A 72,089-nucleotide genomic window follows, 5' to 3' on the forward strand; every position below is an offset into this window, starting at 1 on the left:
CTCTAAAGCTGTCTCTCACAACTGTTTTCTTCTTTTTGCTCAAGTTTATCAAAGGTGCTCTTCTCCTTTCCAAAGGTTTGCATTTGCTCTTGCCCCTGACTAGAATGTTTCTTGCCTTCCCTCAACCCCCTGTACTCTCACACCATAACTTTTCAGTCCATTGAACTTTTCTTCCTAGCATTCATTGTATTAAGTAATTATAACTTGCTTTATGATTATATGATTTAATGCCTTTCTTCTACTGGACTGTGAGATCTTTCTTCACATGACTGTGAGACCACGGCTAATTCCTCTACATCAGCTCATAGCAGTATTAGCACATCACAGCAGCTGCTAATAAATTTTTCAGGAATGAATAAATGACCTGATTGAAACTTATAACTTGTGCACATCACTTTACTCTCATCAGACTTCCCTTGCTTTTTCATATCTTCTTATCTAGTAGACTTTCTGACCATTGTTATAATTAGTTCCAAATTACTCAAATCCTTCCCTCCACCATGTCTTCCTGCCCAGCCTTCATGAACCCACCTGTCTGCCCCATTCTTGTACTACAGCTGGTAAGACCTGTAGTAAGGAGCTGCTTGAATTAACTTCCCCTTGCCCCCATCACTGGAGGGAGAGCTGAAACAAGGAGGGCAAGGAAGAATGGCTTTCTTACCCACTAGTGCTCCTCCTTCCTTACCCTTTCTCTGCCCCATGTTGAGAACCTCAGTCAAGAAGATCATTCTACCACATAGTTTTCTGTATGACCTCAGTAGAGGTCACAGTATCAAACACAGTACTGTTCATTTACTTTTCAGATAAATGTTAGGCTTTAATAAATTAAATTTCTTAAAGGGTGAAATATTTTTTGTATGCTCACTTTTCGATGTGTTCTTCATCTATTAAAGATATTTAAAGTCTTGAACACATGGCTTTGCTGAGTGAAATTGACATAAAATATTAATTTAAAAAGTAAATATATAATATGTGAGGGAATGACAATATATACTGAGAAAATAGCTTGAAAGAGTTAAAACATTCTTAGGGATAGGTTATGACTTTAGGTAGTGTGGTCAGGGAACACTTCAGTAAAATGTTAAGATATTTGCTGAAACTTTTTTGTTTTTTGTTTTATTTTTGGTCAATTCTGTGGCATACTGAATCTGAGCTGCAGCTGCTGTGGCAATGCAAGTGGGTCCTTAACTCACTGTGCTGGCCAGGGATCAAACTGACACCTCAGCAGCAACCTGAGCTGCTGTACCACAATGGGAGTTCTGAACTTTTTCTTAGTAGTGCTGCTAGCACAAAAATTGGAATCTAGGGTTAGATCAATACTGATACTCTGCTTTTGTGTTAGCTGAATTATTGTGCTGATAGAAACAGTTCATTAATAATTCTTCTTATTTTTTTTTTTTTGGTCTTTTTAGGGCCGCACCCATGGCATACGGAGGTTCCCAGGCTAGGTGTCTAATCAGAGCTATAGCTGCCAGCCTACACCAGAACCACAGCAACATCAGATCTGAGCTGTGTCTGTGACCTACACCACAGCTCACAGCAACACTGGATCCTTAACCCACTGAGCAAGGCCAGGGATTGAACCCACAACCTCATGGTTCCTAGTTGGATTCACTAACCACTGAGCCATGACAGGAACTCCCCTTTGTGTCTTTTTAGGGCTGCACCTACAGCATATGGAGGTTCCCAGGCTAGGGGTCCAATCAGAGCTGTAGCTGCCAGCCTATGCCACAGCAATGCCAGATTGGAGCTGTCTCTGTAAACTATATCACAGCTCATGGCAATGCCAGATCCTTAACCCACTGAACGAGGCCAGGAATCAAATCTGCAACCTCATGGCTCCTAGTTGAATTCATTTCTACTGTGCCACGATGGGAACTCCAATAATTATTCTTTATAATAAGAAACAGTAATTTTATTTCTCAAAAGTTGACATCCTGTAATTTTGCATAAATAAAATCGTGTAATAACAGTAACATCAATTCACTATAAACACATAGCTATAATAAACATGTGCATTATTAATAAATTACAGAGAAAAATAAGAAAGTGTAATGAGTTGCCAAATGCTTATTTATCAAAATAATTATAGGTAATGACAAATAAATAGTGGGAACTAGCAAGAGTAAAAATATTTCATATAAGAAACATAATGGAAAATGCTGTTCCATTATACAAAAACTAAGATACTTCATTTCCTCTTCATAGTTTCTCTTGGACTTACTATAATTTTCAAGAGAATCATCACATCTATTTTTACAAAGTTCCTCTATAAGCAAAGTTCTAAAACATTTTTCTTTTTTTCTTTCTTTTTTTTTTTTTTTTTTGTCTTTTTGCTATTTCTTGGGCCGCTCCCGTGGCTATGGAGGTTCCCAGGCTAGGGGTCAAATCCGAGCTGTAGCCACCAGCCTACGCCAGAGCCACAGCAACACAGGATCTGAGCTGCGTCTGCAACCTACACCACAGCTCACGGCAACGCCGGATCCTTAACCCACTGAGCAAGGGCAGGGACCAACCCCGCAACCTCATGGTTCCCAGTCGGATTCGTTAACCACTGTGCCACGACAGGAACTCCTAAAACATTTTTCTTTTTTTTTTTTTTCCCATTTAACAAAGTGATTGTATTTTCTATTTTTCCTATGTCTCTTTTTTTTTTTTCCCACTGTATAGCAAGGGGGTCAGGTTATCCTTACATGTATACATTACAATTACATTTTCCCCCCACCCTTTCTTCTGTTGCAAGATGAGTATCTAGACATAGTTCTCAATGCTATTCAGCAGGATCTCCTTGTAAATCTATTCTAAATTGTGTCTGATAAGCCCAAGCTCCTGATCCCTCCCACTCCCTCCCCCTCCCATCAGGCAACAACAAGTTTCTTCTCCAAGTCCATGATTTTCTTTTCTGTGGAGATGTTCATTTGTGCTGGATATTAGATTCCAGGTATGAGTGATATCATATGGTATTTGTCTTTGTCTTTCTGGCTCATTTCACTCAGTATGAGATTCTCTACTTCCATCCATGTTGCTGCAAATGGCATTATGTCATTCTTTTTTATGGCTGAGGAGTATTCCATCATGTATATATACCACCTCTTCCGAATCCAATCATCTGTCGATGGACATTTGGATTGTTTCCATGTCCTGGCTATTGTGAATAGTGCTGCAATGAACATGCGGGTGCATGTGTCTCTTTTAAGTAGTTTTGTTGTCCGGATAGATGCCCAAGAGTGGGATTGTGGGGTCATATGGAAGATCTATGTATAGATTTCTAAGGTATCTCCAAACTGTTCTCCACAGTGACTGTACCAGTTTACATTCCCACCAGCAGTGCAGGAGGGTTCCCTTTTCTCCACAGCCCCTCCAGCACTTGTTATTTGTGGATTTATTAATGATGGCCATTCTGACTGGTGTGAGGTGGTATCTCATGGTAGTTTTGATTTGCATTTCTCTTATAATCACGGATATTGAGCATTTTTTCATGTGTTTGCTGGCCATCTGTATATCTTCTTTGGAGAAATGTCTATTCAGGTCTTTTGCCCATTTTTCCATTGATTGATTGGTTTTTTTGCTGTTGGGTTGTATAAGTTGTTTATATATTCTAGAGATTAAGCCCTTTTCAGTTGTATCATTTGAAACTATTTTCTCCCATTCTGAAAGTTGTCTTTTTGTTTTCTTTTTGGTTTCCTTTACTGTGCAAAAAAAAGCTTTTCAGTTTGAGTAGGTCCCATGGGTTTATTTTTGCTCTAATTTCTATTGCTTTGGGAGACTGACCTGAGAAAATAATCATGATGTTGATGTCAGAGAGTGTTTTGCCTATGTTTTCTTCTAGGAGTTTGATGGTGTCCTGTCGTATATTTAAGTCTTTCAGCCATTTGGAGTTTATTTTTGTGCATGGTGTGAGGGTGTGTTCTAGTTTCATTGCTTTGCATGCAGCTGTCCAGGTTTCCCAGCAATGCTTGCTGAATAGACTTTCTTTTTCCCATTTTATGTTCTTGCCTCCCTTGTCAAAGATTCATTGACCATAGGTGTCAGGGTTTATTCCCGGGTTCTCTCTTCTGTTCCATTGGTCGGACTGTCTGTTTTTATACCAGTACCACACTGTTTGGATGACTGTGGCTTTGTAGTATTTCTTGAAGTCTGGGAGAGTTATGCCTCCTGCTTGGATTTTGTTTCTCAGGATTGCTTTGGCAATTCTGGGTCTTTTGTGGTTCCATATACATTTTGGGATTGTTTGTTCTAGTTCTGTGAACAATGTCATGGGTCATTTGATAGGGATTGCATGGAATCTGTAGATTGCTTTGGGTAGTATGGCCATTTTTACAATATTGATTTTTCCAATCCAGGAACATGGAATATCTTTCCATTTCTTGACATCTTCTTTGATTTCTTTGATTAAAGGTTTATAGTTCTCAGCATATAGGTCCTTTACCTCCTTGGTCAGGTGTATTCCGAGGTGTTTGATTTTGTGAGGTGCAATTTTAAAAGGTATCATATTTTTGTATTCCTTTTCTAATATTTTTCATTGCTGGTATACATAAATGCAACTGACCTCTGAATGTTAATCTTATATCCTGCTACTTTGCTGAATTTATTAATCAGTTCAAGTAGTTTTGGGGTTGAGTCCTTAGGGTTTTCTATGTATAGTATCATGTCATCTGCATACAGTGACAGTTTCATCTCTTCCCTTCCTATATGGATGCCTTTTATTTCTTTTGTTTGTCTAATCACTGTGGCTAGGACTTCCAAAACTATGTTGAAGAGCAGTGGTGAGAGTGGGCATCCCTGTCTTGTTGCAGATTTGAGTGAGAAGGCTTTCAATTCTTCCCCATTGAGTATTATATTTGCTGTGGGTTTATCATAAATGGCTTTGATTATATTTAGGAATGTTCCCTCTATACCCACTTTGGCGAGGGTCTTGATCATGAATGGATGTTGAACTTTGTCAAATGCTTTTTCTGCGTCTATTGAGATGATCACATGATTTTTGACTTTTTTTTTGTTAATGTGGTGTATGATGTTGATTGATTCGCGTATGTTGAACCATCCTTGTGAACCTGAGATGAACCCAACCTGGTCATGGTGTATGATTTTTTTGGTATGTTGTTGGATTCGGTTGGCTAAGATTTTGTTGAGAATTTTTGCATCTATATTCATCAATGATATTGGGCGATAGTTTTCTTTTTTGGTGGTATCTCTGCCTGGTTTTGGAATGAGGGTGATGGTGGCCTCACAGAAGGTCTTTGGGAGTATTCCTTCTTCTTCAACCTTTTGAAAGAGTTTAAGGAGGATGGGCACCAATTCCTCTTTATATGTTTGATAAAATTCACCTGTGAAGCCATCTGGTCCTGGACTTTTATTTATAGGGAGTGATTTTATGACCTCTTCAATTTCATTTCTAGTGATTGGTCTGTTCAGTTGGTCTGTTTCCTCTTGATTCACTTTTGGCAGACTGTAAGACTCTAGAAAATTGTCCATTTCTTCCAGATTGTCAAACTTGTTGCCGTATAGTTCTTCATAGTATTCTCTTATGGTTTTTTGTATTTCTGCTGTATCCGTTGTGATTTCTCCTTTTTCATTTATAATTTGGTTATTTGGGTTCTTTCTCTCCTCTTTTTAGTGAGTCTGGCCAGGGGTTTGTCAATTTTGTTTACCTTTTCAAAGAACCAGCTCTTGGTTTTATTAATTTTCTCTATTGTTTTTTGAGTCTCTATTTTATTGATTTCTTCTTTGATCTTTATAATTTCCTTCCTTCTGCTGACTTTAGGACTTTTTTGTTCTTCTTTTTCTAATTCGTTTAGGTGGAGGGTTAAGTTGTCAATTTGAGATCTTTCTTCTTTTTGAGAAAGGCCTGTATTGCTATAAATTTCCCTCTGAGCACTGCTTTCGCAGCATCCCATAGGTTTTGAGAGGTTGTGTCTTCATTATCATTTGTTTCAAGGTAGTTTTTAATTTCCTTCTTGATTTCTTCATTGACCCATTGGTTTTTTAGTAGCATGTTGTTTAGTCTCCATGTAGTAGGTTTTTTCTCTTTGCTTTTCCCATGGTTGATTTCTAATTTCATGGCATTGTGGTCAGAGAAGATACTTGAGATAATTTCTATGCTCCTAAATTTATTGAGATTCGCTTTGTGTCCCAATATGTGGTCGATTCTTGAGAATGTTCCATGAGCATTTGAGAAGAATGTGTATTCTGATTTTTTTGGATGTAGTGTCCTGAAGATATCAATTAAGTCTAACTTTTCTATTGTTTCCTTTAGGATCTCTGTTGCTTTATTGGTTTTCTGTCTAGAGGATCTGTCCATTGATGTGAGGGGGGTATTAAGGTCTCCTACTATGATTGTATTCTCATCAATATCTCCCTTTATGTCTGTTAATATTTGTTGTATGTATCTGGGTGCTCCTATATTTGCGGCATATATGTTGATGATAGTAACATCCTCTCCTTGGATGGATCCCTTAATCATTAAATAGTGTCCTTCTTTGTCTTTCTTTATGTCTTTTGTTTTAAAGTCTATTTTGTCTGATGTGAGTATTGCGACTCCTGCTTTTCTGTCTTGTCTATTGGCGTGAAATATTTTTCCCCACCCTTTCACTTTCAATCTATATGTATCTTTTGTCCTAAGGTGAGTTTCTTGTAGGCAGCATATTGAAGGTTTTTGCCTTTTTATCCACTCAGCCACTCTGCGTCTTTTGATTGGGGCATTCAGTCCATTGACATTTAAGGTGATAATTGATAGATGATTATTTATTGCCATTTGAACCTCGTGTCCCAGTTGATTCTATGGTTCTCCTTTCTTCCTTTCTTTCTTTTTTTTTTTTTTTGGTTGGATGGTCTCCTGTTGTTATCTGCTTGAGTGTATTTTTTCATTTTTCTTAATGTTATATTTATGCTGATGTTTGTACCTTTGTTACATCTTTTGTTTGGTTATATTGAATAAGCATTTAATGATATAATCTAGAGATGTTGTTTATCTTCCTGAAAGCTGCAGTGAACACAAACCATTCTGATGACTAAGATACTTATTTTAAAGCAAGAGGCATCCAGCATGTTAAAGTGAATGAATCTGCCAAAAATTTTATCACAGAAACCAAATGTTTGGAGTTTTCAGAAGCAACAATGGAATGCAGGCATGGGGAAATCCACTGTAGGCTAGCAATTCAGCTTTGAAAGATTTACTAATCTAGTGCATCAAATACATATTTAGAAACTGATGTTAAAACAAATGTTAACTATACTGTTGTAGTGATGATTTCAATATACACAAATATTGAATCATTATGCTGTATAATCAAAATATGCCAATTACATCACAATTAAGACAGAAAAAAGAAACTTTAGATATTTTAATAATTTTCTCAAATTTCTATTGAATGTAAAAAATAATGTTTGCATTTCCCTGAGCATTATGCTACAGGAAAGGTAAACTTACTAATTAGATTTCAAAGAAGTATAAATCATAGATAAAATGAGAAAGTCATTTAGGAACATCTGTTTATTTTAATAAGATATATCTTTGAAACTTAGTGAGTTTAATATAATAATTAGTATATTTAAGCATTTGTCTATTTTTAGAGGAAAAACATCTCTATTGTCCAACATATCCAGACTTCTCCCAAGGAGATTATTAAGAAACATGCTAATTAATTTCATTTTAGGTGATTTTTTAAAAACCGAACTTTGTTTTTTAACATACCTGTAAATTTATATTTAGTGGGAAAAAATAATTCAGAAACTAGTCCTGTGCATCTTCTATCCAGTTTCCTCTAATTGTTACTTGCAAAATTGTAGCATAATATTACAATCAGGACTTTTACATTTACAGTAATGAGAGAGAACTGTGCCATCACCACTAGGGCCCCTCACTGCTGCCTTTTCATAATCACATCCACTTCCTTCCTATCAGCACTCCCTCCCTTGTTCCTGATAGCCACTAACCTGTTCTAATTCTGTAATTAAGATACCGGATATTCATCAACAGTTAGTGGTATCACTTTTTTAAGCCATTCTGATAAGTGTGCAATGGCATCTGATTGTGATTTTAATTTTCATTCCTCTAATGGGTAATGATATTGAATATTTTTTCATATACTTGTCATCTCTGAGTCTCCAATGAAATGCTGCTTCATGTTTTTGTCCATATGGTAGTTGAATTGTATGCTGTTTAAATTTTTACTTTCACTTTTGAGAAAGCTTTACATCTTCTAAATACTAGCTCTTCAATGTATATGTTATGTTCCAATATTTTGTCCTGATCTGTATCTTGTCTATTCATTCCCTTAACAGGATCTTTCACAGAGGAAAAAAAATTATTTTGAGGAAGTTTAATTTATCAACATTTCCTTTTATGAATCAGGCTTTTGTGGCAAGTGTAAGAGCTCTTTGCCTAACCATAATGTTCTTATTTTTTCCTAAGTATGTTTTATAGTTTGACATTTTACATATAATTCCATGATCTATGAGGAGTTAATCATTGTATAAGATATGAGGCTTATGTTGAGGTTCATTTATTTAAATTTTTTTAAACCTTTAAATGTTCAACTGTTCCACCACCTCTTGAAAAGACTGAAATGTCTGTCTTTCCTCAGGCATATTTTTGAAGATCTATTTCCTACTTGATTCCTTTATGCATCTATTCCTCTCACATTATCAGAGTTTTGGCTACTGCAGCTACATAGCAAGTCTTAAAAACAGATAAATCTACTTGTTACCTATAATTTTTATCAAAACTATCTTAGCTAATCTAGTTCCTTAGACTTTCTATTAAAAAATTACCAAAAAGGACCTATTTTTAGCACAGGGAATTATATTCAATATTTTATAATGACCCATAAGGTAAAAGAACCTAAAAAGGAATAGCCATATATGTATGTGTAACTGAATCACTGTGCTATGCACCTGAAACCAACATAACATTGTACATCAACTATACTTCATTTTCATTTTTAAAAGTTATAATGTTGTCTATGTCTGCAAAAAAATCTTTTGAGTATTTTGACAAAAACTCTTGTGATGATTAGTTTTATGGCCAAGTTGATATATATTTGTGTTATGTCTATGTATTGTGTATGTTATATACATACCTTGCAATAGTATAAAAATGAATGAAAAGTCATTTCAGTTGCAATTAAAATATATGATTTTAACATGTATCTAAGATCACATAGCTAGATAGTGGCAGAATTGCGCTTGAACTCTAGCTTTCTTTTACATCAAAATATATGTGCTTAATTTCTGTATTAGCACATATTATATCCTATATTATCTCCCTGGGGTGGACAAGATCTCATACAGAGAATAATACCCTCCACCAAATATGTTCATGTCCTAATCTCTGTAACCCATGAATATATAATTTTATATGGTAAAGGAGAATTTACACATTTAATTAAATTAAGATCTTTTCTCCTCTCTTTCAGTAATGAGTGTCACTACCCATTTTGCTTAGGCATCTGCTATAAATAGTTTCCTAATAAAATCTTCAGTGAACTTCCTGCTTCCCACTCTCAACTTCTGTATATAAAATGTACTACAGATGTTTAAGAGGCGTCTTGTTCATATTTTAGCTTTTAGGAACTTTAGCAGTCCCTCTAAATACAGCATGCCTATTGCAAAGAAGAGAAACCACTGAAATCATTTTGAGTAATGGGGGTATTTATGTAAATGAATATTTGTTTAAATAAAATCCAAGCAAGAAAAGGAAAAAAAAGAGTAAGGATCAAAAGGAACTAAACTGAACATCAGAATACCAGGAATCAAGACCATTCTCAAGCAACAAGGGGCTTCGGGGCCTGTCATCTTATTTCCCTCTATCATCATTCTCTCTGAAGTGTTTGCCTTGCTCTCACTTTACTATTTGCACTGCTCTAAACCTAACTTTAACAGACCTTTTAATTTAAGTGTATGTAACTGCAGATTCCATCTTTAGTTTAAATTATCAAAAGTTTAAGAATCTGATTGTCAATGACTTGAGTGTTTACAGTAATGTACCACCTGTGGTGCAATTAACTTTGTATATGGGTGGGGATGGGGCTAATGCATAAGAGCACAAACTTGTACATGAACTTGAGTACCAAAGTTTAACAAAAAAGGAAGGTGTGTGGATTCCATTGCGGCTCCGTGGGTTAAGAACATGACATAGTGTCCATGAGGATGCAGGTTTGATCACTGGCCTTGCTCAGTGGATTAAGGATCTGGCATTGCCACGAGCCATGAAACAGTTTGCAGAGGCGACTTCGGGTCCAGTGTTGCCTCTGCTGTGGTGGAGACCGGCAGCTGCAGCTCTGATTAGACTCCCTAGTCCAATCTTCCATATGCTGCTGTGAAGCTATAGAAAAAAAAAAGAAAAGAAAAGAAAGGGAAGGTGTGAACGTGATAAATGTCTACTACAAAACACTAAATGAAATAAAAATAATACCTGGTACCTCCTCCTCCCCCGGCCAAGGTGGCTGACAAGCCCGGAGTTGCTGGGCCGGCGGGGCTCCCTCTACGCTTCTCGCAAGGGCTCAGCTGGTGGACCATCTTGGCAAGCAGCCACGAGGGCTAGAGTCCCAGCATGAGAGTGCTCAGGGGAGATGAGAGCCCAGCGGGCCTCCCGCCCACCTGTCACTGAAGCCTGCCCTCCACACCAGGCCCAGCATGCGCCTGTTGGTGTGGGGGGCACTGCTGGCAGCCGGCCTTGCCCTGGCCCTGGTGCTGGCCATCCAGCTAGGGCAGCAGGTGCTGGAGTGCCAGGCAGTGCTGGGGGCCCCCCAGAGCCCCTGGCAGGCTATGCGGCCGGAGCAGGAGGACCTGGTGATGATGGGCACGGACTATGTGGAATACCATTGTGGCAAGGCTATGCCGCACATCTTCGTGGGGGGCATGCCCCTGAGCTGCAGTACAATGATGCACGTGATGCTGGATGCCTACCTGGAAGTGCGCTGCGGTGAGGAGACCCGCATCATCCCCCAGGCCATGCGTCAGGCCTGGTCCAAGTCCCGTGGGGAGAAGCTGCGGCTGGATGAAGCCAGCATCACGGACCAAGCGCTGGAGGCCACCATGCAGGCCTTCATCCTGGAGGTGATCGCCAAGCATGGCCAGCCGGCCGGCATCCTCTGCAACAAAGACCCATTCACCCTCAAGTCCTCTGTCTACCTGTCACGCCTGTTCCCCAACTCTAAGTCCCTGCTGATGGTGTGAGATGGCTGGGCCTTGGTGCACTCCATGATCACCCGCAAGGTCACCATTGCTGGCTTTGACCTCAGCAGCTACCACAACTGCCCCACCAAGTGGAACAAGGCCATTGAGGTGAGTAGGTGCAGTGTGTGGAGGTGGGCAAGGACAAGTGTCTGCCGGTGTACTACTAGCAGCTGGTGCTGCACCCCCATTGCTCCCTCAAGCTTATCCTCAACTTCCTTGGTATCACCTGGAGTGATGCTGTCCTGCACTATGAGGACCTCATTGGCAAGCCCGGAGGTGTCTCCCTGTTCAAGATTGAGCAATCCACAGTCCAGGTCATCAAGCCTGTGAACCTGGAAGCTCTCATCAAGAAGACTGGCCACATCCCTGGGGACATGATGTGAGACATGGCCCAGATCACCCCCATGCTGGCTCGGCTAGGCTATGACCCCTATGCAAACCCACCCAACTACAGCAACCTTGACCCCATCATTGTCAACAACACACACAAGGTCTTGAAAGGGGACTGTAAAACACCAGCCAATCTGAAAGGATATTTTCAGGTGAACCAGAATGGTACCTCCTCCCACCTAGGAAGTGCATGATTTCCAGATCTCTACAAATGGCTTTGTTGCCAGGAAAGAAGAAACTTTGCATTGGAGTGGAAATCAGACCTCTAATCCAAGCATATTGCTTTCTATTAATGGCCAAAACAGGACTGCCCATGAAGATCATATTTGCATATGTTTGCAAAAACCAAATCCTCAAAAACTTACCTTGAAAACTTGAAACACTCTATCTTAGGACAGTCTGGAGTAGAGAACCAAGAGTGTGGAAGTAGTCTGGCTTTTGAAACTTGGGTATTTTATATTCCGCCCCCCCCCAACTTTCTTTTAAGGGATGGATTTGCCATCCTCCTTAATTTGCAGGATTGCCTCAGTGGCTTTGTTTTCTGGGACAGGGACCGCCACCTGTTCCTCTCCTGTTGACCCTTACTTTTGAATTCAAAATATCTATATAAGAATTTAATATATGAGGTTTTCTTTGATTCCTTCTCAGCTCTACTCAGTTTCACAGAGAAAAAAAAAAATTCAAATAAACCAAACAGGGATTCAAAAAAATAATAATAACAATACCCGACCTCAAAAGCCACTGTCGTTCCTACTTTAATGATGTGTATAGTCTGTGCACTGGATTTCAATTTAAGATGTTAAATAAATGAAAGTGTCTGTTCATGTTTTCTTGCCTTTTAGGTCATCATGAGAAATTGTGCATATAAGGTTAATGTATTTAAGCCAGAATTTAACAGTATCATCTAGGGAGTGATGTGAGTTTATGACAGAAGTAATTGTATTTCTATTTGCTTTTTAGGTTTACTGGTTTAATGGTTTTATTAGTCCCTATTGGCTTAGTTATTTCATATCACTGTGATACCAAAAAGAAAATACATTAATAGAAATGAACATCTTATTCATAGGCATCCTTATAACTAAAACTTATAATCCTTAAAACTACAAAAGGTTTTAGATACATTTATTTTGTTCAACTACCTTCATTTATCAATCTATATATTGGATCATTTGGAATTCTTTTTCGGCTTAAAAGATATATGTAATAAAAGTACCAACTTTTAAAAATACACAGGCACTATTCTCATAAATCAATGGATGAAGGAGTCAGAGTTATAGAAATTTATAAAAAATAAAATGCTTAAGATTTTTTGAAATACCCTACTTAAGAACTTTTGATTCAAGTTAATTAACATAATTAACATATATATCTTTTTATAATTCATTTATTCTAATTTCAACACATAAAATTTCATTACATTTCTACTGAGTAAAATGAATTATAACTTTTATTTCAACATCTAACGTCTGGAATTTGAGTAAACCCAGGAATGGGAATCCTGGTTTTTCTTCTCTGTCTTGCGACCTCACACTTGGGTTTCCATGCCCTTCTTTCTCTGTGATTAAATATTAGTATTCACCACAATACTATTGTTAGTCTGTAGATTATTCCTCACTGAGAATAACCACAATGACAACTATTTCATTTATAAATCTAAAATCTACATCTTCACTCCAAGTCCCTCTGTTGAGATCTTGAACCATACCTAACTTGCTGGAGTACATATACAATTAGGCACTGCTTCGTTATCTCTGAAACTAAGGTGCTGACATTGAACACAGAATATTTTCTCTTACTTCTGCATACAAGAGCACTGGAGGTAAGCTCTAAGACACTTCCCTTAACTCTCTCTGAAGTGGATTATTTGACACACCACTGCATCTAGCATCAAGACAGAGTTTATTTCCTCATGACCTGTGAGTATCCCTAGCATCAGCTCTCACTGGGAAATGCCTCCTCTGAAAAGAGGCATTTTATCAACTGTCACTTCTTCCTCCTGGGAAGCCCATACTTACTGACAGTTGGAGGTAAGACTATGGATATCAGCTTCTGTTCTGAAAATAGGTCATTCTAATGGGCTTTCTCAGCTCCTGCGCGCCAGGCAGGGTCCTTGGGCCTTGTTTGGAACTGTAACTTACTCCAACTTCTCTCTCTGTCCAAGCCTAATGCATCCTGCAGAGGGATGAGAAATCTGATGCTAAATGGGATTTTGGACTTGGTTCACCTGCCAACTCACTGGCAGTGAGGACCCCATCATCACTGATAGAACACAGACGGTACCTGACACAAGGAAGAAGTGCAACTGTAAGGGTTTTAGCTGTGTTAAAGTAAGATGGAATTCCAGTGGAGGGGAATGTGCTATTAGGTACAATGTGTTCAGTTTTTTAAAAAACATGGGAGAGATTGTGTACCTATAACCACTACTCTAGTGGCATTACATGGTTATTGCTGAATGTAAATAATGCATATGAAAAAAAGATAAGAAAAAACTGTGCATGATTACCCAGCAACTAAGAGCTAAATGTGAAAGCCAGAAGGCCTCCTTAGTAGCATTTAAAGATCTTGTCTACTGCAGCTGTGGGCAGAGAGAAATATGCATACCAGGCTCCTAACCTATAAGAGTGGCAGATTTCCAAGAGCTTGAACTCTCAATTGAGGTAGGTCTGCTACAGCTGGGTCAGGGTATTGGTTGGGAAGGAATAGGACCTTCATACACGGAATGAGGATTTCTGGATTTATGCCTCTGAAAATCTTCAGTCCTTCAATTACTTGGAGCCCTCTGGGCCTGAAGAAGTGGACCACACACACAATTACATATTAAGGGCCACATTACCTGAAGACAATACAAAGGCTTTCCTTTGGTAGGACAAAGTAAGCCTTCACCCAGTGTATGCTCACATGTTCCCTACTTACCAGTCCAGTGACTAGGGTTAAGTAACAACATACCTTATTGTGGACATGCTCAGCCCCATTAAGAAATAAATAAACTACTCAAAATACCTGTAGCATCTCATCAACACACACCAGCAGGAGCAAAAGAGGATTCATGAAACTACATGAAGCTGGTAGAACATAAGGGTGGATAAAGGATATTTATATACAATGCATATGAACTTCTAGTTAAATTTCTGGATTCAGGTTATAACTGTGGAGTCATTCAATTTTCGATAGAATTTAAAGCAATAATGTTGAATGAGATACCATAGCCAATGCTTATAGCTAGCTACTAATTTGATGTACTACTGAGAAACATGATGATCTACAACGCAATATTAAAATTCTACTATGAACCATTAAATTGCAGAGTTTAATACTTACATACGGAGAAATTATTATAATTAAAGGAAGAAGTAAATGCCTCTCTCAGACATAAAAATTGATAATTCTCTTCTCTTGTTTAGTATTTCTCGGAAAATACTAAAGTCATTTTACAAGTATGCAGTGAACATTTATACTTGTTTTCTTGTGTGTGTGTGTGAATTTTACACTATTTACATATGTAGTTCATAGACTATATTGTGCTTTACTTTTTCCTACACTGAGAGATGGAACATTATAGGAAAAATGCAGAACACTGCTTCTATATAATTTCATATTTAGCAAAACTTTCAAACTGGATTAATTCATCTTCAAAAATGTACAGTTAATGCAATCCTCATAATTTCATTGATTGATTTATTTCTGAGTAGTTATTTCCTTCTTTACCCTCCTTTTATTTCAGTGTACTACAGACTGGGACTGTGACTAAGGAGGAGGATTTTAGCAACAGTTTTACTGATTTCCAATCAAGAGTTATTCACTTGCAAGTGTAAAACTTAAGAAAATAAGTCAGGCTCTCTGTGCTTCAGGTTCCTTGTCTGTAAAATGAACATAACCATGGAACCTAACTTATGGATTTGTAATGATTAAATACAACCTGTAAGCTGAATAGCAAAGGGGCTGGCACATATTAAGGATTGAATAAATATGACAATTATTAGCAATTACAGAAGAGATTCTTTCATTACTTTGATAAAGACACTTTGTGTATGGCCTAGAGTCATGAACACCAACTAACACTGGTACCTAACAATTATAGAAGCTACTTATTTTTTTCTAGTGAACCTCATTTATCAGAGTTAATTATAACTAAACACCTAACCATACTTTCTCTTATCTGCAGTCTACATATCTGATTAAAAAGCACACAAACAGGAATGTTAAAAAATAAAAGCCTAAGAATTAACTTTGGATTTCAGGGTATTTTAAATTTGTCATATCTATATAGCATATTAAATCAAAATGGATATAGCAAAAGAAATCAAGTGAGATAATTACTAAGCAGAGTTTTTATATCATCTTTGATTGCTATCTTGTGGTCCTACAGGTCAATAGGACAGTCATTCACATTATATAAAATTGATATTTTCCATTATTTAATATTAAGATATTTGAGTAATAATATTTAGAATAATATCTTTAAGAGTAAATGTTCAAATGCTACATTTCATTAATATTTATTATTTCTAAAGCATCATTGTACAAAATTAAAATTGAAAAAATAAGTGTTGAACATTTATAATTTAATAGCATAAAACATCACCAGCTTCGTGGCCAGTGTGATCACTTATAGAACATGAAGAAAAAGGAGTTACACAAAAATAAGTTCTTCACTTTGCTTGAATTATTATGGTTTAGTAAATGGTCTAATTCAAAATATATTTGTTACTCTATGATTATCAATATGGGAGAATTTTTTTTTCAGAGTCAGTAGCCTAATTTTCTCTGAAAACCCAACTGAGAAAGCAAAAATTTTAATTTGCATTCTTCATTTGATGGGAATTATGGTATAAGGTGAAAATGGAGGAAAATTTTATTATAAAAATTAAAAATGTTGTCTTTCTTTAAGTAGGATTTGGGTAGAAGAATGCTTAATAATAAATGGCTGTTTTTATTACCATTATTAAGATTATGCAGTGATTTTGTAAAAAGATGGAAATTCTACTCAAACAGTATTTTTGATGTTTTGTAAGACAATCCAATACAAATTTATTCTAAAGTAATAAAAGTAAATCTACTAAATTTAATCTAATTTGGCCAAATTAATTATGAGCGATTTTTCAATTTTTCAATAACAGCAAACTTAAAAGACAAAATCTGGTCATAATTATATAACATGGTAGATATTAATAAAAAACAATGAAATTTTCAAATTCAAACACAAACATAGATTTAAAATACAATGTCTAAGAGGCAGGATCAAGATGCTGAGGAGTAAGATAGAGCACCTTTTCCCACAAGCACATAAAAAAAAATCCTCAGGGAGTTCCCGTTGTGGCTCAGTGGTTGGCGAATCTGACTAGGAACCAGGAGGTTGCAGGTTCGATCTCTGGCCTTGCTCGGTGGGTTACAGATCGGGCATTGCCATGAGCTGTGGTGTAGGTCACAGACATGGCTTGGATCCCATGTTGCTGTGGCTCTGGTGTAGGCTGGTGGCTACAGCTCTGATTGGATCCCTAGCCTGGGAACCTCCATATGCCATGGGTGTGGCCCTAGAAAAGACAAAGCAACAAAAAAATATAATAACAATAAATAAATAAATAAATATCTTTATGTAGAACAATTCATACAGAACATGCACTAAATGTTGGCAGAAGATCACACCCCTCCAAAAAAGGCAGGCAATGAACCCTTTGCAAACTGGGTAGAACAAAAGGAAAAAAAAAGATAGAGAGAGAAGAGAAAAAACAGAGTCAGGGTGGAACTAGTGCTTCTGAGAGGGACCTATGAAAAAGGAAAGAATCCATAACCTGAAAGGCAACCTAATTGATGGGGAGATCAGCCAGGACAGAAGGGAACCTCAAAGCCTCAGAGAAAAGCACAGCCATAAGCCTGAGGAGAATGAAGTAGAGAGAAATACACAAAGGATCTGTACCACTACCCTACTGAAACACAGCCTGAGACGCTTGGGTCGGGGCTGGATGCCGAGACTTAGGCAAATGAAGGTCAGTTCCAGGGAGAGGACTAGGTTGGCAGTGTGGAGACAGCCTAAGAGGCTAGGGAGAGGTGCACTAGCAGAACACCCCAGCTGAACAAGTGAGGGAGCAGGACCGGGCCCATAGGAGAAGCAAGGCACTATTGTTGGGGAGGACAAGAGGAAGAGGAGTGGGACAACCATAGGAACATGTTTCTCTGCACATCCACAGACTCTTGAACAGAAGGGCACCTCTTGTGCAGGCTACAGGGATGGATGCAAACCACCACAGCCATCTCAAACTCTTGAGTTGGGCATGGCCTGCCACCACTCAAGGTCCCTATGGCCCCAATTACCTAAGGGGTCACCAATGCAAAAGACTCTGCAACCAAGTGACACCCATTGCCACCACCCCCCTGGGAAGGCACATGCCCTGACTTTGCCAAAGGCTCTGGGTGCTATCCCCACCTTCCTCAGGGTCACTGCTACTACCAAGAGACCTGCAATTATGAGCAGCCTATTGCACCCACCTCTCCATGGGTCCTCACCACTGGCAAAGGCGCCAGCAACAAAGTATTGCTTACAGGGGATACCCATTGTCCCACCCCTCTGGAAGCACATGCAAACCATACACCTGCAAACGCCCTATCAAGGGGTGACAGCCTACACACACTGAGGAAAGAGACATCAAGCATCCAAACAAAAATCAGCCCTCATGCCAAAAAAAAAAAAGTAAGACTTCACAAGCTACCCACAGATGTTTGAACATATAAATAGCCATCCAAGACTACAGTAGATAACTGTTTTCCCTAAACACATGGAATTAAAAAAAATCAAAATAAAGATGTACAGGAACCATTTCCAGTTAAAAGAAAGGAGAATTCCACTGAAGGAACAAACAATGAAACAGACCTCTGCAGTCTAACAGACAGTGAGTTCAAAAAGGAGATAATGAACATACTGAATGAATTAAGAACAGATATCAATAGTAACACAGATTACTGTCGAAAGGAAAAGTATAAAAACTAAAAAGAGGAGCCAAGAAAAATTAGAAAATATATTTGTAGAGAGAAAAGCTGAGTTAAAGGCATTGAACAGCAGAATAAATAATGCAGAGGAATGAGTAAGTGACTTGAAAGATAGAAAAATGGAAACCACCCAATCAGAACAGCAGACAGAAAACTCAAAGGGAAAAAAACATGAAAGCAATATATAAAGCAGGCCAATCTACACATAATAGGGATTCCAGAAGGAGAAGAAAAAAAAGGGGGGAATTGCAAATATATTTAAAAAATTATGGCTGAAAAGTTTACAAATCTAAAGGAAACTGATATACAGATATGGGAAGCACAGAGGGCCCCAAAGAGACCTACACCAAGACATATTACAATAAAATGACAAAAGTTAAAGATAAGGAAAGGATTCTAAAAGCAGCAAGTGGAAAACAAAGAGTTAATTATAAGGGAACCTCCATAAGGCTATCAGGTGTATTCTCTACAGAATGCTACAGGCCGGAAGAGAGTGGCAAGATATATTCAAATTTCTAAAATGGAAAATTTGCAGCCTAGTATACTCTACCTAGCAAAATTATTATTTAAAATACAAGGAGAAATAAAGAATTTCTCAAACAAATGAAAACTAAAAGAATACAGCAATACTAAAAATCCATTCTAAAAAAAATACTGAAAGGTCTCCTCTAAATAGAAAAGAAGTAAGAAGATACAGGATGGAGGTATATAATTGGAAAGTAATCACTTAATTAAGCCAGAATACAGATTAAAAAAAAAAACTATTTGTGAAAACAATGATAAACACAAGGAACAGGAAAAGAATAAACATGAAGATGTAAAAAAGGACATCAAAATCATAAAATGTAGGGAAGAGGAGCAACTAAATCTAGACCATTTTTTGTTTAGAATCTGTTTGAGCCTATATGACTATCAAGCTAAAGCAAGGAGTTATAGGAAGGGGTTAACATATTGAAAAATAGGGCAACCAGAAATAAAAAACCAAGCAATACATTCACCAAAAAAGAAAGAAAGGAAAAAGGAGAAACATAGAATCAATTGGAAAACAAAGTTTAAATGGCAATAAATATAAATATAAATAAATATATATTTATCAATAATTACCTTGATTCCCAGCAGCCGCCAGACACAGGCGGGGCCTACAGACCTGCAGCCACTACCAGACCCTGGAGCTGGAAAAGGAGTTTCAATGTAATCCCTATCTGACTCGTAAGCGGTGGATCGAGGTACCACATGCGCTGGGACTAACAGAGAGACAGATCAAAATCTGGTTCCAGAACCGGAGGATGAAGTGGAAAAAAAGAGAACAAAGACAAGTTCCCCAGCAGCAAATGCGAGCAGGAGGAGCTGGAGAAACAAACTGGAATAGGCCCCAGAGGCGGCAGATGAGGGTGATGCGCAGAACGGCGACAAGAAGTAGGCTCCAGCTGAGACTGCCAGGGCCAGGGCCGCCCTGCATCCGCGGGTCCCCAGGCTGCGCTGCTGTCGCCTGCCCCCACCCAAGAGAGCGGGGGCAGGTGCCTGGCCTCCCACCGCAGCGCCCCCGCCATGCCAGTTCCCGCTAGTTGTACTATCTTGAAATAGCTTGTGTGTGAGCTACCTTGGATCTCCTTCCCTTCTCTTGGGGGTCAGGGGGCAGGGGGGTGGAGAGAAAAAAGGATTTTAAGCAAGGACTCCCTCACCCTGCGAGGGTGAGTGGCTGTGGCCTGGCTGAGGCACCGCCCCCGCCCCATGTAAAAAGTCTCCTTGTGCAATGGTCTTTTTTTTCCTTTGAACGTCCTTCTTTGTAATGACAGAGGTACGATTTCTGCTAAGTTCTCCCAACAACATGAAATTGCCTATTCACACCGTAATTCTTTCTGTCTCCCTCTCTCTCTTTCTGTCTCTCCCTCTCTCTCACACCTCGTTCTCATTTCCCCCTCTCACCCCCTCTCCCTGCTGCCCTCCCTAGTTCGCTGGCTTTTTTCTGGCTTCTGTCTCCACCCCCTCACCCCCAACCCTCTGCTTTGGTTTGACAATTTTGTCTTAAGTGTTTCTCAAAAGAGGTTACTTTAGTTAGCATGCGCCGCTGTGGACAATTGTTAAAAGTGTTCTTAGGTTTATTGTGAAGCGAATGTATCCTGTATCTGTGAATTGCTTTATTGCGGGGAGGGGGGCTAATTACATATTTTGTTGTTCCTGTATACTTTGTTGTCTGTGCCTGAAAAGGGTGGAAGAGTTACAATAAAGTTTACAAGCGAGAACCCCCCCCAAAAAAATAATAATTACCTTAAATGTCAGTGGACTGAATGCTCCAAACAAAAGACAAAGTGTGGCATTAGAGACCCACCTTAAGGCAAAAGAGGCATAAATTGAAAGTAAGGGGATAGAAAAAGACATTTCATGAGAATGTAAATGATACAAAAGCAGGAGTCACAGTACTCATATAAGGCCAAGTAGGCTAAAACAAAGGCCGTAAAGAAAGAATGACACTATTAATGATAAAAGGATCAATTCAAGATGAGGATATTACATTTGTGAATATATATGTCCCTAATATGTGAGCACCCAAATACAAACAACTAATATATTCATAGATATAAAAGAGAATTTGATGGGAACAAAATAATAGGATACTTTAACACTCCACTCACATCAATGAACAGATCCTCTAGACAGAAAATCAATAAGGCAACAGAGATCCTAAATGACACAACAGAACAGTTAGACTTAATCAATGTTTTCGGGATATTACATCCAAAAAAAAAATCAGAATATATATATATTCTTTTCAAATACACATGGAACATTCTCTAGGATTGAACACAAACCAAACTCAACAAACTTAAGAGTACAGAAATTATTTCAAACATTTTCTCTGACCACAATGGCATGAAACTAGAAATCAACCACAGGAAAATAAATGGAAAAAACTGACTACATGGAGACTGAACAACATGCTACTAAAAGGCCAATGGGTCAAGGAGGAAATCAAAAAGGAAATTTAAAAATACCTTGAGACAAATGAAAATGAAATCATAATCATACAAAAATGTATGGGATGCTGCAAAAGCAGTTCTTAGAGGGAAGTTCATAGTGACACAGGCCTTCCTCAAAAAACAAGGACAATCTTGAATAAACAATCTAAACTACCACCTGAAAGAATTAGAGAAAAAAAAAGAACAAAACAAGCCTAAAATCATTAGAAGGAAGGAAATCATAAAGATCAGAGAGGAAATCAATAAAATAGAGGTTAAAAAATCAACAGAAAAAATCAATAAAATGAAGAGCTAATATTTATATTCAATAAAACTGAATATGTAATAAAAAAACACTTCCTACAAACAATGGTCCAGGACGAGACAGCTTCACAGGTGAACTCTACCAAACATACAAAGAAAAATCTATACCCATTCTTCTTAAAATTTTCTAAAAGTCTGAAGAAAGAGGAACACTCCAAAAGACATTCTATGAATCCACCATCACCCTAATAGCAAAAACCAGACAAAGCTTCTACCAAAAAAGAAAATTATAGGCCAAAAGCTTTGATGAATATTAACACAAAAATTCTTAACAAAATTTAAGCCAACTGAATCCAAAAACACATTAAAAAAAAAAAAAGATAATACACCACGACCAAATGGGATTCATCCCAAGGTTACAAGGATGGGTCAACACACAGAAATCAATGTAATACCATATTAACAAAAGAAACTTTAAAAAACACATGATCATCTCAACAGTTGCAGAAAAAGCATTTGACAAAATTCAACTTACATTCATGATAAACCTAACAAACTAGTATAGAGGGAACATATTTCACTAAAATAAAAGCTATCAATGACAAACCCACAGCCAATATAATACTCAATGGAGAAAAGCTGAAAGCCTTCTTGCTAAAATCTGGAACAAGACAAGGATGCCCACTCTCACTACTTTTATTCAACATAGTATTAGAAATCCTAGCCACAGCAATCAGACAAATGAAAGAAATAAAAGGTACCCAAATTAGAAAAGAAGACGTAAAACTGTCAATATATGCAGATGATATGATACCATACATAGAAAACTGATAAATACTCCACACTGAGTCCTACTCAAACTGATAAACTAATTCAGCAAAGTATCAGGATACACAATTAACATTCAGAAATTGGTAGAACTTCTGTATACCAACAATGAATATTAGAAAAGGAATATATAAAAAAAATAGCTGTTATGTTTTTCCTTTTGTAGCTCAGTGGATTAAGAACCTGACTAGTATCCATAAGGATGCAGGTTCGATCCCTGGCTTCACTCAGTGTGTTAAGGATCCAGCGTTGCTGTGGCTGTGGCATAGGCTAGCAGCTGCAGCTCTGATTTGACACCTAGCCTGGGAACTTCCATATGCTGCAGGTGTAGCCATGAAAAAGGAGCAAATAAAAGAGAATAGCTTTTAAAATGGCACCCCAAAAATTAAATACCTAGGAATAAACCTGACCAAGGAAGTGAAAGACTTATATGCTGAGAACTATAAAATACTAATCAAGGAAGCTAAAGAAGATTCAAAGAAATGCAAAGATATCCCATGCTCCTGTATTAGAAGAATTAATATTGTTAAAATAGTCATTCCATCAAAAGCAATTTAGAGATATAATGTCATCCCAATGAAATACCCATGATATTTCTTCACAGAAATAAAACAAATAATCCAAAAATTTATATGGAACCATAAAAGACCCAGAATTGCCAAAGCAATCTTGAGGAAAAAAATAAACAGAAGGTATAATGCTCCCCGATGTCAGACAATATTACAAAGCTGTAGTAATCAAGACAGTGTACTGGTACAAAAACAGACACACAGACCAATGGAACTGAACAGAAACCCCCAACAATAAACCCAGACACCTATGGTTAATTAATCTTTGATAAAGGAGGCAAGGATGTAAAATGGGAAAAAGAGTCTCTTTGACAAATGATATTGGAAAAACTGGACAGCTGCATGTAAATCAATGAAACTAGAACACGCTCTCATACCATCCACAAAAATAAACTTAAAATTGCTAAAGACTTAAACAAAAAAACAAGACACCATAAAACTCCTGGAAGAGAACACATGCAAAATATTCTGACATAAACCACACAAATGTTTTCTTAGGTCAGTCCCCCAAGGGAATAGAAATAAAAAGAACAATAAACAAATGGGACATAATCAAACTTGTAAGACTTTGCACAGCAAAGAAAACTATGAAACAAATAAACAAACAAAAAAACAAAAATGCAATGTAGGGAGTGGGAGAAAATAGGGCAGTTGATGCAGCTGACAAGGGCTTAATCAGCCAAATATACAAATGACTCATAACACTCAACATAAAAAAAAAAAAACAAAGAACCCAACTGAAAAATGGGCAAAAGACCTAAACAGACATTTCTCCAAAGAAGACATAAGGGTGGCCAATAGGCACATGAAGAAATACAAAACACCGGAGTTCCCATCGTGGCGCAGTGGTTAACGAATCTGACTAGGAACCAGGAGGCTGCGGGTTCAATCCCTGTTCTTGCTCAGTGGGTTAAGGATCGGGCGTTGCCGTGAGCTGTGGTGTGGGTTGCAGACACGGCTCGGATCTGGCGTGGCTGTGGCTGTGGTGTAGGCTGGCGGCTACAGCTCCAATGAGACCCCTAGCCTGGGAACCTCCATGTGCCATGGGAGCGGCCCAAGAAATGGCAAAAAGACAAAAAAAAAAAAAAAAGAAGAAGTACAAAACACCACGAACTATTAGAGAAATGCAAATCAAGACTACAATGAAGTACCACCTCACAGAATGGCCATCATTAAAAAGCCTACAAATAACAAATGCTGGAGAAAACGCTGAGAAAAGGGAACAGTCTTATACTGCTGGTGGAAATCTAATTGATATTGCCGATATGGAAACAGCTATGGAGGCGCCTCATAAAATTAAGGATAGAGTTAAGATATGGTCCAGCAATCCCACTCCTGGACATATATTAAGACAAAATTATAGTTCAAATATACATACACCCTGATGTTCATTGAACCCTTATTTACAATATCCAAGACATGAAAACACCCTAAATGTCCATTGACAGATGAATGGATTAAAAAAATATTGTACATATACATAATGGAATACTACTCAGCCATAAAAAAGAATGAAATAATGTCATTTGTAGCATTATGGATACAACTAGAGATTCTGGTACTAAGTGAGGTAAGTTAGAAAGAGAAAGAAATACCATATGAAATCCCTTATATAAGTAATTGAAAATATGGAATAAATGAACCTATCTACAAAACAGAAACTGATTGACGGACATAGAGAACAGACTTATGGTTGACAGGGCAGGAAGGTGTGGGATGGACTGGGAATTTCAGATCAGTAGATACAAATTATTACATTGAAAATGTTTGGGGACTGAGGCTATATCATCCAGCACAGGGAACTATGTCCAATCTCTTGAGATAGAACATGATGGTGGATGACATAAGAAAAAAAATGTATATATTATGTATGACTGGGTCACTTTTCTGTACAGTAGAAATTGGCTCAACATTGTAAATCAACTATACTTTAATTAAAAAAATAAAATACAAAGTGTAATACCTATAGGGGACTCAGTAATTGAAACAAAATCAATTTCCAAACTATAAATTTGAATAGTGAAATAAAATTATGCTAATTTAATGTATTTGCCTTGTGTTTTTCAGTTCATTTCTCTGCATGCATAAATATGAGATGGTTATTTTCCCTTTGGTAATACTTCTTAAGTTATTTGCTTTAAATTGGTTTGCTTCCTTTATGTACAGCTAAAGCTTCATGGAAAGATTTTGTTTTCAAATGAGCTTTCACTGTTGTTACATTTTACCTTTATTTACTTTTGTTTACATCATGCAAAAGGCATTACCAATTATTTTCTTTACTTACATTATGAAACCAGAGTACGTAAGTATCTCAAATTGCCTCTCATTTTTCTTCCTGACCTCTATGTCTAATAAGAATCTATTAAAATCTATGACACTGCCTCTGTATATACTTCTGAATTTTCCAGCAGCTCAGGTCAGTGTGGTCCAAATTCTTTGACCCAAGTTAACTTTGTCTTTATCTTTCTTATTACAGAGCCATTGCATTTATCTTTTTTCTTCACACTATTTTCTGATCTTTAATTATTAAATTATCCTTTCTGCTTCCTTCATGTAATACATTTTTCCTTCAGTGGTTCACGGTTATGTCCATAAATGAAAAATAAAGAAGAGAATAAAACATGATATCTAAGCTAAAAACTAATGGCATAAAGTATGTTTATTTTATCAAGATTTTTCTTCTCTCCAGCCTTGTTTTCAAATTTCTAATATCTAGTACAATTATACTCTGCTTGTTTTGTGTCCTATTGTGTGTTCAGGCTAACACACGGTATACACTTGAAAAGCCTTACAAAGTAACAACAAATTTTAACAAATACAATTATTAACAACCATTAATAAAGGATAAAATAAGTTCTAGTGAAAGAATATCATGTCAATTATGATAATAAAATTTTGGCCTAAACAGAGATAGACATCTGGGGAAATATGTTTTGAAGTGAGAATAAAAGGGTAACTATATCTTAGTTTTCTACCTTTCTTTCTTCATCCTTTCCATCTTTTGTCTTTTATTTTTTTTTCCTTTCTACTTGTATTTCCCTTTTCTTTTCTCATTCTTACTTAAACATTTCCTTCTCAATTGCCTTATTCTTTCTTACACTAAATATATAGAATATTACGGTATTATATTGGAAGCAAACACTTTCAGGGGGCAAGGATATTAACTTGAATGACTGAAGCAGGCAAGAGATTAGAAAAAAAAAACAGCCTAAGCAAGATGACTAGAAAATCAGTGGTCCTTTGTGTCAGACACTTAAGAAGGGAGTGTCATCCATTCTGTACATAAGAAACAATACTAATGGGCTACTGTCCCTCCAGTAGATTGGATCAGGCAACTTAAAAACAAAAACACAACAACCTAGAAGAAATGGACAAGTTTCTAGAAACATACAACCCACCAAAATTGGGTCAAAAAGAAATAGATAACTTGAGCAGACCAATCACTAGAAGTGAAATAATCTGTAATTAAACAACTCCCTACAAACAAATGTCAAGGGCCAGATGACTTCACAGGTGAACATATAAAGAAAAACATAACAATCTTTCTCAAACTCTTCCAGATAATTTAAAAGGAATGAACACTTCCGATGACATCATATTAAGTTAGCATCACCCTGATTATCAACACCAGACAAAGATACTACCAAAAAGAAAATTACTGGCCAATATCTTTGATGAATACAGATGTAAAAATTCTTAAGAAAATGTCAGCAAATCAAATCCAACAACACATAAAAAGACCATATGCCATGACCAAGTGGGATTCATTTCAAGTTCGCAAGGATAGTTCAATATATGTGAATCAATGTGATAAACAACATAAAGAAAAAAATCACATTATCATCTCAATAGATGCACAAAAAGCATTTGACAAAATTCGACATCCATTCATGATAAAAACTCTTATCAAAGTGGTTATGAAGGGAACATATCTCACTGTAATACAAGCTATCTATTACAAACTCACAGCCAATATAGTACTCAATGGTGAAAAGCTGAAAACCTTCCTGCTGAAATCTGGAATGAGTCAAGGATGCCCACTCTTACCACTTCTATTCAACATAATATTGGAATTCCTAGCCATAGCCATCAGACAGAATAAGAAATAAAAGTTATTCAAATTGTAAAGGAAGAAGTAAAATTATCATTGCATGCAGATGGAGTGATACTATTCAACTTGGAAAGGAAGAGGTAAAATTATCATTACATGTAGATGGCATGATACTATATATAGAAAATTCTAAAAACTCCACACAAAAACTTTTAGAACTGAAAAATCAATTCAGCAAGGTGGCAGGATACAAGATTAACATACAAAAAATTGTTGCATTTCTTTCCACTAACAATGAAATATCTGAAAGAGAATATGAAAAAAAAACCTTCTAAAATTACACTAAAAATAACATACTTTAGGAATAAACCTGATCATGGAGGTGAAAAATTTATATAACCAGGAAGTAGAAAACATTAATGAAGAAAACTGAAGATAATTAAAAGAAATGGAAAAATACCCATGCTCTTGGATTGGAAGAACTGATGTTGTAAAAACAGGCATACTACCCAAAATAATCTAGAGATTTAATGTGATCTCTAGAAACTTATCCATAACATTTTCCACAGAACTAGAACAAAAAATCCTAAAATGTATACGGAATCATAAAAGACCCACAAGTGCCAAGGCAATCCTGAAGAAAAAGAACAAAGCAGGAAGCATAACCTTCCCAGACTTCACTAATTGTCTATTTATGTAGAGAATACTACAAGTCTATAGTAATCAAAACAATGTGGTCTTGGCACAAAAGCAGAAAAATGGATCAATGGAGCAGAAAAGAGAGCCCCTCAAAAAACCCATACTCCTATGGGTCAATTAATCTTTGACAAAGCAGACAAGAATATACAGTGGGGAAAAGATAGTCCCTTCAGCAAGTGGTGTTGGGGAAGCTGGAAAGCTGCACACATATGAAATTAGAACACACCCTCTCAGGATAAACAAAAATAAACTCAAAATGACTTAAAGACTTAAACATAAGACATGAGACACCATAAAAATAAATATTTGAGACCTAAACAATGTATAAGCTTTTGTACAGGAAAGGAAACCATAAACAAACAAAAAACCCTATTAAATAGGAGAAAATATTTGCAAATGATGAAACTGTTAAGGGCTTAATTTCCAAAATATAAAAATAGTTCATACAACTCAGCCCACAAAAAAACAAACAACCCAACTGAAAGATGGGCAGAAATATAAACAGGTATTTTGCCAAAGAATAAATGCAAATGACCATAAGTATATGAAAAAATGCTCAACATGGCAATATGTATAAATCAAAACTACAATGCAAATCAAAACCACAATGAAGTACCATCTCACACAGGTCAGAATGACCCATTATTAAAAAGCATACAAATAACAAATGCTGGAGAAAATGTCAAGAAAAGGGAACCATCTTACACTGTTGGTAGAAATCTAAGCTGATAGAGTTTAGATCAGCCTTGGAAACCAGTATGGAGCCTCCTCAGAAAAATAAGGATAGAGTTACAATATGGTCCAGCAATCCCATTCCTGGGCATATATTAGGACAAAATTATTTACTTCAAAGATACATACACTCCAATGTTTACTGCTTACAATAGCCAAGACATGAAAACACCCTAAATGTCCACTGGAGATGAACTGATTAAGATGAGGTAAATATATATAATGAAATACTACTCAGCCTTAAAAGAAGAAATAATGCCATTCACAGCCACATGGCTGCAGCTAGAGATTATCAGGCTGAATGAAGTAAATTAGAAAGAGGAAGATAAATACCGTAAGATATCACTAATGTGTAGAATCTAAAATATGTCACAAATGAACCTATCTATGAAACAGAAACAGACACACAGGCAAAAAGAACAGACTTGTGATTGCCATGGTGGAGGGGAGTTGGGAGATTGGTGGAGTGGGAGGTTGAGGTTAGCAGATGTAAGCATTATATACATGAAGGGCATAAACAACAAGGTCCTATTGTATGGCACAGATAAATATATTCAATGTCCTAAGATAAACCAAAATGGAAAAGAATATTTAAAAAAGAATATATATAGGAGTTCCTGCTGAGCCACGACAGGAACTCTGGTTTTTTATATAAATCACAGGATCAGATTTTCAACAGAACCTGCTTCATCTTCCTTTTTTTTGTGCTATTTTAGGGCTGCACTCTTGGCATATGGAAGTTCCCAGGCTAGGGGTCAATTCAGAGCAATACCTGCTGGCCTATGCCATAGCCACAGCCACACAGGATCTGAGCCGTGTCTGTGACCTACACCACAGCTCATGGCAATGCCAGATCCTTAACTCACTGAGCGAGGCCAGGAATTGAACCCACATCCTCATGGATCCTAGTTGGGTTCGTTAACTGCTGAGCCACAAAGGGAACTCCAGAGCCTGCTTTATCTTCCAGAACTTGTATCAAACCTACGCCTGGTCACAGAAATGCTCTCTCAAGATTCCATCACTGCTTTCATCAAGTAACATACCCAAGAACGAGAATATTGATTTGTTTATATTAAAATATATGCAAGTCAGGACATGGCTTTAATATTTCATTACTGACACCTAAGATCTGCTAGAATATGCACATCTGGCTATATTCAAATTGCCTGTTTGTCTGTGTGTCTTTCCTCTCAAGTGGGAATCAGTTATAGTTTTAACCCAGCCCCTAGCATTTGACAGGTTCTTAAGAGACATTTGTTGAACAGAACTGGTAACAGAACAATGAAATTGACAATTAAATGTTAATTCTATGGCAATTAAAGAAACAACTGACACAAACAGAAAACTATGTATAAGGAATTACAAACACAGGGACAATGGTCATTTCAACCTTAGTGAAAAAAAAATTAGTAATTTTATTTATTTATTTGGCCACTCCCATTGTACATGGAATTTCCCAGGACAGTAACAAACTCACTCCATGACAGTATCAGAGCTACAGTAGTGACAACATCAGATCCTTAACCAGCTCAGCCACCAGGGAAACACAGCAGCAGATTTTTAAAAGACAATGTCTAGTGCTACTTAGGTGATGGTCAGAGGTGGCATCCACCATGTCATGCACAGCAACATGCGTGGCCATGTGACATGACCTGCTATACTATATGATAATGCTATCATGTTAGAAGGAGTTTAGCAATAAACTGACTATATTTTGTGTGTGTGCGTCTTTTTGCCTTTTCTAGGGCCGCACCCATGGCATATGGAGGTTCCCAGGCTAGGAGTCTAACCGGAGCTGAGCCGCTGGCCTACACCACAGCCACAGCAACACCAGATCTGAGCTGTGTCTGCGACCTACACCACAGCTCACGGCAAGGCCTGATCCTCAACCCACTGAGCAAGGCCAGGGATGGAACCTGCAACCTCATGGTTCCTAGTCGGATTCGTTACCACTGAGCCACCACGGGAACTCCCTACATTTTTTTTTCTTTTTTTTTTTAAGGTCACACCTGGGGTATATGGAAGTTTCCGGGCTCGGGGTCAAATCAGAGCTGCAACTGAAGGCCTATGCCGCAGCCACAGCAATGCCAGGTCCAAGCCACATCTGCAAACTACATACACTACCAGCGAGTAAGGCCAGAGGTCAAACCCACATCCTCTCACACACCAGTCAGATTCTTAACCTGCTCAGCCACCATGGGAACTCTTGACTACACAAATATTAATTTCTTACAAATGAAGTGACTCTCAACTTCAGAGGATGCATCCAAAAAGAAAAATTACTTAGAGAGGAATAGCTATAATCATTCAAAGAGTGACTGACCAAGTCACAAGTAAGAGGAGGCCTAGATGTCGCTCAAAAGGGGTAACAACCAGCTCAAGCCACCAAAGCCCATTGGAAGACAATTGTGAGTTCAGGTAGGAAAAAAAAAATGAAGGCTTGAACTAAGTTCATTGGAAGAATAGCCATCGAGAGACAGAGGCCAAGTCAAAAGAGACTCAGGAGGAGTTCCCATCGTGGCTCAGTGGTTAATGAATCCGACTAGGAACCATGGGGTTGTGAGTTCGATCCCTGGCCTTGCTCAGTGGGTTAAGGATCCGGGGTTGCCATGAGCTGTGGCATAGGTCACAGACACGGCTTGGATCCCACATTGCTGTGGCTGTGGCATAGGCCGGCAGCTACAACTCTGATTCGACCCCTAGCCTGGGAACCTCCACATGCCGCGGGTGCAGCCCAAGAAATGGCAAAAAAAAAAAAAGAGAGAGACTCAGGGGGCAGAACTGCCAGACGGCAGTCAAAGCCTGGATATAAGAACATGGAAGAGGAGGGGACTGACAGGTGACAGGTGAACATGGAAGAGGAGGGTTGGTGACCTTCCACGCACTGGCATGAGTGCCAGCAAACTTTTCTGCAAAGGGAACAGATGGTAAACACCAGAGGCTCTGTGGACTGTACAGTCACTGTCAAAACGACTCAGACCTGCTGCAGCAGCAAGTGGCGGTGTTCCAAGAAAACTTTTTGACAAAACAGGCAGTGGGCAGGATTTGGCCTGTAGGCCAAAGTTCGCTGACCCGCAGATGAGGGAATCCAGGGGAGGGAAGCCAATGTGAGAATGGGGTTCATAAGTTCAATGTGAGCAGGACGGTCAGTCTAGGGGTGAGAGATGCCAGGGCCAGAGGCATGAAATTGAGAGTCCCAAGCCATGTGGTGGCAGTCGCAGGTCTGAGAGCACCCCAAGGAATGGTCTCAGAAGCAAGGACATGAAGGACCCTTCCCTGTCTGAATACAAGGCCAGATGTCACCTCGGGTCACTCAGGCCCTGGAAAGGTAGAAGCTTTATGACCTAACCTGCCTTAACTCCCTTAATTTATTTATTTATTTTTTTTGGTCTTGGTGTCTTTTTAGGGCCACACCAGCAGCAGGTTCCCAGCCAGGGGTGAAACTGGAGCTCTAGCCGCTGTCCTATGCCAGAGGCACAGCAATGCTAAATCCAAGCTGCAACTGCAACCCACACCACAGCTCACTACAGCTCATGGCCAGATTCTTAACCCACTGAGCAAGGCCAGGGATTGAACCCGCAACCTCATGGTTCCTACTTGGAATCGTTTCCGCTTCGCCACAACGGGAACTCCCACTTCCTTAACTGAAAAAGAGGCTCTGATTTTAACTTTGGACTTTCTCTTTCCCAAGACCAATAACTCGAAAGTTTCAAATTCATAGGTGACCCAACCAGCTTGACAACAGAAAAGCAAAGCCCACAATTAGAAACAAGAAAATTACAAGTGAGAAAGTCCCCCTGGTAAAGGCAAGGATAATATAAAAGCAGGAAATCTCCCATTGACAATTATCACATCAAAACTAGCAAGCATGAAGGGAGTTCCCGTCATGGCAAAGTAATTAACGAATCTGACTAGGAACCATGAGTTTGCTGGTTCAATCCCTGGCCTTGCTCAGTGGGTTGAGGATCCAGCATTGCCACGAGCTGTGGTGTAGGCTGCAGATGCGGCTCGGATCCCGTGCTGCTGTGGCTCTGGCAGAGGCCGGCAGCTACAGCTCCGATTGGACCCCTAGCCTGGGAACCTCCATGTGCCATGGGAGCGGCCCAAGAAAATGGCAAAAAGACAAAAAAAAAAAAAATTACCAAGCATGAGAATACAAGAGGACAAATGCAGAACACTGAAAATGATTGGAAACTAAGAGACCAGGAGCCAACAACAATTCTGTATATAGAGAGATGGCCATATCAGATTCAAAGATGAAAAAGAAAACTTCCAAAGGGCTGGAAAATAAGGCAATGTTAAAGTGAAATGTCTAGAAGGTGTCCCACGGCACAGCAGGTCAAGGATCCGGCCTTGTCACTACATTGGCTTCGGTCGCTGCTCGGCAAGGGTTTGATCCCTGGCTCGGGAACTTCCCCATGCTGTGAACACTCAAAACATATATAACATATACATTCAGTACAATGAATAATGACAGGACAAATAGTCAGTCCCCATCTGAGGAAGTTCATTACCAAAACATCCCTGTCCGACTTCTATACCATAAGAACGAGTCTCTAACCTAGAGGTCAAAGAAGGTAGCCCAAGACCAGATAAACCTTGAAGATATAGTTCCATTGGCCTAAAGAGTGGTTTCGTTTCTTGTTCTTTTTGGTTGCCAACATTTAAATATCAAATCAGCATTCTGGAAGGCCACTAAAAATGGGGCAACCGGTCAGAGTTTCCCCTGTGGCTCAGCAGTAACGAAGCCGACTAGTAGCCATGAGGACACGGGTTCCATCCCTGGCCCCGTTCAGAGAGTTAAGGATCTGGCGTTCCTGTGAGCTGCAGTGTAGATCACAGATACAGCTCAGATCTGGCTTTGCTGTGACTGTGATGTAGGCTGCAGATGCAGCTCCAGATCCAATGTGGCTGAGGCTGTGGCTGTGGTGCAGGCCAGCATCTGCAGCTCTGATTTGGCCCCTAGCCTAGGAACTTTCATATGCCACGAGTGGGGCCCTAAAAAGACAAAAAATTAAAATTTAAAAAAAAAAATGGGGCACTGTGACTACACTGTACCCACAGCTCACCATGGCAACAAGCAGCTAGGGCTGAGAGCAGGTGTCCTCTTTATATGAACATGAACTTCCCCAGTGCACTGCAGTACCCTAGTGCCTGACCCCTCTCTCCCACTTCACCTATTCATTGTCCTTGACCTGGCACTTGAGTCTGTGACCTTTGCTTACAGAGTAAATGCATGATTTCTGACTTTTTGGAGTATGGGCAACAGAATGTAAAGTAAAATTACAGGTCCATAATCCCAGATCCATCCCTTTGAGATCTAAAGAACAAAGGTTATTTTGTAACTTGTTTGGCAACAGGACTTGACCTGAGCTAAAGTGAAACTATAAATACATTGAAGGATTCTATTCAGTAGGAAATACATTCTTTTATTTTGCTAAATCAATATGAACAAGTTTGAGTACAGGCTGCTGCTCCAGACCCTAGTGGAGATTATTATGTAAGAGCACATGCAATCTGTTTTCTTTAAAATCTGAAAAATTCTGAACTCTGAAACTCCTCTGACCCAAGGGGTTTTGGATAAAGGACAGTGGGCCTGTTAGACTTTTACCTTCTATGTTTCAGAAAACACGCACACACATACACACACACACAAAGCAGACAGGAATGTGATAATATTTGTAAATGAGTTTCTACTTGATTAATTACAATGGCATCCACCTATAATTGAGAAACAGAAATAGAATGAGATCTGCACAACCATCTCCACAAGAATGGGCAGAGCACATGCTGACTCTAGAACCCTCGACCAGAGTGCTGAATCCCTGGGGCAGCGGGGGGTTGCTGTGTTCATACTGGGAGGCGCCGGCACAAAGGCAATTTGGTATCAGAATAACATGCTGTTCACACACGCAACAGGATATGTGAAAAGGATGCTATATGACCACATCTTTTGAGGGTTTTTTTTTTTTTTTTTTTTTAGTGAACAATGGGTTTTCACTTACCTAAATATCTTGGATTTCACAACATGTAAAGTGCCTAACAAGGCCACGGAAAATCAGATTCACAAGCAACTGTGACGATTCCAGATTCCTTTCCACCCCTGCTCTGTGCAGAGGCTGGATGGAATCCACTCAGAGCGAAGAAAAGCACAGCTACCTCCCCTTTCTCAGAATGACTGTGTGGAGGAAATCGGAGGGAGCAAGATGAAGCCGCAGAGCAGGTGAGGGATGCAGAGAGCCATGTCGAACCTAGGAAGGGCCGTCTCATGGATGAGAGGCAAGAGGGCACCAGAGGATGCTATGGGATGGGCGGGGAGAGAGGTGTTTGACTCACCTTGAGAGTGAGTGCTGGAATGGGAGAAGGTCATTGGAGATCTGTGACCTTCAGGGAGGGTCAGCAAAGGATGTAACAGAATAAAAGAAGCCAGGGAGGGGTTAGGGGCAAAGTGGGCAGCTGATGCCCCCTGCCCCCATGGAACAGCTACTGCTCAGCTCCAGCTGCCTGTACTCCACGCCAGATGTGGCCAGGTCTTCTACGGTTTTAGAAGAGACTGGCAATCCAGGTTTTCATGTGAAAACCAGGGATAATTAATACATACATACATACATACATAGTGACTAAGCCAAAGAAAACACGTCTATGGCCTGTAGGCCCAAAATGTAGGGCTTTGGTATTGATAACTTGCACGTCAGACTCTGGAAGGATGGGACAAGGTTTCTCAGCCTTGGCTGTCTCTGCAATTGGGACCCAATAAGTCTGGGTGGCAAGGCTTCCCAGGGCATCCTGGGATGTCCAGCAGCCTCCCAGCCCTCAATCTACACAGATGCCAGGAGCACCCCTCCCCCAATCAAGTCACCGCAATCAAAAAAATGCCTCCAATTCATTGCAGCACTATTTAAAATAGCCAAGGGATGGAAACAACCTAAATATCCATCGACAGATGACTGGATTAAGATGATATAGTACACATACACAATGGAATACTACTCAGCCATAAAAAAGAACGACCTAATGCCATTTGCAGCAACATGGATGGAACCAGAGATTCTCCTACTAGGTGAAGTAAGTCAGAAAGAGAAAGACAAATACAATTTGATATCATTTCTAAAATAGGGCACAAATGAACCTATCTACAGAACAGAAACAGACCCACGGACATAGACAACAGACTTGTGGTTGTCAAGGGGGAGGGAGGGAGGGAGTGCGATGGACTGAGACTTTGGGGTTGGTAGGTGGACACTACTACATTTAGAATAGATGAGCAATGAGGTCCTATTGGATAGCACAGGGAACTATATCCAATCTCTTGGGATAGATCATGATAGAAAATAATATGAGAAAAAGAACAGATATATATGTATGACTGGGTCACATTGCTATACAGCATAAATTGACAGAACACTGTAAATCAACTATACTCTAATAAAAGTAAAATAAAATAAAATGTCTCCAGAATTTGCCAAATGTCCCTGGGGGTAAAAACCATACCTGGTAAGAGCCATTGGACGAGAGCAACATCCCCCACTTGGCCTCCAGGATTTTATGAAGGCATCTCTCATGACTCAACAGGTTTCTCATGGAAGAGATGCCACCTGAAGCAGGGATTTATAGCTGCTTTGGAATCAGAAACCTGGGTTTCTGAAGTCACAGCTCAGTCATTTACTGGCTTGATGACCTCTTCTGAGGTCTGACTTCCTTGTCATTAAATCAGGAACCAACAACATCACCTCTCAGAGTTGCTGCAAGAATGCACTGAGAAAATGTATGCAAAGCTCTGAGCCCAGCAGCATATTAAGCACCAAAGATGTTTAATCAACACTAATTATTCCCTGGTGAAAAGGCAGCCTAGATGCTGTCATCGGAAGCACATGGGATCCATACTCAGAAGTCCTGGGCCTGGACCCAAGTCAAACCTTGGCCACTTGGCAGACCGGGAACTTGACAAGTCATTTTTCCCTCTTTATAAAATAGAAATGATCATCGCCAGGAGGTGAGAAACAAGCCAGGGGGTTGGTACAGCACTTGGACAGCTAAACCAATTAGAGGAATGACAATGGTTAATTCTATAAAATCGGAGTTCCCATTGTGGCTCAGTGGTTAACGAATCCGACTAGGAACCATGAGGTTGTGGGTTTGATCCCTGGCCTTGCTCAGTGGATTAAGGATCTGGCATTGCTGTGAGCTGTGGTGTAGGTCGCAGATGTGGCTTGGATCCCACATTGCTATGGCTGTGGTGTAGGCCAGCGGCTACAGCTCCGATTCAAACCCTAGCCTGGGAACCTCCATATGCCACAGGAAGCGGCCCTAGAAAAGGGAAAAAGACAAAAAAAATTTAAAAAAATAAAAATTCTATAAAATCTTTGAAAGATGCCTGTAAAGGCAAGTCCAAGCTCTTCAACAAATCCAAAGAACTGAGAATGCAGTAAAATCAGGGTAAGGTACAGGGAAGAAAAGAAACATAATACTCGGGTCCTTAACCTCTAGTCCCTCCAGACAAGCAACTGCCAACTGGTGACCCAGAGGCCAGATCTGGCCACTCATCAATTTTGTTGAGCCCCACATAACACACTGTTTCATATGCATTAAATGCCATCGAAGTTTCATTAAAATCCAGACCAGGTTTTTCTGGAAAACAGTAAGGACTGAGTCACTCTGGGCCTATAGTCCCACAGGCCCCTTTGGTGAGACAATCTAATTCTCTGAGACCCCATATCAGAGGACCACCCCCAAAGCCTTGACCCTGCAGTAGACAAACCATCTTCTGGAACAGACGCATCCACCCATCATCAACAAATTGCATCATGAGGACTCCTTCATTCCAGCCATTAGTAATTCTCTCCAAGGTTCACCCCATGGAACCTCACTGCGGGGTTCCTCACACAGTCCTCATTCTGGGAAGAAAATATATCATCGCAAGACATCACCTAGAACTCTGGGAACTGAGAGTACACATTCCAGGCAAGCCATTCCCACAGACAACATTCATTAGCAGGTGTGTTGTCTGTTTTAGGTGTTTTTTGTTGTTGTTGTTTTTTGCTTTTTTTTTTTTTTTTTTTGGTCTTTTTGCCACTTCTTGGGCCGCTCCCGCGGCATATGGAAGTTCCCAGGCTAGGGGTCAAATCAGAGCTGTAGATGCCGGCCTACACCACAGCCACAGCAACGTGGGATCCGAGCCGCATCTGTGACCTACACCACAGCTCGCGGCAATGTCAGATCCTTAACCCACTGAGCAAGGCCAGGGATCGAACCTGCAACCTTGTGGTTCCTAGTCAGATTCGTTAACCACTGCGCCACGATGGGAACGCCCTGTTTTAGTTTTTTTTATAATTTTTTATTTTGTTTTACTTTAAGTATAGTTGCTTTACTGTGCTGTGTCTGTTTCTGCTGTACAGAAAAATGACCCAGTCCTACACACATATATACATTCTTTTCCTCTTCCTATCTTCCATCATGGTCTATCCCAAGAGACTGGATAGTGTGCCGTGTGCTGTACAGTAGGCCCAGATTCTTATCCATGCTAAATGTCATCATCTGCATCTACCAACCCCGAACTTCTCATCAAGCCTTTGTTTTAACCCAGCCATACCCAGAAGCCTGATTGCAATGCCCACCAACAGTCTGCTTCTGCCCAATAACAATTCTAGGCTCTCTCCTGCCTCCATTTTTCCTCACTAGTCCTTTACAAGCACTTAAGTGGGGGGGGGGAACCCACAAATATATCCAGGAAATCAACACCTGTAAATCAACAGTTCCCCAGTTAAAAAGTTTTGACTTCAGGAGTTCCCGTCGTGGTGCAGTGGTTAACGAATCCGACTAGGAACCATGAGGTTGCGGGTTCGGTCCCTGCCCTTGCTCAGTGGGTTAACGATCCGGCGTTGCCGTGAGCTGTGGTGTAGGTTGCAGACGCAGCTCGGATCTTGCGTTGCTGTGGCTCTGGCGTAGGCCTGTGGCTACAGCTCCGATTCAACCCCTAGCCTGGGAACCTCCATATGCCGCGGGAGCGGCCCAAGAAATAGCAACAACAACAAAAAAAGACAAAAGACCAAAAAAGTTTTGACTTCAGGAGTATAATTGCCACACCCTCAATAGCTCTGTAATAGCTGCAGCTTCCAGTGCATCTTGCCATAAAGATTTTCAGAATCAAAGGTCAGGGCCAGAATTCTAGTCCTAGAATGAATCACACCATTTACTCTCTCCAAATCTCGCTTTCCCATAGCTGGGCCCACAACACCAGTGCGATCTAGTGTGAACTGGGTGGGCATTAGTTTAACAATATTTGTTGAGCAGCTACCGTGTGGTGGGAATCAAAGGAGAAAAGAGCAGAAAGTCTCAGAGCGCTTAGTCTCAGGGAGAACCTGGCCAGTAAAGAGGCAGTTACATTAGGGAAAAACAGGAGCTCCATGGACTTATGACAGCACCAAGAAAGAGACATCCAATCTTTGCTGGAGCAGAGGCAGAGAGGAGCTTTACAGGGAGGCCTAAGGAATGTGTAGGAGGTGGCCGAGGGCAGATGTGATGACAGAGGCTTCCCAGGGTTCCAGGTAGAGACTAAGAAAGCATAGCCTCCTCTGGAGACTGAAAGGAGGTGAGCATGGCTGGAATGTAAATGTGTAAAGAGGAGTTCCCATCGTGGCACAGTGGTTAACAAATCCACCTAGGAACCATGAGGTTGCAGGTTTGGTCCCTGGCTTTGCTCAGCTGGTGAAGGATCTGGTGTTGCCATGAGCTGTGGTGTAGGTTGCAGATGCGGCTCAGATCCCGAGTTGCTGTGGCTCTGGCGTAGGCCGGTGGCTACAGCTCTGATTCGACCCCTAGCCTGGGAATCTCCATATGTGGCTCTAAACATACAAAAAGACCAAAAAAAAAAAAGTGTAAAGAGAGAAGCTGCTATGGAGGAAGCAGGGGCCAAAGAGACCCTGAATGGCTTTGTAGCTTTTAAAGCCTCAGATCTTTGGGACAATATGGCATCCAAACCACCAAAACTCATCCACTGGACAAGACACCTGAGTAGGATGCAGTGGGGGAGGAGGGCCAAGGTGGAGAACAGGGAAGGAGCTTCAGGATGATGGAAACAGTCATAGTCTCTGTCAGGATCACACTTATGCGCAGGTGTAGACCTTTGTCAAAACGCACAGATTTTACTCTTTAGAGGGATGAGGGTCATTATGAGCATTTTACCTCAACTGAGAAAAAAAATTGTGCATGAGGTTCACAAGCTTCAGGACAGTATGTGCTGTGTGATACCACTTAGTAAAAAAGTGAAAGGCAGGAGTTCCCATCATGGCATAGTGGTTAACGAATCCAACTAGGAACCATGAGGTTGCAGGTTCGATCCCTGGCCTTGCTCAGTGGGTTAAGGATCCAGCATTGCCGTGAGCTGTGGTGTAGGTCACAGATGCGGCTTGGATCCCGTGTTGCTGTGGCTGTGGTGTAGGCTGACGGCTACAGCTCCAATTCGACCCCTAGCCTGGGAACCTCCAAATGCCATGGGAAGCAGTCCTAGAAAAGGCAAAAAGACAAAAAAAAAAAGTGAAAGGTAATGTGTGTTGCATTAACATATACACAGTACTCTATATAAAACAGACAACCAACATGGACCTACCCACACAGCACAGGGAACGGTACTCAGGATTTTGTAATAACCTGTAAGAAAAGACAATCTGACAAAGAATATTTATAGAGAACCGAATCGTGTTTCTATACATCTGAAACTAACACAACACTGTAATTAACTGCATTCTGTTTTTTTCTAAAAAAATAAAATAAAAATTTAAAAAAACAAAGGCAAAGTGTATTTTCCACAAACACAGCCTCAGAGATGGCACCTTCAGTGTAGCTGTGATGGTGGCCTTGGGTCCAGGGAATCTGAAGCTGTTATGGTGGAAGCAGGGATTAAAGAGACCCTGAATGGGAGTGTAGCTTTTAAAGCCTCAGAACTTTAAGGGAAAAAAAAAACAAATTATCACTTGCCTGATACAATATACAAACAGGTCAAAATGACCCTCTGACAAATGCATCTCGACAATCACCAATATTGATTCCACAATGTGCGTTCCTGAGAACACCAAGAAGGGCAGAAAACTCACAGGCAGGGACCTTGTAATTCATTGCAGACCCTTGGATGAAACCTTAGCCGTCTCTTCTTCCCAGTCTACCTTCCTCTCAGCCTTACTTCCATCACCTCCCCACAAATAACAGAAAGTAGGCACATTTAGGCCCTGGCAGACAGGGATGAACTCTAGAAACACACCAAGCTAACAGGGTGGGGAACCTCAAAAAATAAACAGCTGAACTAAGCAAAACGCTGGGGGAAACAAAACAGTACAGAGCAAATTTAGAAAGCTCAAGAGGAAGTAAAAGTATTTTCATACACACACAAAAAAAGAAGCGTCCCACGGGCTTTGGCCAAACCAAACTCCCCTTTTGACTCAACTGCTGATACAAGAAGCCAAGGCTGTGAAAAATTCCCATTTTCCTATCTCTGCACAGAATAAACAGTGAAATCAGTACCACACAGCTACCTTGCCCTGTGAGACCTTGAAAAATCTGCCCCAGATAAAATAACACATGACAATCACCTCCAGAAACTCTCAGAACCACAAACCATTCCTGTTCCAACAGCCCGAACATCCACAAACTCGGGTCTCTGCTGTCAGTTCCTAATCAATGCCTGCCAAGGAGTCCAGCTGTCCCATAGAAACATGGAGAAGCATCTGCTTCCAAATTCAAAGTGAGAAAGACTTGTTTAAAACAATCATCATCATCATTTCTTTTTAAATTGGCGCTAGACGGTTGGAGAATCCTTTTCTCCCAAATCCAAAGCCGTCCCGTTCACCGTGGCCCCTGGTTTGGAGAGGCACCACCTCTCCGGTCCCTCAAAGGGGCGCGCTGAAAACTCTCTAGGCAGATCCGATGGGCTTGAACAACTCTTCCCTTCTTTCCTGCCATCGTGCGCTTGTTAAGTGAAGGCTTCGAGGCAGCGGGGCCACCCGGAAAGGCTGACCATGCCGCCCCCGAGCCGGGCAGCCTCGGACACACCACTTATCGGAGTCTCAGCCCCAGGCGCCAGTCCCGGCCGGCTCGATCCCCGGGAGGAGGAGAGAAAACAGAGAGCAGGCAGCGGGAAGGCGATGCTCCACGGGGCAGCGGGGACCCCTAGGGGTGGGAGCGGGGAGGTGCGGCCTGCCCAGCCGGTCTCCAGGACTGGGCGGGCGGCCCAGAGTGGCGCGCCAGGCCGCGGCGTGGCACCGCCCCCCTGCCCCGGGCCCCGCCGCCCTCGAAGCGGGTGACGGCCGGACCTGAAGCAGCCGGGGCCCCGGGGAGTGGGCCCGCGCACCCCCGCTTGCAGCCCCCGGCCCGCGCACCCCCACAGGCCCGGTGTGGTGCACTTGCCTGCCCACGGTCTGGTTGCCCAGCTGCTTCACGAGGTTGAACTGCTTCTTCGCGGCAGCGGCGGCGGCGGCGACGGCGGCGACGACGACGACGACGACGACGACGACGACGACTGTCCCGGCCCTTGGCTCCGCCCTCGCCGCGTCACTTCCAGCAGCGCCGTCCGCCAGCCCCTGCCGGGTTGGGTCGGGTCGGGTCGGGTCGGGTCGGGGGAGGAGCCGCAGGCCCTGGGCAGTGCGCAGCGAGGCCTGAGGCTCAGAGGCCCGAGCCTGTGGGCTTCCCGATGCCCCCGCCGCCCAGTCCGGTCCCCTTGCCTCGCGAGGCTCAGCTGCTTGGTGCCCCCACGGTCCACTAGGGCCTCGGTGTCATTTCGCTCAGCGATCTCCTGCTCCAGGGATATTTAACTCACTTTCCAGACTAGATCTCAAAACACAAGGTGGAAAAAGCAGACACAAAGAGTGTAGACAGGAGGACACATCATAGATGGCGTCCAAGAACCGCCAAAACGCACCCTCGGGACTAGAGCCTGGAGTAGGGCAGAGTGGGGAGCAGGGTTGACGTGCAGCGTTAAAGGAGCTTTGGGATGATGGATACAGTCAATGTCTGTATCAGGGTCAAGTTTAGGTGCAAGTGCAGACATTTGTCAGCATGCACCGATTTATACTCTTTGTAGGTCACTATGTGGGTCACTATGTGTATTTCAACTTGATTAAAAAAAAAAGTGTGTTGGAGTTCCCGTTGTGGTGCAGTGGTGTACAAATCCGACTAGGAACCATGAGATTGCAGCTTCGATCCCTGCCCTTGCCCAGTGGGTTAAGGATCTGGCATTGCCCTGAGCTGTGGTCTAGGTCGCAGACACGGTTCTGATCCTGAGTGGATGTGGCTGGGGCCTAGGCCAGTGGCTGCAGCTCCAATCGGACCCCTAGCCTGGGAACCTCCATATGCCACGGGGAGCGGGCCTAGAAAAGACAAAAAACTAAAAATAAATAAATAAATGTGTGTTGTTGTGTGAGGCTCATAAGCTGCAGGACAGTGAGCACTGTGTGATAGCACTCAGTAAAAAAGTGAAAGGCAAGGTGTTTAATTAACATGTACACGGTGCCCTCTAAAAAATAGGTAACCAACAAGGACCTACTTCAAAGCAAAGGGAACTACACCCAGTATTTTGTAATAGCCTGTAAGAGAAAATAATCTGAAAAAGAATATTTGTATTTGTGTGTATATATTATATATAAAACAGAATCACTTTTATGTACACCTGAAATTAACACAATGTTGTAAATCAAATCTACTCCATATTTTTAAAGTAACTAAAAATTTTAAAAAACAGGAGTTCCCATTGTGGCACAGTGGTTAATGAATCTGACTAGGAACCATGAGGTTGCAATTCAATCCCTGGCCTTGCTCAGCAGGTTAAGGAACTGGCATTGCTGTGAGCTGTGGTGTAGGTCGAAGATGCGGCTTGGATCCCATGTTGCCGCGGCTCTGGTGTATGCCGGTGGCTACAGCTCCGATTCAACCTCTAGCCTGGGAACCTCCATATTCCGTGGGAGCAGCCCTAGAAAAGGCAAAAAGACAAAACAAAATGAAACCAAAAAACAAAAAGATCAGGAGTATTTTCCACAAACACACGCTCAGAGTTGGCACCTTTAGCTTGGCTGTGATGGTGGCCTCAGGCCCAGGGAATCTGAGCAGGACAGTGGCACTGGGAAAATCACACAGGTGGTGAAAAGGACTAACCTCTGTGCTGAAGTGTCGTGGGGGTGAGTCATGGGGGCATGGGTTGGGGGAACAGGTCACTGGAGACAGGCCCTTTGTGAAGTCCCAGGCCAGACCCTCATTGCCTAGAGACTCCTCATTGTGTTTGGATTCTCAGCCACGCACTGGCAAAAGTGCCGGAACACTTCGTGGGATTGTCCAACTGCACTGGACGCTTTTCACGGAGTGGACGAGGTAAGTTCTATGACCCCCAGCGATGGTCTCTTGGTTTGGGACCCTTGGCTTCAGCTTAGGCAGGTCCCTAGGGCAGGTGGGTGGTAGCATGGCCTCCCTCACAGGCCACAACTCTAATGTCACAAAAGCCGTGCTGAGGAAGGGAGATGAACAGGGACCTGAAGATGTACCTGAATCCAAAACAAAGGAAGTTGAAGATGTTCAGTCCACCTTCAAATCAGGGAACGAGAGGAAAGAGAGTGATACCCTAAGAGACAAGGAAAAGGTTCTTCCACAGACAACATCACTGAAAGAACTACCCAAAGAGCAACAAGCAGGATCTGATGCTGACAGTGAACTCATGAGCAGCTTGAATCAGAACAACATGTTACTGAAGAAAACTTGAAACCTGAAAAACCAGTGCAAGGTGTAGATTTGGAGATATAGTGTCTTCACAGGAGCTTATCTTCTCATTCCTCCAGCCAAGACAATGGACAGGTTCATTGCCAAGTTACAAGCCTATGCTGTGGAAAGAGAACAAATCTTAGCTGTTTTAGAGGAGAAAACTTGGGAAAACAGCAATCTGAAAAGAGAAAGCATGATGGATATACTTGTTGCCAAAGAAGTAGACCTGGTCAGACTTCAAGATGCACATACAAAGCTCTGCACTCGATTTGAAAGCAGTGGTCAGGATATGTTGAAAGATACTCTTCAGAATTTATCCCACACTGTTTGAGACAAAGACATTGAAATTGATGCTTTAGGCATTCCTGCCGTGGCTCAGTGGTTAATGAATCAGACTAGGAACCATGAGGTTACAGGTTCGATCCCTGGCATTGCTCAGTGGGTTAAGGATCCGGCGTTGCTGTGAGCTGTGGTGTAGGTCACAGATGCAGCTCGGAACCAGAGTTGCTGTGGCTCTGGTGTAGGCTGGCAGCTTCAGCTCCGATTAGACCCCTAGCCTGGGAACCTCCATATGCTAAGGGACTGGCCCTAGAAAAGACAAAAAGACAAAAAAAAAAGAAAGGAAGAAAGAAAAGAAAAAAGACATTGCTGCTTTAAATTAGAAAGGTCAGACTTTACTGACAATCCTGCAAACCTCCAGGGATGGGGATGAGGTGAGGGGTGTTGCTACGAATGAGTCTGAGGAATTTCTGCAGGAACGGGATCTGTTCCAACAACAAGTGAGGATAATGCAAGAGTGGAAAGAGCACGTGATGACCTCAGTGCAGAATATACAGCGGGAGTCAACCCATCTCCAGAGAGAGCCACAACAACTTCAGGTACAGGTTTTAATTCACAAGGATAAGAATTATAAACAACAAGCCAAGTACACACATCTGATCCACAGTTGTGAAGGGAACAAAATCAAACTCAAAACCTTGGGGAAGCAAGTAGCACAACTTCAGCTCAGCCTAGAGCAGCTCTGCGATTCTAAAGATCTTTTTGTAGGGATATTTGACCTTATCGTACCACAACCCACCACCCACTCACTTGCGAGTCAGCAGACTCTCTTAAGGACGTTAAGACATTAAATCTGATGTATTGACTGAGTCTTCTCAATTGCTCAAAAAAGACACAGGAGACTTAAGAAAAGTAATGGAGGAAAAAGATGCCATGATTAGAACCCTCCAGGGAGATAATCAGAGATTGTCTGATTCCATCGCAGCCAGCACCAACCTCAAAAGGAAATGAGGAGGACAAACAGATTCAGAAAAGCAGCAGCTATGAAAAAAACAAGACGAATTACAAGGCTAGCGGTCCAATCAGAGCTGCAGCTGCCAGCCTATGCTACAGTCACAGCAACACAGGATCCAAGCCGCATCTGCGACCTACACCACAGGTCACGGCAACACCAGATGTTTAACCCACTGAGCAAGGCCAGGGAGTGAACCCAGAACCTCATGGTTCCTGGCCAGATTCGTTTCCGTTGTGCTACAACGGGAACTCCGACGAACTCTTTTCTTTGACAATTTCACAAGTGAAGTGAGTGAAAATGAACTTTTGAGGCAGGTGGTAATCAACCTCAGGGAAAAAGTAGTCCATTTTGAAGCAGATGTGTATAAACTAAAAGAAGCAAAGGAAAAAGTAATGGAAACATCTAGGGAAAAATCAGTCCTTGCAAGAGACAGATATGAGGGTCTCCATGTTGTGGAGAGAGAAAGAATGACAGAATGTGAGAATCAAGGAGAAGGCTCTCGCTTTGGAGCATCTGCCGAAAGAGGAAAAGCTAGGCAAACAGAGGAATTAAGCCAGTTCTGAAATGCCCTGCTGTCCACACAAGGAGAAGAGACATTTGATTCAAAAAGAGAGAAATGAAGCCATGTTGCTATTGAAATGGAAACAAATGGAAAACTGTGCCCCCCCAGAGCCAGGTTCAACATTTACATGAAAAAGAACTACAGTTAAAGAAAGAATCAGAGAGGTTGAGTCATCAGGCTTTCCAATCTGAAGACGCCTCTATTTATTTATTTATTTATTTTTGATCTTTTTGCCATTTCTGGGGCTGCTCCCTCGGCATATGGAAGTTCCCAGGCTAGGGGTCTAATCCTAGATGTAGCTGCCGGCCTATGCCACAGCCACAGCAATGTGGGATCCAAGCCACATCTGGGACCTACACCACAGCTCACGGCAACGCTGGATCCTTAACCCACTGAGCAAGGCCAGGCATCAAACCCGCAACCTCATGGTTCCTAGCCAGATTTGTTAACCACTGAGCCACAATGGGAACTCCTGAAGGATTCTTTAAACTCAAAGCTTTGGTTGCAGATGATAGAACAGCTAAACTAGGCATGGAAGTCACCACCTTGGAGGACAAGCTCCTTCTGTCCTCCAGGGCCATGGAAAATGCCAGCCATCAAGTGAGCCTGCAGATAGAGTCATTGAAGAAACAACTGCATATCATCAGTAAGCAGAGAGAGGACATCTGGCTACCGCTTTCTCTGTCACTAGGACAAGAAAAGCAATATTCACAAGCACTAGCTAACATGAAGCTGGTCCTCATGACAAAGGCAGACCACCTTGAAAGCAAACTAGTATCAGCTCACAAACTTCAGGAGGAAGCAAATGCAGCCTTGGGTGTGAAGGAAGAACAAATTAAAGATTTGAAGAAGCAAACTGAGTTCCAACAGGAAGTGCTGAATGATGTACAAGAGACACTGATGAATTTAATAGGCAACGCAGAAGGAAAAGTAGATAAAAGGCTGATGAGGAATTTCTTCATGGGCTATTTTTTTTTTTTTTTTTTTGTCTTTCTGCCTTTTCTAGGGCCGTGGGTGCAACATATGGAGGTTCCCAGGCCAGGGGTCGGAGCTATAGCCACGGCCTATGCCACAGCCACAGCCATGCCAGATCCGAGCCACATCTGTGACCACACACCACAGCTCACACGGCAATGCCAGATCCTCAACCCACTGAGCAAGGCCAGGGATCAAACCCACAACCTCATGGTTCCTAGTCGGATTTTGTTAACCACTGTGCCACGACAGGAACTCCCCTTCATGGGCTATTTTCAAACACCCAAACACCAGTGCCCTGAAGTGTTCCAGATAATAGGAAGCACTCTGGGCATCAAAAGGGAAGCCATGGAGATGCTTTGGAATGAAGAGCAAGGCGGTGATCCCAGATGGATGACTAGGTGGCTGGGATCCAATAGTGTCCCCAGTACACCTCTGGAACCAAATCAGCCATCAGCGATACCCAAGAATTCTTCCTCAGAACTTTTCATTAAATATCTAGAAACAGCATCTCCCCACACTTTTCCACCACCCAAACCCTCTGCTCCTGATATGAAACTTTCAGATGCACCAGGAAGGAAAAAACTAGCTCAGAACACCCGACCCCATCTTCAAACTACCCTCGGATCCACACCCAAAAAACCAGAGGTGAAAGTTGGCTCTCTGTCTCTCTGGTTAACTCTCCAGGACCTGAGCCTGGTAGGTCTGGGCATCTTCTTTTAAAACATCTTACTGATGTTTTGCCCACAAGACACACCTTTGCTGCTGCCTCCTGGCATTATGCTGGCACTAGGCTGAAAGACCTTTCCCAAGCAACAGATGGTTCCCTAGCCAGAGAAAAAGACAGCCCTTCAAAGAATGACAACATGGCCTTTTAGTAAAAGCCATGCTTTTTTTTTTCAATTTTACTCTGCTTAATAAACATATTAATATTTTTAGGACGTGTGTTTTAAGGACGTCAATATAATCACCCACCTTGAAACAGTGGTTAATTCTTATGAGAAAGGGTATTGGTGGGGTTAGTGGCTGTGAGCAAAGGTACTTCAAATAGTGTTCGTAATGCTTTTATTTATTTATTTATTTTATTATTATTATTATTTTGGCTGCACCTGTGGCATGTGGAAGTTCCCAGTCCAGAGATCTGACTTGTGCTACAGCAGTGACCCGAGCTAGAGCAGTGATGATGCTTGATCCCTAACCTCTTGAGCCACCAGGGAACTCCATGCCTTCATTTTTTTTTATAAGAGCTAAGTATTTATGTATGCCTTAGCTAATTAAAACGTTAACTTGTGTTAATGATCAAAATGATAAAATACAAAAGTGCACACTCCTTGTACAAGAAAAAGGTGAACAACGCAAAAGTACAGGATGGATCCTGGACTTTTTCAAAGACCTCATTCCATTTATTTATTTATCTATCTATTTTTTTGTCTCAACTTTTGTCATTTGTCTTTTGAGGGCCACACCGCAGCATATGGAGGTTCCCAGGCTAGGGGTCCAATTGGATCTGTAGCCGCCAGCCTATGCTAGGGCCACAGTAATGCCCGATCCAAGCTGGGTCTGTGACATACACCACAGCTCACAGCAATGCTGGATCCTTAACCCGCTGAGCAAGGCCAGGGATAGGACCTGCAACGTTATGGTTCCTAGTTGGATTTGTTTCTGCTGCACCATGACTGGAACTCCCCCATTTATTTATTTTCTAGCCTGCTTTTTTTTAGCCGGTCTCATTCCCTAGGCATAAGAGCCAGCCCACAGCTCTCCTAGCCAATGATTCTCATTTGCCTCCTTCAGGGACACTCTTCTCTCTACCTTTCACTGCTAAGCTTCTGAAAAGAATACTTTACTGCTTGTCTCCAGCTCATGTCTCACTGACTTACGAAAGCTCCCCAAAATCTTTTCTCAGTAATGTCTAGGGCATTTTCTAATGCTTCAGAAATTAGTCTTTTAAGGAGTTCCCATTGTGGCTCAGTGGTTAACAAATCTGACTAGAAACCATGAGGTTGTGGGTTCAGTCCCTGGACTTGCTCAGTGGGTTAAGGATCTGGTATTGCCATGAGCTGTGTTGTAGGTCACAGACGTGGCTCAGATCCCATGTTGCTGTGGCTGTGGCACAGGCTGGCAGCTGTAGTTCCGATTGGACCCCTAGCCTGGGAAACTCCATATGCCGTAGGAGCGGCACTAGAAAAAGGCAAAAAGACAAAAAAAAAAATTAGTCTTTTAATTAAAGTCTCCATAGCATCTGGTCAGTGTTTTTCACATCTTCATTCTTTAGAATTCTCTCCATCATCTTTCTTCTGGATTCCCTTCCAAACATCAGAGCCTTCTTTCTCAGCTTTCTCTGTGATTTCTTTGGACCACTTCCTAATGGGTATGTTCTCTCAGGTACCATGGTCCGCTAACTGTCTGTTCACTGGCCCTGTGGTCTCAGGGGGAAACTCACCCCCTCCCATGATTTGACGTTCACCTGAATGCCACTGACTTCTGAATGCCTACCTCCCACTTCATCCTTCTCCTGACTCCACACTGATTTATCACACTGTCTGCTGGACAAGTTTATCGGGATGTGCGTAGACTTCTGAAAATCAACATGTCCAAATCTGAGCTCGGTATCTTCCCTTAGAACTTTCTTGAGAAAACGTGCTTGTCATCCCCACCCAGACCACTCTCTAGCCACTTGTGCCTTCTTGCAAATTCAAACAGACTCTTATGCAAATAGCTTCCACGCTAATCTTGGCGGGATCATGCCTTCCAAAAAGTGCAGATCAGAAATGTTCAATCTGCCTCCAATTCACATCTCGGGGCAGGGGGCAGGGGTGGGGGGGTGGATTTACACCCAAAATTTATAGGGAGGGCGAAACACTAACCAGATGAGCAACACAGCAGGAATTAGTCACATATATCTATAGCCACAGGGAGAAGGACATGATGACACCATGCAGGGCCAAAGACAGGTTGCCCTTGGGCCCAGTGTGAACAAGCAGAGACTGGAAGGGGCAGATTTTGGAGTCCAAGAGGGTGGAGAATGTGGAGGTGACTCTAGGTCCCGGGTGGAGGGTGCAATTGGCTTGTTTGAATCATTTCCCAGGCTGGGAGGGAATGGGAGGCGGCTACCTGTGGATAAGTTTTGCCTGGTTGTGGGGTGAGGAGGAGAGTTGGACTAGGGGCCCTTACCTGTGAGAGCAGAAGGGAGGGAGTTTGCAATTAGGCCATTTGAAGCCCTCTGATTTTACCAGATGGCCAGGCCATACTTACTATTGAGTCTTGATTTCGGGGCTTATAACCCAATGGACTCTTTGATAACTTGACATCAATTTAAACATTGGTGATGATGGAGACTTTTAGGCAGGAGTGAAGTCCTTCACTAGGAGGTGAAGTTGGCACTGGACTGAGAGGGAAAGGTGGTCTGCAACAACATAAATTGTATTAAACCTAATTGAAGTTCACTCAGTTGATTCCAATGGGTCTGGACAAGGGGTGACATCCTCTAGCTCCTGGCCATTGACTGATGTGGTGGGAGGCCATTCCCACTTACAGGTGGGATATTCCAGAGGGCCCAGGTTCAGCTCCATCCTCTAGCAAGGAGGCCTTAACTACCATACCAAGCTTGTGGGATGTGGCTTCCAGGACTAAAGGAATCCTGGGCAGCTGGGTATTCAAAGCTCAGGGTCTGTGAGAGGCTCTATATCCAGCAAAGCCAATGCATGGCTGGCTAGCAATTCCTGCTCTGATGGTATGTGATGCAGGGCCAAGGAGGGCAGCTTCTTGCATCAGAAGCCCACCGACAGCTTATGGACATCACAGGTGGTCCAGAGACCCCAGGAAGCAGGAAAGGAAGCTGCTAAAATCTCTTCACGGAAGCAGTCTCTGAAGGCACTAAGGGGAGCCCCTGTTGATTTCAATTTAGACAGATTCTAGAGCCTTTTATTGGCGTGGGCCCACCCAAGGTGGGCTACTTTAAAAGTAACAGCATAGGAGTTTCCCCTTGTGGCTCAGTGGGCTATGAAGCTGACATGGTCTCTCTGAGGATGCTGGTTCAATCCCTGGCTTCATTCTGTGGGTTAAGTTTCTAGTGTTGCCACAAGCTGTGGCATAGGTCACAGATGCAGCTAGGAACTGGTGTTGCTGTGGCCTGCAGTGTCGTTCTGATTCAGCCCCTATCCTGGGAATGTTGATATCCTGTAAGAGCAGCTGCAAATGAAATAAAATTTAAAAATAAAATAAAAATGAAAGTAACAGCATAAATGGGCTTAGGTAAAATTTGTCAGTGAGGCATATACTTCCTCTAGAACCCAAAAAGGATTAAAACACGTTGGGTGCATGTGTCATTAACAGTTGTGTAAAACAAATATCACCAAAGGAGGATGTCATCAAGGTACTGTTGTACCTGTACTGCTGATATGGAGAAAGGAAGATGCAGTTAGGATCCTGTCTGCAAAGATTGCATGTGATAGCAGAGCTGTTTAGGTACCTGTGGGTGACAAGGTAAAAATGTACTGGGCCCCTTTGGGGATGGAGGCAAACTGGATGAGGGGATGTTGAAGCAGGCATGAATGGAATCTATTAGCCAAATCACTGCAAAATGTTTACCGTATTTAAATTTAGTCAGATCCCATGTATTTTAAGGGTATCCAGGATTAGTTTTAATCAGGAATGCTAAGACAGAAAGATACAGAAATGACTGTCCTGGAGAGAGAAACTTTTTTACACCCCCCAGATCCTGAGAAACAAGAGGCAGAGCACACCGGGGAGGGCCACATGGGGAAGCACCAGGGACTCAGGAGGCAGAGGGAGGAGTAAGGGGCAGGGGTGGGCAAGAGGCTTTCTTGCGGTTTCCATGGGAAGAAATGGGTGAGGTTGTCTAAGCAGGCTTAGGATGGGCTAGTTTGAATATTTCAGTGGGCTCTGGGACATAGTGGTGTCCCTAGCTGATTGGTGCCCAGCTCTGGGGTGATTGCTTATGGCAGAGCGATGGTGGCCTGGATTGTAAGAGCCCCATAGAGGAGGTGGTTGGGGATGTGAGCTCTGGATTTGTACACTCACAGGTGGATTATTTACAACCTTTAGGAATTAGCTGATCCTGGCAGGTACAGTTCCTCTAAGAGGAGCAAGGACTCTGGTGTCAAAGCATTAAATACAGAAAAGAGAAAGTAGTTATTACAGTAGGTAAAATCATAAATTGATACCAGGGATTAAGTCCATGAAGGTTTGCCAAAAGTTGCACTTTGGTAGACGTTAAAATTAGTCCAGAACCCACGTTACAGAAGCCCCAAAGCCATCATCAGCTCCCATTATCTTTTTGCCATATCATTTGTTTTCATAAGTTTTGGATTTCCAATTGGGTTAAATTGTGAGATTTTGTTTAATGAAAATCGCTGTTCCCTCTACCTGTATGTAGATTTCTTTTTCCTTTTTATTTTCATTCATTTTCAGGGGTGGGTTGTTATCTGAGATCCTTAGGGGTGGGAGCTGTCTTTTTACCTTGCTCACATTTATCAGTATTTTTTCCTACAGAGAGTCACAGATCAGCATGATCAAGATTTGGGTCTCTGTCACAGCAATGGTTTTATGGTTTAGAGACCCAAGACTTAAGTCAGGTTTGAATTAACACCTCCACTGTGACACAGGGTGTCATGTATGTTGGTCCCCACAACCCTGATGATCAGGATTTTGACCACAGGGCAGCAGGGACCCAGTGGAAGAGCACAGGGCACAGAGCCCCAAAGTTGATGGATCCAAACCATCTTCTGCTACAGCCCTACCTCTTCCCTGATGTAGGCTGCTTCCCCCACCCCCTTCTCTCTGTACTCATTCCCTCAGGACATTTTTTTTTTTTGGTCTTTTCTAGGGCCTCACCCATGGCATATGGAGGTTCCCAGACTAGGGGTCTAATCAGAGCTATAGCTGCCGGCCTACACCACAGCCACAGCAATGCAGAATCCAAGCTGCGTCTGTGACCTACACCATAGCTCATGGCAACGCCAGATCCTTAACCCACTGAGCAAGGCCAGGGATCAAACCTGCAACCTCATGGTTCCTAGTTGGATTTGTTAACCACTGCGCCATAGCGGGAACTCCTCCCTCAGGACATTTTTGATTTCTAACGGTAAAGTCATGGGTCTTTTTTCTTCTCCATCCAATCACATATGGTGCAGAGCTTCCAGGATTGTTATGGGGAAAGAGAGCTGTGTGGTGGGCCCCTTAGAGGACTGTTTTCTTCCTCCAAGGGATGCAGTCATGATCCCCAGTTTAAAAAAAAAAAAGGAGTTCCTATTTTAGCTCAGTGGGTTAAGGACCTGATGTTGTCTCTGTGAGGATGTCAGTTTCATCCCTGGCCTCACTCAGTGGGTTAAGAATCTCACATTGCCATATTCATATGCATAGGTCACAGATGCAGCTCAGATCTGGTGTTTCTGTGTCCATGGCTGTGGTGTAAGCCTCAGCTGAACCTCTGATGTGACCCCTGATCCAGAAACTTCCATATGCTGCAGGTGTGGCAAACACACACACACACACACACACACACACACACACACACACACAAGTGTTGGAGTCTACATCCAGGAAGATCATTTTTGTCTATGGCCTGGGTGGGGACCTTAAGCCCCCAGTGACAAGATCAGTCCTTTGGCATGCTGGTAAGTAACAACAGGAAGCAAAGCCTGCCTGTATTGGTTAGTTAGGGGTTTTGCCCTGAGAGAGAAGTTGACTATCAACACCTTGCCCCCCACTTTGGTTTTTCATCACTTCTTGGGCCATAGACTGTCATGGATGTGCACTTGGAAACACTTAGGGGTCAGGAGAGCACATGACAGCATCAAAGGACGCAGCAGCCCAGGACCTGGGCAAGGTCACTAACTTGCCTGCACAGTAGTGACTCAGGAGGCAACCAGGGGGCCATTCTTCAATCTTCCTGGGGTTGTGGCCTCCTGCCTTTGTATGAACAACACAAGGGGTCACTTCTAGGACATGCTGCGGGTACTTTTCTACAAGAGCCTCTATGGCTGCAACAAGCAGCCAGTGATGGAAATCAGGCTAGACAGTGACCAAAGTGCTCAGTCCACACCCAGGAAGTGGAACTCAAGCACCCACCAGTTAGGACATTGGGTTGTCACTGTCAGGTCGGAGCCTTGGAAACCACCCATTAGACACAAGGCACACCGATGGCATCTCAATTTGGCATATAGTGAATTGATAGTAGTTTCTGGATTTCCCTGGTGGAGGGGGTGGCTTAAGAAGCCAGCATTGTCGCATAAGGCTCAGGTTGCTGCTGTAACACCTGATTGATCCATGGCCCAGGAACTTCCCCATGCCAAAGACATGGCCAAACAAACATACAAACAAACAAAAAGCACAATAGCTTTTGCCTAGTTGGCCAGAATATGACATTAGGGTAGGAAGAAATGGCAACATCCATTTGAGATAACAGAACATGAGCTAAAGCCCAAGCTGGCCAACAAATGGCACATACATCCCAGATAGTACCTGCTACCTTGAAAACTAGTTAACTAGCAAAGTACTGGGTAGTTAAAGCTGACCAGGTGTTCTCAATTGAGGTTAGGCATCCTGTTTGTGATGCCAATTGCTTTCCTCATCTCTCCATCTCTCCTTCAATCTATCAGAGAGAGATTCCCACCCAGACTTAAGGGGTTGGCTGAACACAGGACACTCAACACCAAAAGATGTGATGGACAGCAGTTTACAAGCCACATTGACTCACAGCCCAGGGCAGGACACTACACAGCATGCAGGGCTATGTGGGGTGTGGGGTGTATTGAGAAACAGAGTGAACAAGTGGGGGCTGGGGACGCAGACTTTGTAATAACAAGAGGGTGGGGATGAGCCCTGGTTTCCGAAGGAGGGTGTGATGGGCTTGTTTCAATAATTCAGTGGGCCGATAGGGCACTGGAGCCTGCTACCTGGGAATAAGTAGCACTGTGTCTGGTTGCTATGGTAAGAAGAATTGTATGGCAGGGGAACTTACCTGTGGGAGAAGAGGAAGTGAGGAATTGCAGGTGGGGCATTGCAGATGCTCTCACTTTTACTAGATGTCAAGACAGTTCTCAATCTCTCCCCACCCCCATATATATATACACAATAAATATATTGGTTTTTCTGGGGCTGAACCCATGCCATATGCAAGTTCCCAGGCTATGGGTCAAATCAGAGCTACAGCTGCCTGGCTACAACACAGCCACAACAACATGGGATCCAATTTGAGTCTGTAATCTACACCAGAGTTCACAGCAATGCTGGATCTTTAATCCACTGAGCAAGGATAGGAATCAAACCTCCATGCTCATGGATGCTAACTGGATTCTTTTCCACTGCAGCACAACAGGAACTCCCCAGCTCTTGATATTGAATCTGAATTTCAGGCCTTATAAGAATTTATTAAAAAGTAATTCTTCCTTGAACTAGTGAGTTCTGTAATACACAATAAACACAAAAATCAATTTCAACTGGGTTTTTTTGTTTTTGTTTTTTTTGTTTTTTTTTTTTTTTTTTTTGCTGTTGAGTTGTAGAAGTTCATTGCAGCACTATTCACAAGACATGGAAACAACCTAAATTTCCATTGACAGATGATTGGATTGAGAAGATGGGGTATATATACACAATGGAATACTACTAAGCCATAAAAAAGAACGAAATAATGCCATTTGCAGCAACATGGACAGAACTAGAGACTCATACAAAGTGAAGTAAGTCATAAAGAGAAAGCCAAATACCATATGATATCACTTATATCTGGGATCTAATATAAGGCACAAATGAACCTTCCCACAGAAAAGAAAACCATGGACATGGAGAATAGATGTGGGGAGGGGGAGTTCTGTAATACACAATAAACACAAAAATCAACTTCAATTGGGTTTTTTGGGGAGGGGGAGGGAGTGGGATGGATTGGGAATTTGGGGTTAATAGATGAAAACTGTTGCCTTTGGAATGGGTAAGCAATGAGATCCTGCTGTGTAGCATTGGGAACTCTGTCTAGTCACTTATGATAGAGCATGATAATGTGAGAAAAAAGAATATATACATGTATGTGTAACTGGGTCAGATTGCTGTACAGTAGAAAATTGACAGAACACTGCAAATCAGCTATAATGGCAAAAATAAAAATCATTATAAAAAATCAATTTTATTTGTAGGTTCCAGCAATGACACCAAAATTTAAAATACATATATAGGAGTTCCCATCGTGGCATGGTGGAAACGTATCCAACGAGGAACCATGAGGTTGCAGGTTTGATCCCTGGCCTTGCTCAGTGCATTAAGGATCTGGCATTGCACTGAGCTGTGGTATAGGTTGCAGATGTGGCTCGGATCTGGCATTGCTGTGGGTCTGGCATAGGCCTGTGGCTATAGCTCACATTACATCCTTAGCCTGGGAACCTCCATATGCCGTGGGTGTGGCCCTGAAAAAGACAAAAAATAAAAATAAAATAAAATACATTTGCAACCACTAATGAAAATAAAACATTTAAGTACGAATCTAACAAAACGTGTCCAGGACTTGTATGCTGAAAACTCTACAACAATGATAAAAGAAATCAAAGATCTATATAAATGGGGAGTTATACCATGTTCATGAACTGGAAGACTAAACATTGTAAAGATGGCAGTTCTCCCCAAATTCATAGATTTATTCCAACTCCTGTCAAAACCCAGTAGGACTTTTTTTTGATACAGACAAGACTATTCTAAAATTTATGTGGAAAGATAAGGGAACTAGGGTAGCTAAAATTTTTTTAAAAAAATAAAGTGGGAGCAATCTACCCAGTTTCAAAACTTATTAAATAACCCAGATTGTGTGGTATGTGCAGTGGGATAGACATAGATCAATAAACAGGGAACCCAGAAACAATCCCACACAAATTTATTCCACTGATTTCTGACAAATGTTCAGAAGCAATTCAAAGGAGGAAAGATGGCCTTTTCAAAAGGCTATTGCTATGGAAAGCTTGTGAGGAAATCTCAGGCCAAAAACACGGAAAACTGGGCCAGCAAAGAAGGAAGATAGTGGTGTGAGTGACCAGGTGATGAGGGGAGGGGAGGGAGAAGGTGCACTCAGCTCAGGATGAAAGCTGAAAATCCTGGATAACATGTTATTGCATCTTTCTGAATTCAGCTGCTTCTGACTGGTCAGCATCACAGGCTCTGGTGATTTTCCCATCAGCTCCCACACTGCAAACTCAGGTCACCCCTAACTGAGCATACAGTGCTCCAGACTCCATTAGCATTGCCAATAGCATCGTTCTCAGGTTGTATGAGGTAGGAAGATGGCTCTCAGTAGCTCCAGTAGTACAGGTACCTCCTGGGTTCAAGTCTGCCAGGAAAGAGAGCTCTTCTAGACTTGGAAGATCCCATTCAACTCCTGGGATTCATTCTTTTTTTTTTCTTTTCCTTTTATGGCCACACCTGGGGCATATGAAAGTTCCTAGGTTAGGAGTCAAACTGCAATTGTGGCTGCAGGCCCATGCCACAGCCATAGCAACACCAGAACTGAGCTGCATATGCAACCTAAGATGTAGCTTGCGGCAACACTGGATCCTTAACTCACTGAGTGAGTCCAGGGATGGAACCTATATCCTCATGGAGACTAGTGGATGTCTTAACCCACAGAACCACAACAGGAAATCCCTGGTGTTAATTCTGATAGGACCAACCTGGTAACCCCTCCCTCCCAAAACACACACTCCTGAAATATAGCTAGGGCGATATTCTGAGTGGTAGGCCAGGCCTGGGCAAGTTTCCACCACTACTGTCAGGTGTGGAGCCTTACCACATCCAGGTGGACTAAAGGAGGAGTTGGATTCTTCATGATAAACTCTGGCCATTGTGATAGGAGAAAGGAATAGCAAATAGTCAAAGCAGCAAATGTCCACTCTAGCCTCGCAAAGAGGAAGTTTCATGGTTAAAGTCCAGGTATTTGCTCCCAATATTAATCAATGTTCAACAGGAATTTTAAACTATAGTTTCTCTTTTCTTGACTTTATCATAGGATGCAGATTAGTTGTCAGTGCCTTTTCTCTGGCTGGGACATTGTTTGTGGCTACCCCGAGGGTAGTCTCATATTTGGAGGCATTATGCAGCTTGAGATGGCTCAGGTTTCCATTTTCAGTCTCCATTCCTACATCATTAAGTTCTAGCCCCTTGACTAGGAGCCTAAATGAAATAAGCTGGCCCTGCCTGCAGGAAGGTTTTGGGGTGACCTCTCAGTGAAAAACTGACCAAAGTTCCCTGAATCATGTTTTTCTGAACCAAAGGCCCAGCAAACAACAGCTTGGCTCATCAAACACCAGAAGTGTATCATCTGACTCCTCCACTCTCAGGCTCACCATCCATATCTATGGGATTGACACCTTATACTCCTTGCTGCTGACCCCCTCTTTTGGCTCCCTGACACCCAGGGAATGTGTCCACTGCCAACTTGGGAGGCTATGGTTTTTCAGTGGTTTGCATTACCTTCTTGGCAAATGACCACTCAAAGAAGTGGTGTTATTTCATCTCATCGCCACTCCCCCTGGCAAAACTCCCTAACCTCAACCTTCCCCCCTGATTTCTACTTTGAGTATCAATGAACTCTTGCTCCTCCATTGAATACTAAGCCAGTATTTGATACCTGAACTTGCTGCAATATATCTGTCCTGGGTTTTTGTTGTTGTTTCTTTATTTTGCTTGTGTGTGAGACCTTTGGTTCTTAAAGTTTAAGTACCTCCATTCCCTGCTCCTGACAGATAATGAAATGGAGTATGCAAACCATTTAGGAATTTTATTTAGAAATTATTTTATAAGTCTACAGCAAAGTCTATGTGATGACCCTCTTGAATATGCATAATAGTGAAATAAACACATGTGAACCTACCTCAGCTTGAGAAATTATTGGTGTACTTCTTCCCCATTCTCTTTTCTCTAGTATTCTATACTCTCCACTCCCACAATGTCACAAATAGCTTAATTTCAGGTTTTCTGCATCATTCCTTTAATTATTAATTATTTTACCCTATATGTGTGTTTTTCTAAATAACATTACTTTTGCTTGGATTTTTTCCCCTCATTTCTTTACTATCCTGTATGTTATTTTACCATATATATTTATTTTTCCAAATAACATTAGTTCTCTTTCAAATTAAGTTTACAAAAAAAAAATGTTATCTCTCTTCTTTCACTCAATATTGTATTTTTGAAATTCAGCCTCTGATGTTACATAGTTTCCCATGGTATATGTTTTCCACACATTTCTTCCTTCACAACATTTTAAAGGCGATTTTGTGTGCTAAGCTCTTGGCCTAGATCCTGCCCCAGCGCTTAAATATTTGTTCAATTGCTGAACGAGACTGAGCTCCAACTGACTATAACACTGACACTTGCTTTTCCCGCTAGATGCTCTGCCCTTCGCCCCATTGCTAAGGATCCTGCCAGCATTTCTGCCCTGAGTTAATTACAGTTATAAAATTTCATGACAAGCCATGAGAAAACCAGAGGCCTCCCAAAGCGCCCAGGACTACAATTCCCGGAAAGCTTTGCAGGCGCTCAATTGCGTCAATTTCAGTTTACTTTGCCCTCTCCAAGAACTCCCGGTTTCTGTAGGCGGGGCCAAAAGAGTTTTCCAATGGGCACCTCCGTGGGCTGAGGGGGCGGGGAAATTGTCCTTGGAGCCTAGTTGGGGAGGTGTGGGTTAGCTGGAAGGTTGCTGGAGCAGCTACCAGTGGTCGTAGTCTGTGAGTGGCGCTAGCTGAACCGGTTGTATCCCTGCTCCTCTCGCCTCCCCTCTCCCGGGCTCGCTTCTTATCCCCGGCATCTCTTGACCCTGCTTCCTTGTCCCCGGTGGGCGCAGCACCCAGCAACCTCCACGCCCATGGCCACTATCCCGTGGAGGCCCCCTTCACCACCTGTTCTTCTTCCCCTACCAAGGCAGCTGGGCCCTTGCGAAGATGCTTCTCTGTGCAAAGGGTACCTGCCTGACGCAGGGCTAGGAGCCCACGTCCCCGGCGGGCTGGGGCCTAGGTGGAAGGCGGGCCTGTGTCTCAGGAATGCCCTTTTAAGCCCAAAGTTACCCGTGAATTCGTGGGACATCGTGAATCCCTGCTTGGTGTAGGGAGTAATTTACTTAAGTCTTAATTAATCTAACTTTTGCTGTGTGCCTGGCACAATACAAGCCTGGGGATACTGTGACTGAGATACAGCATGGAACCAGGTAGACATGGGACTTGGCCTTTTCAGAGCCAAGGTCTTGCTGGAAACACAGGTGAAGCAAGTAAGAACTTAGGGTATTGATTGGTTTGATTAGGAGAAGTGCAGTTTTATTTATTTATTTATTTTTTGGTCATTTTAGGGCCTCACCCACAGCAAATGGAGGTTCCCAGGCTAGGGGTACAGTCTGAGCTGTAGCTGCCAACCTACACCACAGCCACAGCAACCTGGGCTCCCAGCTGAGTCTGCAACCTACACCACAGCTAATTGCAACTCTGGATCCTCAACCTACTGAGTGAGGCCAGGGATCGAACCTGCATCCTCCTGGATACTAGTCAGATTCATTTCTGCTGAGCCATGATGGGAACTCCAGGTTCTTTCTCTTATATACAGTACATTCCACTGGGACTTGTCATGATCCCCATTGTGCTCCTGAAACCCAGGCTTGTTTAATTGGGAAAATTTCCTGTCTAGGGCCTCATCATATTTGCGTGCAGAGCCTGTATTCTGCAGTTACAGTGTTTTGCCTTTGCTAGGTGAGTCTGCACTTTGAGGAGGGTAGTGGGGGCCACGTGGGCCATGTTATGACTACAGGTGTGTGTCATGTACCTGAAAGCATGAAAAAGAAAGTGTGAGGCTTGAGTGTACTTTACTCATTCAGTCGTTCAACAACAGTTAAGAGCTTACTTTGTGCTTGTCCCTTTGTTTTGGCCCATTGGTGGGGTTTTGCTGATTGAGAGCAAAAAAAAAAAAAAAAAAAAATGATGAACTGGATTGAGGTGGTGTCTGAACTCACCTCCAGTTGGAAAAGACAGGAAGTAAAGAATTACCCGGGAAGTAACATAGTTACAATTTTGCATTGAGTGCTGAGAAATGCAGCCAGGCCATTAGAGTTTGTAATTTCAATGCTGTTTGAGCTGAGAATAGAAGACTTGAAAAGAAGACAAGAAGGGAGGGAGCAAAGAAAGGAAGGAAGGGGAGTTCCCGTTGTGGCTCAGTGATTGACAAATCCGACTAGGAACCATGAGGTTGCGGGTTTGATCCCTGGCCTTGCTCAGTGGGTGAAGGATCCGGCATTGTCGTGAGCTGTGGTGTAGGTCGCAAATGTGGCTCGGATCCCGTGTCGCTGTGCCTGTGGTGTAGGCCAGCAGCTAAAGCTCTGATTAGATCCTTAGCCTGGGAACCTCCATATGCCATGGGTGCAGCCCTGAAAAAGACAAAAAAAAATAATAAAATAAAATACATTTACAAGCACTAGTGAAAATACAACAGTTAAGCATAAATCTAACAAAACGTGTCCAGGATGCTGCTATGAACCCATGGGTACATGTGTCTTTTTGAAGTACAGTTTTGTTTGGATATGTGCTCAGTAGTGGCATTGCTGGATCATAGAGTAGGTCTATATTGGGTTTTCTGAGGACTCTCTGTAATGTTTTCCATAGTGGTGGTACCAATTTACATTTCTCCAGTGTGGGAGGGTTCCCTTTATGCCAAATCCTTTCAGTATTTGTTATTTGTCTTATTAATGATGTCTATTAATTATTAATGATGGCCATTCTGACTGGTGTGAATGTATTTCTAAATCAGGAGTGAGACTGAGCATTTTTGTCTGCTGACACTCATTGTTTTTTCACTGTTGTTGTTTGATTTTTTTTTTTTTTTGGCCACTTGCAGCATGTGGAAGTGAGCCAAGGATCCAACATGAGCCACAACAGTGACAAGGTTGAATCTTTAATCTGCTATGCCACCAGGGAACTCCAGGGTCTGAAAACTTTTGACTCACAAAGTTGCTTAGTTGTGAGTTGATTCAAACCTCCTGTAGTGTGCTCTGTGGGCTAAGAATAGCTTTGTAGCAGGGATATGGGAATTTTTAAAATTCTGTTTGAGCAGCTGTGCTCCAGCAAGAAAGAAAAGGAAGGGATACCAGCAAGAGGCGTGTGTGTGAGTCTGCCCCCTTTCATCAGGAAAGCAGGAGTTTTCTGGGGAGCCCCATGCTGAAGACTTCTGTGAACATTTTAGGCAGAGTTAGGACACATGGCCCCACTCCCAGGTGCAGCTCAACCTGGGGAGGTAAGACTTTCTACTAGCACAGATGGATGACTCAGACAAAATCGGGATCCTCTTAGGAAGAGGAGGGAGTGAGAACTGGAAAGGGTCCTGGGAGGCTTTGCTACATCCCTCACCTTTTTTTTGCCCTCTAGAATTTCCTTAGGTGTTCTTAGAAAAGAGAGGGAGAGGGATGGGTGGGAGGGAGAGAGAAGGTAATGATTTATACAGAATAAAAATGTTCTCTCTTTTTTTTTGTCTTTTTAGGGCTGCACCCACAGCATATGGCGGTTCCCAGGCTAGGGGTCAAATCGGAGCTGTAGCCGGTGTCCTACACTACAGCCACAGCAACGCCAGATCCAAGCCATGACTTCGACCTACGTGACAGCTCACAGGAATGCTGGATCCTCAACCCACTGATTGAGGCCAGGGATTGAACCCACAACCTCATGATTCCTAGTCAGATTTGTTTCCACTGTGCCATGACAGGAACTCCAAAAGTGTTCAGTTTGGTGAGTGTTGACAGTTGAATATACTTCGGTGTCACTACCCAACACAAGACATAAAATATGTCTAAACTGCAGAAGATTCCCTCATACCTCTAGTTAGTCTCCTTACCCCCACCTATCAAAGGTTTTCTGATCCCCACCACCACAGATTAGATTTTCCTGTCCTCTGATGTCACATACACGGAATCATACCATATGCATTCATTTTTGTGTCTTCTTGACTCAACATGTTCTCTGAGATTCATCCATGTTGGGCAAGTTTTCAAAGATCCACCAAGTCGACATCAGTTAAAGTGGTAACTTCAGATTTTCATCCATAGTAACAATTGCAATAAGGACAAGAATCCAGCATGAAATAAACTCAACTCCAGTTTGTACAGAGGATGTCTTAAAGGGAGAATGACAGAGGAAGGAGGTGGGCAAGCAGGGGTCCAGTAGAGTCAGAGAAGAATTACAGAAAATGGGAAAGAGGGGGTTGGTCCATGTGAAACCATCTGGATTTGCTAACTGGGAAAGAGGGTGTTGTCTGGAATAAGCAGTAAATTCTTGGAGTTGCTTGGAGTTTTCTGAAGCAAGCACACTAAGGGAGCTGAGAATCATCCTGGGGATGTGGCCTTGAATTGTGAGAAACTACGCTAGTGTTTGCTCAGGTCTTTATATTACAAGCCAGGTTTGAGGTCTAGTTGAGGAGCAGCTCAGAGGAGCCTCTCCTAGAGGTTGGTCAAGGAGAGAATCTTGGTTGGTATAAAATAGTTTGCTGCTTTTTGTGTTGTGTGACTATACCACAAGTTGTTCTTTTCACCTGATGATGCACATTTGAGTTGTATCTACTCTTTGGCCATTGGCTGCAATGAACATTCTTCTATCACTCTTACATTTCTCTTGGATAAATATCTAGGAGTGGGGAATGGCTTAGTCATAGGGAGGGTATGTATTTAACTGGCAGACTCATCTCCAAAGTGGTTTATCAGTTTACACTTCCCAGTAGCAATGTATCAAAATTCCAGCTGCTCCATATCCTTGTTAAACATTCAGTATTGTCAATGGATGTGAAATGGCATCTCATTCTGGTCCTAAATGGAATTTCCTGGTGACAAATGCATACTTCTTATGTGCTTATTCCTATGTCTTCTTTTGTGAATTTGTCTGTTCAAGTTCTTTGCTCATTTTTGCTGCCAGTGATAAGGTTGGTTTCAACTTCTTAGAGTTCATTATATATTCTGGCTAGGAATCCTTTGGTTAGATAGATGTTTTGTAAATAGATGTACATGTATAGGAAAATGAAAATTTAAAATATCATTTACAATAGCATTAAAAAAGCTAGCTATCTATGGAGTTCCCATTGTGGCACAGGGGAAACAAATATGACTAGTATCCATGAGGATGCAGGTTCTATCCCAGGCCCCGCTCAGTGGGTTAAAGATCTGGCATTGCCATGAGCTGTGGTGAAGGTTGCAGATGTGGCTTGGATTCCTTGTTACTGTGATGTGGTATAGGCAGGTAAGTATAGCTCTGATTTGACTCTTTGTCTGGGCACTTCCATATGCCTTGGGTGTGGCCTTAAAAAGCAAAAATAAATAAATAAACAACAAACCCACCAACCAGTGATCTAAGTCCTAGACAAGATCCTAGACATCTTTTTTTGGAAGAAATTCATAAATTGATTCTAAAATGTGTGTGAAAACACAAAGGTTCTAGAATAGCCAAAACAAACAAACAAACAAACAAAAACACAACTTCAAAACAAAAGGGAAGTCAGGGAACTTAAACACTGCTTAAACTAAGTGTAAAGCTACAGTTAAGCTACAGTGATCAAAACTATTTGGCCTTAATGTAAAGGTAGGAAAATAGGATCAGTGAAACAGAAGTGAAACTACACCAGTGCTGTCAGTTGATTTCTTCCCAGAGGGCCGCGTTAGTTTTCCTTTTCCCAATAAGAAAAAGGAAAGTCTCTTGAACCAATGCTTCTGGATCAGCTAGATATTCAAGTGGAAACAGAATGAGCTGTGACCTCATTCCATAAACACTAAATTGGGATGGATCATAAACCTTAAATGTAAAAATGAAAAAAGAAGTTCCCGTCATGGCACAGTGGAAACAAATCCGACTAGCATCCATGAGGATGTGGGTTCAATCCCTGGCCTCGCTCGTTGGGTCAGGGATGTGGCATTGCCATGAGCCGTGATGTAGGTTGCAGGTGTGCCTCAGATCTGGCATTGCTCTGGTTGTGGTGTGGGCCAGCAGCTGTATCTCCGATTCCATCCCTAGCCTGGGAATCTCCATATGCTGCAAGCGAGGCCCTAAAAAGCTAAATAAATAAATAAATAAATAAGAGCTACAAGCATAAAGCTTCTGTAAGAAAAGACAGAGGCAGTCCTGGGGTAGGTAAATATTTTGTATTTACCCAAAAAGCTCTAACTACAAAAGAAAAAGATAAATTAAGAAAATGAACAGCTAAGCTGCAGACTAAGAGTAAATAATTCAGATTACATGTTCTTAAATGTTTTAGTTTTCCCAAAAGAACATTTCATTCAGGTCTATGGCATGCTGTTAAAATGCTTTAATTTTATTAATTAAGAATAATTTGTGGGAGTTCCCATCGTGGCGCAGTGGTTAACGAATCCGACTAGGAACCATGAGGTTGCGGGTTCGGTCCCTGCCCTTGCTCAGTGGGTTAACGATCCGGCGTTGCCGTGAGCTGTGGTGTAGGTTGCAGACGCGGCTCGGATCCCGTGTTGCTGTGGCTCTGGTGTAGGCCGGTGGCTACAGCTCCGATTCAACCCCTAGCCTGGGAATCTCCATATGCCATGGGAGTGGCCCAAGAAATAGCAACAACAACAACAAAAGACAAAAAGACAAAAAAAAAAAAAAAAAAAAAGAATAATTTGTGGAGTTTTTTGTTATTAAAAAGTGAGATATAGGACATTGTATCAAGGGGACAGTGCTTTCTCCTACTTGTTTGGACTGGATTCTCCTACTTATTTCACTCTGTGAATGTTGGTTCCTTTTCTGTTTACACTTTTCCGCTATTCCATGACTGCTTACAATGGAGTTCCCATGGTGGCTCAGTGGTAATGAACCTGACTAGTATCCATGAGGACGCAGGTTTGATCTGGCCTCGCTGACTGGGTTATGGATCTGGAGTTACCACAAACTATGGTGTAGGTCACAGATGTGGCTTGAATCCTAGCATGGCTGTGGCTATGGGGTAGGATGGCAGCTGCAGCTCAGATTCAACCTGTAGTGTGGGAACTTCCATATGCTGTAGGTGTGGCCCTAAAAAGACAAACATAAAAATTTTTGAAAAGCTGCTTACCAGAGGGATGGTGGTTTGTAGACCGTATTACACCTTGTAAAGTAAGAGATGTTAGATGAAGTAGTCTCCTTTGGGAGGAAACTAGCTTCAATGATTGATCCCTCAAGGTCTGTGGCTCTCCTTAGGAGAGCAGCAGGGAGATTTCACGAACTCCCAGGAAGGGAAGCAAATCCACACTCGGTTTAGGTACAGAGTCTATTGCCCTTAAGACTTTACTTCCCATCTTCCATTTACAAACCGAGAATAAGACCAAAACTGGAGTTCCCATCGTGGCTCAGTGGTTAATGAGTCCAACTAGGAACCATGAGGTTGTGGGCTCGATCCCTGCCCTTGTGCACTGGGTTAAGGATCCGGTGTTGCCGTGAGCTGTGGTGTAGGTCGCAGATGCGGCTCGGATCCCGCATTGCTGTGACTCTGGCATAGGCTGGCAGCTACAGCCCCGATTAGACTCCTAGCCTGGGAACCTCCATATGCTGTGGGAGCAGCCCAAGAAATGGCAAAAAGACCAAAAAAAAAAAAAAAAGAATAATACCAATAGGAGACAGAAACCAAAAAATGAAACTAAAAGTTGTAAAAGAACAATACAATTAAAAATTAGAGGAGTATCTTAAAAACCATGGGTAGTATGCATTTAAAGTCCCAAACTTGAAACTTAGCACTGAGCATATTCAGTTGAATTTTGCAATTGCATACATATATATATGGATATACACATAGATACATAGATACATATATATGTATCCATCTGTAAGCACTTAAGCAATCCATACCTACATGTGCACCACAGATACACACCCTTTAAGCACCTGAAGTGTTTGGGAAGGAGTCTAAATCCAGGTGGGTAAGGTTTATGAAGCAGTCAAATTAATTTCCCTAAAACTTCCACAGCTTGCAGGAACTACCTTCGGGTTTTTAACAGGGCTCTGTGTGTTCCTGTTTGTCCAGCCTTTGGAGTAACACGTGGCACACAGTAAGCATGCAGCAGGGGTCCAGGAGAAGTGAAATCACCCAGTCCCAGCCTTGGCCCTCAGGGTCTGGGCCCCTTCCTATTCCCCGAATCCTCAGATGAAGAAAGGCTTGTTGGAGGGCTTTTCACAGCTTCATAGGAATTTCCCAGTGTTACAGCTGACACTCCAGCAAATAGGACAGAATCAGTCACTGTCTCTTTAATGTACAGGTGTTTGGGCCAGAGGAGTGTTTCCCATGGGAGGAAAGTGAGAAGGTTGTTGGTGGTCCCCAGAGAGATGCTTTAAATGTTCATGGTTAGGTGTTTGGTACAGTGTGTGTTTGAAAACATCAGGTAGCTCCTCAGCCCTAAGAGCTAAGAAAACTGAGTTGACTTAAAGACCCATCCCATTCAACAGGTGGTATGTGAGTGTCAGGAACAGATGAAAGCAGCAGTGGACTGAATGAAGATTCAGTCTCTTCAGATCTTTCCAAATCTGAAATGTTTGAGTCTTTGTTTCTGGGTTTGAAACACAAAATCAAGATATTCAAATGGAAGGGCTGGTCTCTGGGTTTGGGGAACAGAGGACGGTTGTGGAAAAGGCAGAAGAATTAGGTGCACAGGATCGTGGTGTGGCGATAACCACTAGTGATATTTTGGTATCTACTCTGCATGGTTGATACACATGTACACGTCCTTTTGAACAACTTGGCACCATTCTGTCCATATGATCTGTGGTCTGTTTTGTTGACTGATAATTCCAGGTTCAGTCTTCTTGTAAAAAACTTTTTTTGTGTGTTCATTCTTGGGTTATTGCCAAAGGACAAAATCCCAGAAGTGGGCCTGTTTCGCTTGTTTATTGTGTCCTCACGTTATGCTGTCTTTTAATCCCTGTTGCCACAGTTCCCTGCAGCTTGACTGTGCCCCTTGACCGTGTGATGGTGGTGCTCCAGGGCCTCCTTCCCCTGTCCTCTCCAAAGCCAAGTGCAGTTAAAATAGAGTTTTAGTGCTGATTTGAAGGGAGCCATACTGCCTTCTGTGTTGGCTTTCATTTTCATTTTGCCTTTTTTTTTTTTTTTTGTCATTGACACAGCTGACCTTGTATGTTCATTGTTCATTTGTTTCTTCTTCTGTGAATGGCCCACTTTTGTCCTTTGTCTTTTTTTTTCTTCTGGGATATTAGGGTTTTATTTGTACTTATTCATTTATGAATTCTTTATATTGTAAGGACATGAGCACTTTGTGACCTGATACAGATATTTTTCCTTGTTTAATATTTGCCTCTTATGGCTGTGTATGAAAGCCAAACTTGTTCCTGTTATGAAGACAATACAACTTTTTTTAAGTTAGGCTGCACCCACAGCATGTGGACGTTTCCGGGCCAGGGATCAAACCCGCGCCATAGCACCACCTGAGCCACGGCAGTGATGACACCAGATTCTTCTCTTGAGGTCACTGTGCCACAAGAGAACTACTAATTTTTTTAAACTGAAGTTGCTTTACAATTGTGTTAGGTTCAGTGTATAAACAAGTGATTTAGTGGTACATATATATGTTTATATATGACATTCTGTGACACATGTTCTTGCATTTTAACATCTCTCAAATCACACGTGACTTTCTCTTTTTTTTCTTTTTAGGGCAACACCTGTGGCAATTGAAGTTCCTGGGTAGGGGTTAATCGGGGCTGCAGGTGCCGGCCTACACCACAGCCATGGCAACAGTGGATCTGAGTCACATCTGTGACCTACACCATAGTTTGCAGCAATGCTGGATCCTTAATCCAGTGAATGAGACCAGGGATTGAATCCACATCCTCAGAGACACTATGCCCCTCACTTAACCCTGAGCCCCAACAGGAACTCCAGATGTGACTTACTCACGACCTGTCCTGCAGTCACTGTCAAGGTGTTAGAGCTGTCATCGCCTGTGCAAGTGGACACAATGGCTATTCCTGGTGGCATGGCAGGGCTGGACCGCTGTGACCACAGCCCTTGGTGCTTTATTCCACATACCATTTAAGGGCCATTTGAAGAGAGTGTAAATCCTGATGGCTTTTGAAAGTCATCCATTGGTCCCCTTTGAGATCAAGGAGCCAGTAGCAAAACTTCCAGAGTGAGGGTCAACTGCTTGGAAGAAACCCTCAGTGCAGGTGGAGAGAGCTCCAGAGACATGCATCCACAACAATGCCCCCCCCCCCACAGCCTGAAGGGCTGTACTGTGTGGAAAGGCACAGACACCCCAAAAAGGGAGGTTCAGCCAACATATTTCACACAGCTTTGCCTCTTCTATTTGCTCCAGGGAGAGAGATGGTGACACTCGGTCTCAATAAAGGAGCTTTTTTAGTAACCACAAAATTAAAATTCTAAACAATAAGAAAAATGTTAGCTAGCAGGCAGGGTTTTCTATTCCTTTTTTTTCTGTCTTACAGTTGATAGTGTCTTAGATATGATGAAATATACAGCCTATGTATCATGAACCCCTTGTCATTCTCAGTTGTTCTAGTTCATATTTTAGATAATTGGTTAGTATTCATTGAGTGGATGCCCTGGAATTTGCTCAGCTCAGTCTAGTTAATTGTCCTGATTCATGGTGCTCACTGCCCTTCAGAACCCCAGCAGCCGTGCCCAGCAGCACCCTCTTCCTACCTCTTCCCAACAGTGTGTTGCCCGTCTTTTCTCTTGGCCATTCTCCTGGAAACCTCTGGCAGTCCCTGGATTGGAGGACTGGGAAGAGACATGTGTTGGAACCGTTAGGATGTAGGAGTCATGGGAACTAGTGATCAGGTGGTCCTTGTGTTATGTCCATGCATCACCCCAACTGATGGGGGTCCTTGTGTTATGTCTGCACTACCCACCTCTTTGTTGTCACCCATCATTGACCATGTCTGGTGTGCTGTGGGGATCCATGCCAGGCTCCATGTGACCTGAGTCTGCTTCTGTCTCCAACCTCCTCTCCAGTTTCTCCTGTTTTCTTCCTCTTCTCCAGCCCCCCTCCCTCCTTCCTGCTATGCTGAGCCTCTTCATCCATCCATTTCCAACCCTGAGCATTTCTCTCTGCAGTTCCTTCTGTCTGGAATGCCTTTTGCACAGCTGACTCTACCACATTCTATAGGACTCACCTCACCCATGCCCTTTTCAGCGAGGTTCCCTTTCACCTCTCAAATAGGTTCTCCATCTGCTGCACAGGTCTATAGGTCATTTGTCATCATCCCTATCTTCATCTCTGTCCCTTCTGTTTTGTTTACCGGTGTAGCCCAGAGCGCAGCACTTTGCAGACAATATTGCTTGATGGGGTCAATAGCATTAAATCTGCTGATAGATAATGCAGAGTTGGGAGGAGTAGAAACCGCTCCTTATTACCCAAGATGGCACTAATAAATCCAGCAAGGAGGACTTAGAGGGAGGCAAATTGGTGAGCTTTTCAGCAGTTTGTGGTTCTTAGCAGTGGGGCGAGGGCTTTCTTTGTAGGGAGTAGTCAACAGTGGCTTCATGTTGTTGAAAGGACTCTTGCCCTGGATATTGGGGTTGACTAAGGTCCTTTTGTATTTTTTTATTTTTAAGGCCACACCTGCAGAATATGTAAGTTTCCAGGTTAGGAGTCTAATCAGAGCTACAACTGCTGGCCTACACCACAGCCACAGAAATATGGAAGCTGAGCTGTGTCTGCGATCCACATCACAGCTCACGGCAATGCTGGATCCTTAACCCACGAGTGAGGCCACATCCTCATGGATCCTAGTTGGATTTGTTTCTGTTGCACCACAACAGGAACTCCTAAGGTCCCTTTTTGATGCCTGTTCTCATCACTAGTCTGCTCTTCTTGCTTCAGCTGCAGATACGGCTTTTACCACTAGATGGCAGGAGGTGATTCCTTTGAAATCAAGCATCCCTCTTACCGCCACCTACAGTGAGACCTCATTTTTCATGGCACTTACACCCCCAACATACCTTTGAAACAGAAGCTCTACAGAACATCCTCCCCCTTACACTGTGTAATGCTGTTTTCTATTTTAATCACTTTGTCTTCTAAAATGTAGATTTGCAAAGTATGACATTGGTTTTATGATATGAATGGGCCCCAGGCTGTTCAAAAAGCACTATTGCAGACAAGGGGGCAAGTTTGCTCTGTGAAACTGTGGGTCTGCTGTTCTCTGTTCTCCTGAGACAGTCTGGGCTTATAGCAGATTGTGTCCCTTAGTGAGTACGTTGTGTGTTGCTGTGTTGAGTTGCCGCCTTGAGTAGCCAAACATTCCTGCTTCCTCATGGGTGTCTATGGATGTGCAAACATGGACACAAGAGCCCTGGGCCAGGGGGGTGGGGATTGCAGTCAAGGCAGCTGTAAGCCTTGCTGGTGGATATAAAGAAAAGAAAGACATAATATGTGCTTCTGGGAGCTTAGAACCTAACTGGGTGACATCAAATGTGCCCCCCTACCCCCCCCAAAAAAACCACACATATATTAAGTTTCAGCTTACTTATCCAGCAACATGGAAGTGGGTGTGTTATTCAGGATATCACTTAGGGTGATTTAAGCTGTAACAGAAGACTGACTTGATTTGGCTTAAGTGGTAAAGACCTCTGTTATCTCACTGTTACCTCATATTCATAGTGGGGTAGAGAAGGCTCCAGCCCAAGGGGGTGTGACATGGCCTTAGGGATCCAGGTTCCTTCTGTGATGTCTCATTTGTCCTCAGGCTGGTTCTACACACAGTTACACGAGACTTTCCGTGGTCATCCGGGCTTCAGCTCCCAGGCTTGGAACACTCCAGCCTCAACTCCTGGGAGTGTAGACTAGGATAGAAAGAGTTTAGGCTCCCGTAGCATTTCCCAAGTTGTAGCTGTTTTGTGTCTTTGTCCCCAG

General features: G+C 42.2%; 1 long non-coding RNA gene and 1 pseudogene across 1 annotated transcript; one reads left to right on the forward strand and one right to left on the reverse strand.

The window, feature by feature from the left end:
- Window positions 1–7,048: 7,048 nt before the first annotated feature.
- On the reverse strand, window positions 7,049–44,111 carry LOC146404475 (uncharacterized). Its single transcript, XR_014840472.1, has 4 exons — window positions 43,785–44,111; window positions 42,045–42,271; window positions 10,909–11,093; window positions 7,049–10,324 (listed from the first exon to the last, which is right to left on the reverse strand). It is a non-coding gene; the product is annotated as an uncharacterized LOC146404475 (long non-coding RNA).
- LOC110258671 (protein-tyrosine sulfotransferase 2 pseudogene) lies at window positions 10,621–11,868 on the forward strand (annotated as a pseudogene).
- Window positions 44,112–72,089: the final 27,978 nt, after the last annotated feature.

The sequence above is a fragment of the Sus scrofa genome, chromosome 3 (assembly GCF_054392235.1).
Source record: "Sus scrofa isolate SSC_HxYL_T2T_F1_AM1 chromosome 3, Sscrofa_HxYL_maternal_Yorkshire_Landrace_v2.0, whole genome shotgun sequence".
Taxonomy (NCBI): Eukaryota; Metazoa; Chordata; class Mammalia; order Artiodactyla; family Suidae; genus Sus; species Sus scrofa.